Source organism: Ovis canadensis, chromosome 16 (genome assembly GCF_042477335.2).
Source record: "Ovis canadensis isolate MfBH-ARS-UI-01 breed Bighorn chromosome 16, ARS-UI_OviCan_v2, whole genome shotgun sequence".
NCBI lineage: Eukaryota > Metazoa > Chordata > Mammalia > Artiodactyla > Bovidae > Ovis > Ovis canadensis.
In genome coordinates, this window is record NC_091260.1 from 79,968,237 (window position 1) to 80,039,895 (window position 71,659).

The window sequence follows — 71,659 nt, forward strand, 5'->3', positions numbered from 1 at the left end:
GGTCTCCTGCAAGGCAGGCAGATTCTTTACCATCTGAGACACCAGAGAAGCCAAAGAATTTCCTAAGCAGCAGTCGTTTCTGATCTTCAGAAAGACCATAAGCTACACCCAGGTCCCACGCACAGCCCCCGGCCTGCTGTGGAGGGGACACCCAGGGGCTTGGGCAGTCAGTCCAAGAAAAGCGCTGGCTGGAAAAGAGGCATGTGGGGGTTTGCATTTTTCCTCCCTTGGTTCTGTGGGCACCGGCTGGATTCAAGTTCCTGTCTGTGAGCGGGGGTGTGGAGATGGTAGGCCTTGAACATGTGCTGGCCCGTCCAATTCCTCCCTGCTGTCCGCCTGCAGAGGGATGGGCTTCTTGGCCCGCATGGGAACATGAACCCAGCCAGCCCAACCCAGAGGGCAGGCAGGACCCACGCGCAGGGTCATCACGGAACATCCCCTCCAGCCTCTGCTGTCTGGCCAACTCTGCCATGGTTGCCTCCAGCCCCCAGAAAAGGGAATTCTTGCTTCTAAGAGTCAAAACAATAGTTGAGTTTTAAATTATTCCCTGCTGCTTTTTAAAATAAAAACATCTTCCCAATTTAAGTGAAGACTAGCTTTTTTTGTTTTAACAAAGAGGTATTTCTTCTGTAACTTCTGGTTCCTAACAAACCTAATAGAAACACCACGCACAGGAAGTCTAGGTTGTACAGGTTGGAATGCAGACAAGCCAACGGTCTCCCTCCCCGTTGCTGTTGGCCGTCACCTTGCCCACCACCTGGCTGCACCTGAACCAACCATGGCCAAGCTGTTCGATCAGCTAATGAGCAGCACTCAAGTGACCCAGCTTTGGGTCAAATATGTACCTACGTTCCTAGCAGAAACTTACTTTTATTTTACAACTGGAAGCGGGGACTTCTGGAAAGAAAGAAACCGAGGTGCTCTCCCTGACCAGCGCTTCTGCCCTAGGCCCTCACTCTCCCACGTGTGATTCCATTACAGACTGGAGCCCAGGGGCCCAGGGACCGTCGGCTGGATGTCACATTTCCAGGATGGAGAATTCTGCCGTGGAGGATCAGGTGAATGGACGCATCAAGTTAACTGTCATCGAATTTCATGACTACTCTTATTCAGAGGGAACTTGAAGAGGTCAAGTGTCTTAGCTGCACAGAACTGCGTATGTATCTGGGGCCATAAGAACATGGTTGAAATAATTGAAGCAGCAATAAAGAGTAGATTTGGGTAAGGACAAACCCTACTGGGAGGAGATGCCCTTGGCTTTAAGGTTTGGTGTCAGATCTCTGACCATGTGGGACAGGTGCATGGGGCGCCAAGCACCCGAAACTGCCTGCAAGATTTAACAGAATGAGCAAAGACGTTTCCTCTTCCTTCATGGTGCTAAACTATGACTGGCAACATCCGGGTTTGGCCAAATAACCCATCAGTCCTTCCAGTTAGTTTCCGATTGTCTTTTGGGCTGCTTCTGGGGACCATTCCAATCCACTGGATTTTTTAAAAGACCATGGGTTCCTGAGACTCCTTTCCTGCAACTCATGGCAGAATGCCTCCCTGGCATGTGTAGCATCTGAACTATGAACCCAGGAATCGAACCTGTGTCTCTGGCGTCTCCTGCATTGGCAGGTGGATTCCTTATCACTGGTGCCACCTGGAAAGCCTGAAAATAGATTAAATACTTTCAGTGGAAGGAGAGCCCACAATGACCAGATTCAGGTATGCGTGATTTTATTTAAAATGTGTCCAATAAGATTTTTCCACTTGGAATGAACATTTTACTTCTTTCCGCATATTATAAGAAACCGTGGTTTCCTCATTTCATGGAACTTCTTGGAAAGGTCTAAGTAACTTAACAGAAGAGAAAACTGAAATTGTGGGGAGATTAAATAACAGAAGTTTATATCCTAGCGAGGGTGCTCACGCGTCGTGGCCTCGGGGACACACAAGTGACTACTGGGCCATGCAAATTGTCCTACCGTCACCGGGTCTCCGAAGGCAGTCCTGGCATTCCCTGTCACGAGCACACGGGAGGACATGGGTCAGGCGACTTCAGCGAATGGGGCACTGTGTTCTGCTTTCGGTGGTGGGTCGACCAGCAGAGAGGAGACAGGAACACGAACATCGTAGGAGCGTCTGAGGATGTCGGAAAAGACCCCGTCCGCAACCCAACACCGTTTCTCTGAGCGCCCCCCATCCCGGCGTCTGCGCCTGTGTGCCCTGTCGCAGCCACAGCACCCCACCTTCACCCACAGGCATGGGCTGAGCTGCGGACCGCACGCGCTTCGGCGTCGGCCTTGGGATCACCGTCTGGCCAAGAGGGCGGTTGCTGTTTTCCATCCCAAGAACCTGGCCATGTTAAATTTTTTTGTTCTCATGAACCAGTGGTCATAGAGCACAAACGAGGTCTGCATGTCATGACCCGGGGCCACAGAAAGACGCGTCTTCAAGTTACGACGCTGACCTGCCGGGGAGAGAAAGAGACACGGGGCACAGCAAACGGGGGCCGGACGGGCACGGCGTTCCTAGGGGCGTGTCAACGGGTCGAGCGAGGGGAGCTGAGTTTCCTGCCTGCTCTTTGGAGCTGCTGTCAGGAGAAGCTAGAGGCCCAATGATGGGGTGCGGGCGGGGCGGGGAGGGCAGGGGGGCGGGGGAACGTCACCATCTCGACGTGTGTTCTAAAGTGACCTAGAGATGATCGCTCATTTATCATCGAAACCTAATCCCGAACAGCGTTGGCTCCCCCTCCTTCTCTCTGTAAACACATCTGATCATAAATAACTTAGGCGTCTCCTTGGCATTCAGGATTCCGTTCCGAAGGCTGGAGTTATGAAAAGGAAGAAGGGTGCTCAGCGTGGAGAGGAGATGTCAGGTGTGTGTGTGTGTGTGTGTGTGTGTGTGGAGAGGCAGCTTAAGCGTCTAGTGCACATCTCGAACATCAGCCGTCAGAGACGGGCGGGGTGACCCAGCCGTACTTTTCATGAGTCTTCACCAAACTCTTAAAGGTGGCTTCGGCTTCCTTGCGACTGAAGGACTTTTTTGACTTGCCAGCTTTTCTACAGATCCGCCCCTGGGTGAGAGGGAAAAGATAAAAAGCAGGTTAGAGCCCAGCAGTGATCCCGATTACTGCCGTCTTTGTGAAGAACACTCACAGAGGCGGGGACTTCTGAAGTCCGTGATGAAAGGAGAGATAGGGAACATCATGGCTTTGGTACCAAACAGATGCAGGAGTCCAGTGGCAGGCAAGCTTTTAGGGGAGGGAGAGACACGGGTGCTGCTGGGGTCCTTGGAAGGCGCTCATCCCTGGATGCTGGCAGGCGGTCTCTGGGAGGACCAGCCTTATCAAAAGAGCATCCAAGCAGAATGCAGCGCGTCGCCCTGGAGGCAAAAATGCTATTCTAACTTCTCTTCCCTCCCGCCTCAGGGTGCCTTTAATTACAACTTAGTGATAACGCATTTATGTATAATGTGTGTATTTATACATTCACACACACACGCACACTTGAAAACTCTGACTTTCCACATTCAAGCTCAGGAGCAAAAAGCGACTTTCTTGCATTTCATGCTGTGAGGGAACAAGCTCCTGAGAAGACAGAAGGGCCATTGACACGAAGGCAGAAGCCTGGCCCTGAGGGTTCCCAGGGAGGGGTTCAGGTGAGGCCAGCGCTTCCCCTACACAGTCCCTGGTGGTAGGGGGTGAGGGGAGAGGTTTGCCCAGTTCTCAGTGCCGGGGCAGGCCATGGTCTGAAGGACGGAGCACGTGGGACTGCAGTGAACAGAGGGTCTGGTTCATCTTGGCACGGCCACAGGCTCCAGACCATGAGAAGGAACCAGGGGACCCCACTGAGTGGCCGGGGCTCAGGCCATTCCCCCCCTCGGGGAGCCCTGGGGAGGGAGGTTTACCTTGGCGGTGGTGGGGATGGGTGGACGAAGGACCACAGGAGCGGGGCGGGGCCGGACTCCCCGTCAGACAAGCTGTTGCTGTTCTTACTGCCCCAGGCTCGGCCAGCCCCCACGTGACAGCCCGTCAGCGGAAACGCTGTCTGAGCCTCAGGCACACGTCCTTGCACCCGACCTCCCCTCGCTCGCCTGTGCTGGCAGATCCGCCTCTCATCCTGAGCATCTCATACACACGTTTTGTCGGTGGGAAACACCCGCAGTTTCACCCACTAGGGAAGACATGCACGCTGTTCTCAACAGGCAACGTTCACTAACGATGCACTCTGGGCAGTCTCTCTGCATTCCTGACATGTGATGCCCAAGCGCCACCTGTGTAAGGGGACCCGGACAGGAACCCGGACTCATGCCTAGGGCCTCACCGCATACCTGTCCCCCCTGCAAAGGCAGCCCCCCACCTCTGTGTGGCTGGGTGCGTGAGATCCCCCATCCGAGCTCTGATAACCCACTGACAAGCCCCTGGGAAGACATCTGAATCCACGAGGGAGATAGCACAGACCCCTACGACCTGAGAATGGGAGGCTGTGTCACACATCTAAATTTAGGGCTTCTCGTTCCTTCCCAACACTTGCTGTTTTTCCAGCAGGGGAGACTCAGAGCCACACCCAGCCGAGGAGTCAGCCTCCGGAGCCCCTGTGTTGCTCTGTCCCTCTGGCCATGTCTCTGGCTGAACTTTTTCAGCTGCCAGTCAAGGGCAAGACCACCTCTTCTAATTAGCTGCTCCGTGCATGCCCAGTCACTTCAGTCATGTCCAACTCTCTGCAACCCCATGGACCACAGCCCGCCAGGCTCCTCTGTCCATGGGATTCTCCAGGCAAGAATACTGGAGTGGGTGGCCATTTCCTTCTCCAGTGATAAAGTAAGAAGTAAATGAAGTGAAGTCACTCAGTTGGGTCCAACTCTTTGCGACCCCATGGACTGTAGCCTAACAGGCTCCTCCGTCCACGGGATTTTCCAGGCAAGAGTCCTAAAGTGGGTTGCCATTTCCTTCTCCGATTAGCTGCTTGGTCCACATCAAATAGGAGATCAAAGCAGTTGATCTCCTGCTAAAGGAAATCAACCCTGACTATTCATCGGAAGGCTGATAGTGAAGCTCCAATACCTTGGCCACCTGGTGCTGACTCAATGGAAAAGACCCTGATTCTGGGAAAGACTGAAGGCAAGAGGAGAAAGGGGCAAAAGAGGATGAGATGGTTGGATGGCATCACCGACTCAATAGACATGAGTCTGAGCCAACTCCAGGAGATGCTGAAAGACAGGGAAGCCTGGCGTGCTGCAGTCCATGGAGTCGAGAAGAGTCAGACACGACTGGGTGACTGAACGGAAACAGCCATGTCACATGAGCTGCTAAACGGCGAAGGAAAACGGGACAAGAAGGCAGGAAACCACCGTTTTCTGACTGCTAGAAACGTCCCCGTGCCTCTCTTGCTTTGCTTATGGGAGGTAGTTATACGATACAAAGGGACCATGAGAAGCTAAGACATTTATAATCGTCACTGTGTGAGCCAAGATCAAAGTCCAGCATTATTTCATTAAACACAGGCAACTGTATCTTTGCAGGGATGTCAGTATCAATTTCCACATAAGTGGGAACAAGTATCAAGAGCTAATTTCTTTCCCATAAAACGCCAGTTCTAACCATGTCTATCATTCTTTTCTACGATACTGAAAATTTATGGTATGACTAGAGAATTCTGAACTAACGGCAGCCGGACAAATACCAGCTCACAATAATCTTGGAATATTCCTGTGCTCTTGGCATGAACATATACTTGGCTCATTCTTTGTGAAAGTCCCAATTGTTACAGAAAACAACAGTCAAAACTCCAAACGAACAGACCAGTCTTTGTAACCTCTTCTCCCGGAGAAGAATTATGAACATAAAACACCAGCACCCAGTCAATTCAGCAGCTGGGAGACAGAGCCCGTGGGAGACAGAGCACGTGTGTGGCAGCCGGGGTCTCGGCATCTCCCCTGCGCTCAGCTGGCCTCCAGCACCTCCCTCTCGCCTCGCGTCTTATGGCTGAGTTTGCAGCTAACAGATACCCCTGCACAGACCGCCTGTCCTCCTCTGATTGGCTATTTAAGCATCGCCCAGTAACACACTGGGCTTGAAAACCAGGGCGGCTGAGCTACGCTTGCTGAAATGCCCATGAGGAGCCCACTGCACCGGGAAGGTCAGGGGCACTCTGTCCACCCCGGGCCCCTTGATAGTCCAGGCCACTCTGACACTGAACCAACTCCCATTCTTTTTTTTTTTTTAATTGTTTTGACAGTGCCATGTGGCTTGTGGGATCTTAGTTTTCCAACGAGGGATTGAACCCAGGCCAAGGCAGTGAGAGCAATGAATCCTAACCTAATCCTAATCCCTAGACTGCCAGGGAACGTCTTTAGTTTTTTAATTGAAGTGTAGCTGATTAACAACGTTGTATTAGTTTCAGGTGTATGGCGAAGTGATTCAGTTATATATGCATATATACATATATATGTGCACACACATTTATATTAATTCTCTGAATACATGCATTATGGACATATATTTTTTCCATTTTATGTTATTACAAGATATTGAGTACAGTGCCCTGTGCTATACAGCAGGTTCTTGTTTATTATGGATTTTATATACAGTAGTGTGTGTATGTAAATCCCATATTCTTAATTTTATCCCTCCTCTGTTTTGGTAACCACAAGTTTGTTTCCTGTATCTGTGAGTTTCTGTTTTGGAAATAAGCTCATTTGTATCACCTTTTTCAGATTCCACATATGAATGATATTATATGGTGTTAATATCTTTCTCTTTCTGACTTCATTTAGAATGGCAATCTCTGGGTCCATCTATGTTGTTACAAATGGCAATATTTCATTCATCTTTATGGACGAGTAATATTCCACTGTATATATATACTACTATATGTATATAGAAATGTGCATGCATTGGGCTTCCCAGGGGGTGCTAGTGGTAAAGAACCCACCTGCTAAAGCAGGAGATGCAAGAGACATGGGTCCAATCCCTGGGTTGGGAAGAACCCCTGGAAGAGGGAATGGACCCCACTCCAGTATTCTTGCCTGGAAAATTCCATGGATGGAGGAGCCTTGTGGGCTACAGTCCATGGGGTTGCAAAGAGTTGGACACGAGTGAAGGGCCTTAGCACGCATGCATCTACATATATTAATATATACAATCTTTATCCATTCACCTGTGCATGGAGACTTAGGTTGTTCCCATGTCTGGGCTATTGTGAGCAGCACTGCTATGAACGTGGGGGTGCATGAATTAAAGAGCTTTTGAATTAGAGTTTGCTCCAGATATATGCCCAGGAATGAACTCGCTAGATCATACGCTAGCTTTAGTTTCAGTTTTCAAGGAACCTCCTTACTGCTCCCTGGCGGCTCAGACAGTAAAGAATCCACCTGCAATGTGGAAGGCCTGGGCTTGATCCATAGTTCGGGAAGATCCCCTGGAGAAGGGGCTACCCACTCCAGTACTCTGGCCTGGAGAATTCCATGGACTGTGTATATAGTCCACAGGGTCGGAAAGAGTCGGACACGACTGACCTTCACTCACTCACTCACTCACTCACACTGCTCCATAGCGGCTGCACCGGTTTGCATTCCCACCAGCAGTGTCTGAGGGCTCCCTTTTCTCCACACCCTCTCCAGCATTTGTTTGTAGACGTTTTCATGGTGGCTGTTGTGACCAGTGTGAGGTGAGCCCTCACTGTGGTTTTGCTTTGTGTTTCTCTGACACCTGGTGATGCTGTGTCTCCCATTCTTCCTTCCAGGGAGCAGTCTCCTGGAGTCTGGACTCTGGGGAAAACTGCAGCCTGACTTCTCTGACCCTCTGTGTGTCCGTGCTACGCCGCTTCAGTCATGTCTGACTCTGTGTGACCCCATGGCCGGTGGCCCACCAGGCTCCCGTCCCCGGGACCCACCAGGCAAGAAGACTGGAGTGGGCTGCCGTTTCCTTCTCCCCGACCCTCTGTGCATCCCTCTGTAGATCAGGGCCAAAACCCACTTCACAGCAGCACTAGGAACGCCAGATAAGCTACTGAATTTCAAAACATGGTGAGAGCTTTAAGGTGTATACAACGAATTAAGAACAGTTTTTCTTATTTTCCTAACCTGATGGTTTCTCTTATCCGTTTCCATGTAACTAATACTCAGACAGTCTTTCTTGGAGATTTCCCTTCCAATAACTCTTGTTTTTCCCTAAAACACCTCCACTTTAATGCTAAAGGACCTGATCTGAGAGTTTACTCAGCCTACATGATAGCTCTGTGCTCTCACTAAGAGCTCAGAAAAGTACCCTCTCTCTCCTGATGACCGTCAGCCTTGCTCCCGATTGTAAATGTACAGTTATACATAACCATAGGGTTCTGCCCCAATCACCTTAAAAAACTCAAAATCTCACTGTAATATTGACACCGAGCAGTGCTCACAAGCACCCAGCTCCCTGGGGCTACATCTGCCAAGCACAGCCATTCAGTGGTGCTTGGTTTGAACTCTCTATTTCGCTCACGGCATTTTTTGTTTGTTTGTTTGTTTGGGGGGAGTGTGTCAATCACAGTGAACAACATGAGAACATTTCCACGGAGCTAACGGGTGACCCCAGACTCAGGTCCTCGCACCAGCCGCGGGGTCTGCTGCGGCTGCTGTCACCCCAGTGTGCGCGCTGAATTGCCTGTCTCTGTCTCCTGCTCACCTCTCGCTCATTCATTCACTCACTCAGTATGCTGGATCCTGGGCGTAGAAAGACAGGGACTGCGGCCCCTGCAGCTGGGCCTTAGATTCATCGCGGGGAGAGAGCTGAAGTGTGTTGTCGGTGCTGAGACAGGAGGGGGTACATCAGGGTTTCTCAGCCCCCGCACTACCAGCAACACAGGCTGGCTGATTCTTTGCTGGGGGGTGTCCTGTGCACAGGAGGATGCTCAGCAGCGTCCGTGGAGATGCTAGTGGCACTACATGAGCTATGACATCCTAAGCATCTCCAGATATCGCCAGGTATCCCCTGAGAGACAAAATCAGCCCCGAACGCGAGCCACTGGTGTATGGAATAAAGATGGCCCTGAGCAAGGGGCAGACGGTCCATCTCCATTCATTCAGCAAACAGTCGCCCAAGTCCTCCCGGAGTTACAAACTGGGCTGGTTACTGGGACTGCATGCTTGCGTGCTGAGTCACTTCAGTCGTGTCTAACTCTTTGTGACCCTGTGTAATGTAACCTGCCAGGCTCCTCTGTCCCTGGGATTCTCCAGGCAAGAATACGGGAGTGGGTTGCCATTTCCTCCTCCAACTGGGACTGCAGGGTTTTCTAAATTGGAAACGATTCTGATCCTCATGGAACTTATAGCTCAGCAGGGAGGGTGGGGTCTACCTAGGGGAGAGGGAAGGAGAAGAGGTAGGGTTCGTTGTCTGTGGGTTCAGAAAGATTTCCACGTCTAAAGACACTTGAACTGAGCCTTGAAATACGGGTGGAAAGTGTTTGCCAGGCCATGGTGGGTGAGGACAAGGGACCCCAAAGTGGAGGTTGAAAGACATGGCTGTATTCAGAAAAGGATGGGAAGACACTTGGTGAAGCTAGGGTGTGTGGGTGTGTGTGTGTGTGGGCGCGCGCGCGGGCGACGGGCAGGGGTGAAGAATTCAATACGCCTGGCCTCAAAGCCCTGCTCCAATACCTCCTGGCTGTGTGACCTTGGATGTGTTAATTAACCTCTCTGAATTGCAACTTCCTCACCTGGAAAATAAGCATAATAACAGTGCTATGTGACATTGAGGTTTTATAGGGACTTAATGTGTTAACAGATGTAGGATGCTCAGCTCAGTGTCAGGCACAGGATGAACACAATAAATGTGGATTTTCATCTTTGAAATCATCACAGACGATCTTATCCCTGTTCTTTGGCAAAGTTAGCTCCGTTCTGCCCTCCTGGAAAAAAAATGTGTGGATATTATGATGGCTTATCCGGTCACAAAAACATCTTCAGGCAAGTCCAGTATTCTGTATTTGTAGGGCTGCTTTCCTAGCCCTTTCAGTAACATCATTTTAACTGGTTGACATAAACATATTCATTTGACATTTCTCACTTGGTTAGATTTTCTTCTATTTTTCTTCTTTGCCAACATGCTTTCATGACATTTTCGTGGTTCACTTGCCCATGAATTACAAGCTTTGCTCCTTTAAAACTAGTAGGGACTTACAGACTCTTCATGCAAAGTGTTGAGGCTCCTTCACTCGTTTCCTGTGTGGAATTACAGAGCGGCTGTAATTTGTTTTTAAAGTCTTAGAACGTGTGACTGTTAGTCTAACAGCACTTGTGCACGCCACCTCCCCGATGTGGGTTTCAAGCATGTATCGTGCTCAGTGTAGACTCTCTCGAGGATGCTGCACGTGGAGGAGACGCTCAGACCGGACCTGTGCTCGGCTTGAGGGAAACACAGGAACACGCAGATTTGGAAGGAGGTCCGCTTGGAAAGACGGCAGTGATCTCACCTCTCTCTGAAGCTCTGCCATTCAAAGCAGGTCAGCTTACAAGTTCTAAGACAGATGAGACTCTGCAGTGAATGAGACCACTTCAGAGAAATGCTTTCCCAAATCAAAGGGTGGCTCTGAAACCGCTGGCCAGCGGGGAAGGCACTCCCGCTGGATGTGGTCCAGTGAGGCATCAGGGAGAGGCTGATGTGGGCTGGAAACGGGCCGAGTTGATTCCACCTTGGCCGTGGGTCTGAGAACGTGTGTGTGTGTGTGTATGCACGTATGCACGTGTACACGTATATACATGTGCGTGTATGTACATGAATGCTCACATGTGGGCTTGCATGTGCACGCGTGTATGTGTGTGGCTACAGTGATGTTGTTTAAACTGCAGGGAGAGAAATGTGAGGGTCCCTGAGCTGACTGGAATCCAGGAGTCGCCTGGAGGGAAGCCTCAGGCCTCATACCTGGACTTGGAGGATGGTCAGTTTACGGGGGAGCCTGCTGCCTGTCAGGGACCCCACCCAGCACCAGCCATGGCAGGGAAGCGGGGCAGAGGGGCTCGGAAGGGCAGGCAGTGAGGGGGCAGAATGATGCTGTGGGCATGTGCCGTGCGGCCACCTGGGCAGGTAACGAGCTGGTCCTGGAAATGGTTCTTTTTTTTCCTTTGGCTGCACCACATAGCTTGCAGGATCTTAGCTCCCAGACCAGGAATTGAACCTGAGCCCATGGCAAAGAGAGCACCGAGTCCTAACCACTGGACTGCCAAGGTGTTGGGTTTTGGCAGCTACGAAAGCCCCTGCTCGCCCGTGTGGCCGCTGTCCACGAGTGCAAGGGCAGCCGCTCCGTGTCCGGCTCACGTCAGCTCCTGCGCCCAGTGCTGGGGCTGCTTTCACACACTGCATCTCACTAAACCTCCACAGACAACATTCCGCTTTAGCGTGGTGGTCAGGGCTGGTCAGTGGGTCCACAAGGCACAGCTGCTTCGCGCAGTCCACCAGGTGAGGACCAGCGGGCCTGGGAGGGCCCCGTGGCCAAGAGAGGTGGCCCCGTGGCTGGGCCCACGGGACACGGCTTTGCCGGACCTGGGGGGCTCCCTCTTGGCAGCCAGTGTGTCCGAGGGCACAGAGGCTCAGCGCCCCCCGCGGCCTGCCCCGGTGCTGGGCGTTCAGGTCCCTGTGCCCTCCTTCTGGGTTTTAAGCAGAATCCGTGCCCAGCGTGTCTCCTGTCACACCATCCCCACACCCCGCCCCAGCTATTTGTAATTTACTCTCAGATCTTATTGGGAACATCTTTGGTGAGACACAAAAAACTAAAAATAGAACACCATACAAACACACTCCTGGGTATATATCAAAAAAAAGAAAAAAACTGCAAACCACTGATTCAAAAAGATACACGCACCCCAAGTTCATAGCAGCATTACTTACAATTGCCAAGACATGGAAACAATCTAAGTTTCCATCAACAGTTGAATGGATAAAGATGTGGTGTACATAAACAATGGAATATTCAGTCGGTCACTTCAGTCACTCAGTCGTGTCCCGCTCTTTGCGACCCCATGGACTGCAGCACGCCAGGCCTCCCTGTCCATCGTCAACTCCCAGAGTTTACTCAAACTCACGTCCATTGAGTCGGTGATGCCATCCAACCATCTCATCCTCTGTCATCCCCTTCTTCTCCCGCCTTCAACCCTTCCCAGCGGCAGGGTCTTCAGCATAAAAAGGAATGAAATTTTGCCATTTGCAGTAACACGGATGGAGCTGGAAAACACTGTGCTAAGTAAAGTAAGTCAGACAGAGAAAGACAGATGCTGTGTGGTATCACTTACGTGTAGAATCTAAAAAGCAAAACAAACCGGTGTATTAAAAAAAAAACGGACTCACAAATATAAGAGAACAAACTAGTGATTACCAGTGGGAAGAGGAGAGCGGGGGCAGTATAGGGGCGGGGGAGTAAGAGATATAAACTCCTAGGTATAAAATAAGCTACAAGGACATACTGTACATCGCAGGGAATTCAGCCAATACTTTATAATAACTATAAATGAACTGTAACTTCTAAAATTTGCAAATCACTACATTGTATGCCTATAACTTAAATAATATTTTATATCAAGCATACTTCAATTAAAAAAAAGCCTCTATATCCTCATTGCAAAATACTATAAAGATTCTGCTGCTGCTAAGTTACTTTGGGCATGTCTGACTCTTTGCGACCCCATGGACTGTAGCCCACCAGGCTCCTCAGTCCATGGGATTCTCCAGGCAAGTTTACTGGAATGGGTTGCCATGCCCTCCTCCAGGGGATCTTCCCGACCGAGGGATCAAACCCGCATCTCTTAGGTCTCTCGCATTAGCAGGCAGGTTCTTCACCACTAGCGCCACCTGGGAAGCCCATAAAGATTCTACAATATATTAAAGGTCTTATTTTTATAATACAAACCACCACCAAAAAAAAAAAAAAAAGACTGTGAGGCAGACTCTAGAAATGATCAACTCAAAACTTTCATCTCAGAAACAAAAAAGCTGTCTATCTTTCTGGAAGTTACACCTTGAGGACACAAGGTCTGTCCTCTAATTCTGACACTGGGTACTAATTCATAGTTAAGACACAGAGCCTATTAGAAAAGTGCCTTTCATGGCAGGTCGCTAGAACATCCCCCTGGAACAGAGGACACTGGGGGCAGCGTGCTCGTGGTGCTGGATGGAATGGACCTGCCCTCGGTGGCTGCAGGGGGCAAGCCCAGACTCCGCCGCTCAGGGAGCGGCATGAAGCTTTGCATGTGTGCACTCGTGGCTACACGTCCTCTGAAGAAAGGCGCTGTGGTCCCTCTACCGGAAATGTCCTCACAGAGCATCGTGGGGCTGCATGTGTCCACCCGAGGCAGGCAGAGCGCCAGCAGGTGATGCTGTGCCTAGGAAAGATAACTGGGCGAACCCGGGCACACCTTGGGGGAAGCCGGGACTCTCTCCCCATCAGCACACAGCCTTTCACCGCACACACACCAGGAGCACTGCTCTTGTGGTCGACCCACCCTGAAAGACAGCAGTCCCCCACCGTTCTGGCACCAGGGGCCAGTTTCGTGGAAGACGATTTTCCCACAGACTGGGGTGGAGTACCGTTTCAGGATGCTTCAAATGCATTCCATTTATTGTGCCCTTTCTTTCTGTTATTATGACATCAGTGCCGCCTCAGATCATCACGCATTAGATGCTGGATGTTGAGAATCCCTGCTCAAAGACACACCTGGTCCATCAAAGTTGCTGACGTGCAAAGGAGTGTATTTCCCGTAGGTAAACTGTATTTCCCATAGATAAAACAGAGCAGAGCTTGTGCGGGTTGCTGGAGACACCAGGGGAGGGAGATGGCCAGGGCTTGGCACAGGCCTGGTGGGTGGGACACTGGGAATGTCTGGACGAGAGAATGCTCTGTGCTGTGCTTAGTCACTCAGTTGTGTCCAGCTCTTTGCGACTCTGTGGACTGCAGCCCGCCAGGCTCTTCTGTCCATGGGACTCTCCAGGCAACAATACTGGAATGGGTTGCCATGCCCTCCTCCAGGGAATCTTCCCCACCCGGGGATCGAACCCAGGTCTCCCACACTGCAGGCGGATTCTTTACCGTCTGAGCCACCAGGGAAGCCCTGGAGGGGTGGATGCATGTACCACCAATTGGCCAGACTTGCATCCCCTCCCCGGCAGGACCACAGACCAGCTCTCCACAGCACTGACCCTCCTCAGGGCCAAGGACGCGCAGCCACTGCCGCCAGGAAGGAAGGCTTTCTGGGCGGGCAGAGTCTCCACCACAGTCTCTAAAGTGGTTTCCAAATTATTAAATGACCAATGTCTTCAGATAGTCTCTCTTGATTTTTGTGAACCTCTCAGGATGACAAAGTCAGCATCACTTTTATATAAACCTGGATAATATTTAATAGAAATTAAAGTGAAGCCACGACGTTATTTAACCCCATGGCGCCCCTTAGCTACTGTTCCTCTTTCTGTGATTTCAGTTACCCTTGTCAACTATGGTCCAAAAATACTAAATGGAAAATTCCAGAAATAAAAATTCACAAGTTTTAAATCGCAGACTGTTCTGAACAGCGAGACGAAATCTCATGCCGGGGCAGATCTTGGATACACTACAGGTTTGGCTCTAGGCCACTGAAATAAAGTGAGTATCTTAAAGTGAGTCACACGAATATTCTGGTTTCCCAGTGCATATAAAGGCTGTGCTTACACACCACGCTAGTAAATTAAGTGCACAATTGCATTGTGTGTAAAAAAACAATAGAAACATTAAAAAATCAGCATTAAGTGCAAAATGTTAGTCACTCAGTCGCGTCCGACTTTTTGTGACCCCATGGACTATAGCCCCCCAGGTTCCTCTGTCCACGGGACTCTCCAGGCAAGAACACTGGAGCGGGTGCCCATTTCCTTCTCCAGGGGATCTTCCCCCCCCCCAGGGGTTGAACCCAGGTCTTCTGCACTGCAGGCAGATTCTTTACTGTCCAAGCCACTTGGGGAGCCCACGTACAAAATAATGCTGTTGGAAAATTGGCACTGATAGGCCTGCTTGATGAAGGGTTGCCGCAGCCCTGAATTCGTTAAAAAAGAAAAAAAGCCACATCATCTGCGATGTACAGTGAAATGAGGTGTGCCTGACCGTCGCCCACAGTCCCACCCGGGACGTGAAGCCTCCCTGTCCAGCATGTGCACACAGAGAAAAAGACACAGTGTAGTGTTCTGTACGATCCGTGGTTTCCCGCGTCTGCTGGGGGGCTGAGTGTGTCCCTCGCAGATAAGAAGCGACGACTTGATAGCCGTTAAACCATCCTCAGGCCACTGGCAGCACCAAAGGCGCAGTTCGTGGATATTTTTGATTCTTGCAAAACGTAAGCATCTCTTTCTTCTACATTTTAAATAAAGTTCTAGCAATTATGGGATCTGTTTTAAGACAGACTGCATTTTCTTAGGAGAAGCAAATAGGGAAAAAGGAACGTGATGATCAGACTTTCAATTATGTAAGATAATTGCTTCAGAATTATTTTTTTCTGGAGGCTCTGCCAATAGTTCTGCTTCAGCAACTGGGTCCTGGTGGGTTTCACCAGCTGTGTGAGACACAGACAGAGGCAGCTGGACTTCACTCTTTAAAGGCAGTCGTGGTGGTGGCAGCAGCTCGTCCTCGCTGTGCTGGGCACTGCCCTCAGGACCCGGCTTGCATAGACTCCTTGCGTGGGGTGTGGGGTGGTCCCCGGACCCCCACCAGGTGGGCTCTGCTATCGTCAGCCCATCAACCCTGATTCACAGGTGAGGAAACAGACACAGAGACGCCAACCACGTGCTCAAAGTCACACCGGATCCCCCAGCTGAATCCCCGGCCAGGCTGGCTCTCAGAACACACAGCAGCTCCTGGGAGTTGGCGAGGGAACCAGGTACCGACCCTTCGCTGCACAGGACGCTCGAGCCTGGCTGCTCTTGCTGGGTACAGGGCGCCAGGCTCCCTGAGCTCCTCCGTCCCCTCCCCTCTGCACCCTTCTTCCTGGAACTCACCCCACGTGCATGCTCTGAGCTGATCAGGGCACCCAATCTGCCTTCAGCACCAAGCGTCTGGCCCTCCGGCCACCGTCGTGGGGACCTCGGCTCCTGCCCGACTCTGGGGACCTCGGTCAGCCAGGCGCCTTCACCCCCCAGGGGCTTTGTTCCCCGGGACGCCGGCATCCGTGGTCTCCGTCTGCTACACACGGCGCGGGAGGAGCTGCTGGCCACAGGCCAGTCGAGGACGGCGTGTTCCCTTCTCCAAGCTGGAGGGCCCGTTTAACACAACACAGCTGCTGCTTCTGGGGCTGCTGCTTCTGAGCGGATCCTGGCGCCTGGAGAAGCCGGAGAGCAGACCCTCTGCCCTGCTGGGAGACCCCTGCGGGGAATCTTCATCAGCTCGGTCACGCTCCCCTGACCTGGCTCCGTCACAATCATCAGCCTTCTCACAGGGGCAGCTCGGCATCCTGGTGAGTGAATAGGGCTCGGGAGTGTTTTCCTACCCACCGGACCTCTTGGGTCAGGATCAGGCCAACCCTCTGGCCCCACACCCGACACGTGACACAGATGAAGACTGTGGATTACTTTAATCTTTACTCTGTGTGTGTGTCCGTGCTTAGTCACTTAGTCATGTCTGACTCTTTGCTACCCCAGGGACTCCAGCCTGCCAGGCTCCTCTGTCCATGGGATTCTCCAGGCAAGAATACCGGAGTGGGTTGCTATTTCCTCCTCCAGGGGATCTTACCCACCCAGGGATCAAACCCAGGTCTCCCACATGGCAGGCGGATGGATTCTCTACCATCTGAGCCACCAGGGAAGCCCAAGAATACTGCAGTGGGTGGCCTATCCCTTCTCCCAGGGATCTTCCCTACCCAGGAATCAAACTGGGGTCTCCTGCATGGCAGGCAGACTCTCTACCACGTGAGCTACTCAGGAAGACCTGCTCTTCACTACTTCACTGAATTTCAGGAAAGCCGTGGTGTTCCTAATGACGTGAAATTTCAATTCTGCTCACTGGAGAGATCCCACGCCTGCCTGCCACCTGCTTCCAGTGGGATGGGTCTGAGAAGGCAGGGTCTGTGGTCAGCTAGGTTCTCTTTCTCAAAGTGCTAGGTGAGGATGGAAGTCATTGAGATGGGGACATGATGAAGCCTCGGACAGCAGCCCAGAACACGGTTTGTCTCTGAAGAGCCACGCAGACTGGGTCTCCGGTGCACACGTCCTAGTTCACACATCATGTCCTGGGCGGGAACCCTGGAGTCCGCAGCTCAGCCTCCCCTGGCCTCCCAGGTGCCGGTCACTTCCTGCTGGACACAGTCACCAGGGCGACCACTGTAGCCTCTGCGTGGACACCTCGGGCATCCAACTTATCAACGTTCTGATCTGTTTTTCTCTGACTTCCCCATTTTCTCTTTACATAAGTTTCTCTCTTTCTCTGCATAAGTTTAAAAGAATGTTTTATTGTTCATACCATTTTAAAGGTTACTTTCCCTTGACAGTTATTATGAAACATTGGCTGTATTCCTTGCACAACACATTCCTGAGCTTATCTTTCACCCAATAGTGTGTACCTCCCTCCCTCCTATGTTGCACAAACCCCGCCAGCTTTCTGGTGCTTCTCTGGTGGCTCAGTAAAGAACCTGCCAGCAGTGAGGGGGCCTGACTTTGATCCCTGGAGAAGGGTTGGGCAGCTACCCTGGAGAAGGGAATGACAACCCACTCCAGTGTTCTTGCCTGGGAAGCACCATGGACAGAGGAGCCTGCAGGGCCATGGTCTACGGGGTCACAAGTGTTGGACACGACTGAAGGACTAAACTACCAGCTTTCTGGGAAGCTGTTTCTCAGTCTGGAGCACCCGCAAGAGTCCCTCGCTCAGCCTAGGAGGCCTGCTGGGCCAGCCCTTCCGGTTTTGAAGGTGGGGGGGAGGAGATGAGTGGGGGCTGGGGTCCTCCTGTCCTGGGGGAGAAAGTGGGAGACTCCTTGCAAGCTCCGCTCCCCCCCGCCCCCAGCTCAGCACACCTGCAGGTCACCCCGAGCGAGGGCTGGGAGAAAGTGAAAGTGGAGTCACTCAGTCCTGTCCATCTCTGGGACCCCATGGACTGTAGCCCACCAGGCTCCTCTGTCCATGGGATTACCCAGGTAAGAATACTAGAGTGGGCTGCCATTCACTTCTCCAGGGGATCTTCCTGACCCAGGGATGGAACTGTGCGGGTCTCCTGGATTGCAGGCAGATGCTTTACCGTCTGAACCACCAGAGAAGCCCAGTGAGGGCTGGGAGCCAGGGCAGTGACCAAGAATCCCTAGCGGGGCTGAAACCAGGAGCCTCTGAACTTGGCCTGGGATGCTGGCTCCCGCAACATCACTTTGGCTTGGGGTGGGGGTCGTGGCCTGAGCCGGGCTGTCTGTGAGGCTGCCTTCTCCTGGAGGGTGCTCAGAGGCGGGGTGGTCGGGGGGAAGTGCAGGGGGTGGCGGAAGGAGACTCAGTCTGAGGCAGAAGGCTGTGGGGGCTGACCGGGGTCGGGGGCCATGTGGGAGGGTCTGTCCTGCTGGCCCTGCCCCCTCATGCCACCACGGAGCTCCAGCACTGATGTGAGCTGGTGGTCCCCGGGCTCACAGCTGAGGCCACCCCTGAGGATGGGCACGGAGCGATTTCTGACCCCTCACCTCTCCCTATGGCGAGGAGGGTGGGGCGCTCCTGCCCCAGGAACGGCAGCCGTCATGGAGGCACCTAAGCCCAGTGAAGACAATGGTGCTTTGGTTGTAAAAATGGAAAATAAGGAGACTCGTAGGTGGGTGGGCATCGCTAACAGGATGAGCCTTGAAACACTGCTGTAGGTAATGGGAAGAGCCAGACAAGCGAGCCAGACAAGCGTCACCAGGAGCGCATCACGCGCGGGGCACCTCTGCTTCTAGGCACGTCTGCATGCACTGGCCGAGGTCTGGGGTGGGTTTTGCATGCTTTCAGGATGCACCTGTATCTATTTTTTTGGGGGGGGTCCCAGGTTTCCGTTCCATCCTACAATGAGTCAACATGGGGGCCCTGGCCAAACAGCCCTGACCCACCTCCATGACCTTAACATGGGGTGTTTTGAAAATAGACCCACAGACAGAAAACAAACTTATGTAGCCATAGTTCAGATTCCACATATAAGCGATATCACTTGGTATCTGTCTTTTTCTGTCTGACTTATCTCCCTCAGAAATGGACTTATCTACAAAATAGATACAGTTACAAATGGACTTATCTACAAAATAGAGTTGCAGATGTAGAAAATAAACTTATGGTCATTGGGGGGCAGGAGGGAGGGGTAAACTGGGAGACTGGGGCTGACATATGACCCTACTATACATAAAATATACAGCTAATAAAGGCCTGCTGGAAAGCGCAGGGAACTCTACTCAATTCTCCGTAATGACCTATTTGGGAAAAGAATCTACAGAAGAGTGGATGCAGGTATACGTATAACTGATTCACTTTGCTAACACAGCGTTGTGACTCACCTATACTGCAATAAAAATGCAAAGGAAAACCAATCTACGTTTACCAAGGAGGATGGGACTAACAGATACACGCAACTGTATATAAAACAGATAACTAACAGGAGCCTATTGGGTAGCACTCAGTATTTTGTAATAACCTATAAGGGGAACAATCTGAAAAAGAATATATATATAACTTACATATATATGAAACGTAAACTGTGTCACTGTGCGTACACCGGAATCTAACATGACATTGTGAATCAACTACACTTCAATTTTAAAAAACACGGAACTTTCTTTCCTGGGAAAAGTGGCCATCTATGTGTGAAAAACCTTGAATAAGCAAGCAGCTTGTAGTAAACTTGAATCACGCCTGGTGTATCTTCCCGGAGAACTTGACTCTGACAGTTTTGTGTGCTGGCTGATAATGAGGTGCTAATGAGGTGCAGTGCTGGGGCAGAGGCAGAGGAAGGGAGGCTGGGAGGAAGGGAGGTGAGAGTGGGACCAGCCCCCTGCCTTTCCTCCCCACCCAGACCCCCCCTCCCCACCCAGACTGCAGACACCCCCCCAGTACCCTACCGGGGCAGGCATTTCCCCACCCTGACTTCCGAGGACCCCGGGCTGTTCTGAGCCAGGTCAATGGTGCAAAGACATCCTAACACAGGAATCCTAGTGCACCTGACCTTAAAAACTAAGAGTGTTTCATCAGGTGTGCTTTTTGGAGGGTCTTGGGGTGAAACCCAGCACCCGTAACTCAGAGGCAGCACCCATAACCAGGGCAGGTGCTCAAGCCTGTGTGCTTCTGCCCCGTGAGCGCCCATCGCATGCCAGCGTCTCACTTCCGCTGCTGGGGCCTCTGCCCCTGCATTGTGTCCCCTGCCTCCCCGCAGCCGCCCAGCCTGCTCCCCAGCTCCCTACACTGCCTTCCTTATGCTATTTTATCATTAAATGAAGAAAGCACTAGGAGTGTGAAGAGCCCTACCACCCAGCACTCAGTATTGTGGCCACGTGCTATGAACACCTGGATAAAGGCAAGGCTTGCAAACCATCAGGGCTGCAGACTGCCATCCAGCCACAGGCAGGATGTCACACAGGTGCTGGGCCCAGTGCAAGTGAAGCCCAGCACCTGCTTTTTCTGTTTGCAAGAAAATGCAGGGCAAAGATAACAGATGAAATAGCTTACTCTGTGCTGAGAAGGAAGGGGTGGGCATCTTTCTAGAAAACACCATGTTCTGTCACCAGAAAACTGTCTCAAGATTGCAATCAAGAAAGGAAGTCGTTTCTAAACTCAAATTTCTAGTCTCTGCCTGAAAAGCTTAGGAAACGGACGGGCTGATTCTGGCTGACCTAATAAACATTTAGAAAGTGATTTTCCATAAGCACCTGGGATGGCTATTACTGCTTTCAGGCCATTGCTTTAGGGATGTTCTGATTTCAGCTCTTTATTTGCATAGGGGTGGTGCTACAGAATCTTTTCTTTTTGATTAAGTCAGAACTATAGCAAGTAGAGAAACGAATTCAATCAGTGATTTTTATAAACTTCGCTGCGAATCTTCAACCAACACATGCTTTGTAATATAATAAACATACAGATGGGCATACCAGACCACCGTACCTGGCTCCTGAGAAACTTATGTGCAGGACAAGAAGCAACAGTTAGAACTGGACATGGAACAACAGACTGGTTCAAAATTGGAAAGGGAGTACCTAAAGGCGTGTACTGTCACCCTGCTTGTGTAACATCTATGTAGAGGATATCGTGTGAAATGCCGGGCTAGATGACTCACAAACTGGAATCAAGATTGCCGGGAGAAACATCAATACCCTCAGATATGCAGATGACACCACCCTCACAGCAGAGAGTGAAGAAGAACTAAAGAGCCTGTTGATGAAAGTGAAAAAGGAGAGTGAAAAAGTTGGCTTAAAACTCAACATTCAGAAAACGAAGATCATGGCATCCAGTCCTATCACTACATGGCAAATAGACGGAGAAAAGTGGAAATACTGTCAGATTTCATTTTCTTGGGCTCCAAAATCAATGAGGATGGTGACTGCAGCCACAGATATAAAAGACATTTGCTCCTTGGAAGGATAGCTATGACAAACCTAGACAGTGTATTAAAAAGCAGAGACATCACTTTGCTCACAAAGGTCCATATAGTCAAAGCTATGGTGTTTCCAACAGTCATGTATGGGGAGTTGGACCATAAAGAAGGCGGAGCACTGAAGAATTGATACTTTCAAACTGTGGTGTTGGAGAAGACTCTTGAGAGTTCCTTGGACTGCAAGGAGATCCAACCAGTCCATCCTAAAGGAAATCAACCCTGACTATTCCTTGGAAGGACTGATGCTGAAGCTGAAGCTTCAATACTTTGGACACCTGATGTGAAAAGCTGACTCATTGGAAAACACTCTGATGCTGGGAAAGATTGAAGGCGGGAGGAGAAGGGGGTGGCAGAGGATGAGATGGTTGAATGGCATCACCGGCTTGATGGATATGAGTTTGAGCAAGCTCCGGGAGACGGTGGAGGACAGGGAAGCCTGGTGTGCTGCAGTTCATGGGTCGCAAAGAGTTGGGCACGACTTAGTGACTGAACAACGAACAATAACATAAAGCTTGGGCTGGTCCCAGTTCTGACAGAGTGACATGTATCAGCTCGCTTAATCCACACCATAGAGAGATCTCGATACCCACCCTCATGAGGAGGAAACAGGCTCAGAGTTAAACAGCCTGTGGTCACACTGCAGGTGGAGCTGGAATCTGAATGCTCAGTGGTAACAAATCTGCCTGCAATGCAGAAGACCTGGGTTGGGAAGATCCCCTGGAGGAGTAAATGGCAACCCACTCCAGTATTCCTGCCTGGAGAATCCCATGGACAGAGGAGCCTGGTGGGCGACGGTCCTTGGGGTTGCAGAGTCGGACACGACTGACTGGCTAACATTTTCGCTTTCCCTGCCCACCACGGATCTGCTGTACCAGGTAAAGCAACCCTCACTGATGCAAACATGAAGACTGAGTGGCTCCCATCCACACATGCCTAGGGTATCAGCAGGTTTGCACAATATCGGTCCAATCTTTAACTGAGCAGTTCACAATTGTATTTAAATGTTAAATAGATTTCTAAAGGCAATCAACCCCGTGGCGCCAGTCCCTTTTACAGAAAGGATTACTTTATTTCTTATATCAGACTGTTGGATCCTCTCCTAGCCTCACCCTCTCCTCTCACGGTAATCAGGGTTATACTTGTTCCCTTTCATTGTCTGCCCAAATTAATTTTCCTCTTTTGTACAAAGGGACTGAACTTTGGGGCCAGCGGAAGGAGCGTATTCCTCCCTTCAATCCTTCCCGGGAGGATACGGGTCTGTTGTTACACATAGTGGGTAGGGGGCTTGTCTTTTCTCAAAACCTGTGTGCATGCTGAAAACGGCAGACAGGGAACCTCCCCTCCCCTCTGGGGACACGGGCGTGTCACAAGTCGGCTGCCAGACCATGCCAAAGGGCGGGCATCATGATGGAGATAGAGGTGCTAGGTTGACTGATGCCTGACCTGTGGGTACTTTCTGCTTTATAATGTTGTGTAAACGAAACCTGTTCTACAAGTTGACAGCGATCCCTGCAAAGCCTGCTATGGTTTCTACATCATTTTCAACCGACCTTTCTCATTTATGTCTTGCTTCTTGGCGTGGCAGAGACAGAAATTATCACCTTCTACAGTAAAAGGTGGAAAGGGATGCTGGTAGGTGGGGATCAGGGTTCACACCGAAAGAAATGCAGAGTCAAGGCTAGAGCTGGGACCCCACTGATTTGTAAACCTCCCTCCCGCATTATGTAAGTAAGCAGCAGCTTCCTAGATCTACCCAACCCCACAATGGGACCAAAAGGAGTCTCTGATTTATAACCTCAATGTAAAGACTACACCATGGCAAGTCCAATTAATTTTGTTTTCTTTATATAAAGATCAAGTTGGGTATCTATTTGGTCAATATAATTGTACACAATAACAATTGGTGTAGCAAAAAAAAAAAAAACAGCAAAAAACACAGGGAGCCCCAGAGGGCAGAACCATGCCTCTATATAAGCACAGTGGGCTTCCCGGGTGGCTCAGATAGAGAATTCTCAGACAAGAATCTCAGGTAAGAATCAGATAGTTCTAAGATAATTCTCAGAGAAGAATCAGATTCTCAGTAAAGAATCTGCCTGCAATGCAGGAGACCCAGGATCTATCCCTGGGTTGGGAAGATCCCCTGGAGAAGGGAATGGCTACCCACTCCAGTATTCTCGTCTGGAGAATTCCATGGACAGAGGAGACTGGCGGGATACAGTCCACGGGGTGGTAAAGAGCTGGACACGACTGAGCTACTAACACTTTAATACTTTTCATAAGGACAAAGCGTTTGAGGAAAAACAAATCCGACAGATAATGTTTGCACACCCAATGCAAACTGCGTTTTGCAGATACGTGAACTTTTTACTTGATAGACTTGCTATTAAGCCTAATAAACACTATACAAATATATTCTCAAGACATCTAAACTGTAACACAAATTAAATAAGGTAATTCTTATAGATAAGATTTCTGAGTAGACAACAGTATAATCAAATGTTCTGAAGAACCATCATTTAAGTTTTTGAAACCAAGCAGGACCCGCCAAGAGTCGGACACGACTGAGCGGCTGAACAGAACAAGGACAGCGTGGCCCCTCCCAGGGACAGGCTGCCCCCGCCCCTCTCTGTGTCCCCCGCCTCCTGTCTGTAGAAAAACGTTAGCCTTCTTGGCCTTCTCGGAGTTCCAAAGAAGAAATTTAATCAGAGAAGTCAAACAATGAGGACACAAAGGAAAACAGTCAAGTAAGACAAAACAATAACAGTTCAGCCATAAAACAAAGCCAAGGACCTTTAGTTCCTCCCTGAGGACTATAGATAATATTCCGAGCTGTACCCTTGAGCTGTTTTTCAGATACTAAAACCCCCACCAGGTGGAAGAAGTTAACTGTAGGCTCCCCACAAGCATGGGGATCCCAGACCCGCTGGAGCCAGAAGGCTGATGAGGTTGACTCCCAGTATTTGGTTATCTCACCACCAAGAGTCCCTTGGACAGCAAGGAGATCAAACCAGTCAATCCTGAAGGGAATCAGTCCTGAATATTCACTGGAAGGACTGATGCTGAAGCTCCAATCCTTTGGCCACCTGATGCGAAAGCTGACTCATTAGAAAATAAGACCCTGATGCTGGGAAAGATTGAGGGCAGGAGGAGAAGGGGACGATGGAGGATGAGAGGGTTGGATGGCATCACCAACTCAATGGACATGAGTTTGAGCAAGCTCTGGGAGATGGTGAAGGACAGGGAGGCCTGGCATGCTGCAGTCCATGGGGTCGCAAAGAGCGGGACACAATTTAGCAACAAAACAACCACCACCACCTCATCACCAACCAATCAAAAAACATGTCCCTGAGCTGATCAGGCACCTCTGACCCTCACCCTAAACACTGTTTTCAAAACCCTTCCCCGAATGCCACTGGGTACTCTGGGCCTTTTGACTGCAGGCTGCCCATTCTCCTTGCCCCATGGTGGATGCCTCGCAAAAAGCACCGTGCTGTCCTTCACCACAACCTGGGCTCAGTAGACTGGCTTTACTCTGCTTTGAAATATTTGGTGGGAAGCGTGAGAAAGCCACGTTGACTGTCAGCTGCTAGTCTACTGTAAATTAAGAGAATTATTTTTCCATTTTGGAAACTTAAGTTTCTAATGGGCTTCTCTGGTGGATGGAACCACAAAGAATCTTCCTGCGATGTGGGAGACCCCTGCTTCAGTGCCCAGGTTGGGAAGATTCCCTGGCGAAGGGAATGGCAACCCACTCCAGTATCCTTGCCTGGAGAATTCCATGGACAGAGGAGCCTGTTTGTTTATGTTTTGGCCACACCTCCCAGCATGTGGGATCTTAGTTCCCTGACCAGGGATTGAACCCAGGCCCCCTGCAGTGGAAGCGCAGAGCCTTAACCACTGGACCACCAGGAAAGTCCCCTGGATACCTAATTTTAACCATGGATATAATGTATGGAGTTAGTCTGTATGGCAAGCTCAGGTCAGCTGTGATTATGTATTTTACGCCCACAGATACATATTCATATACCTGTGAACACACAGCACAGACTGGAGGGGAACAAACCCCTTCTCACTGTGTTGGAAGGGACACGTGAGGCTGAGGCATCCCAGCTAATGGTCTTGGGTACCCAAGGCCTCCATGGAGGCATCACAGGACCACTCACCCTGCACCCCGCACGTGGTCCAGCCGCTCCCCGAGGGGGAAGCAGGGATCCGGGAGAGTCATGAGCACTGATGTGGTAAAGGCTCCCTTGCGTCCCGGCCGGAACGCCAGGGGGAAGTGGGACATGGGTGCCCCACATGGCATTTCACACATTAGCTCATCTAATCCTCCCCTGGGAGGTGGCCACGGTCGTAATTTTGCAAATGATCCCGTGGAGAATGAAGGGGCGAATCGCTTCTCTGTGTCAGCAGAGGTAGACAGGAGTTGGTCAGCGACCCAAAGGCTGCAGTCCATGGGGTCGAAAAGGGGTGGACCAACTGAGCAACTGAGCATGCACCCACAGCGACCCAAGCCAGCTGCTGGAATTAGACTTGGAGCTCACTGCACCAAACTTGGCATTGTAGGACCGATGAGCATCTCAGCTTTCACAAGAAATATCACCGTATCATCAGCATAAGAAATGTAATGGCTCTGAGTAAGCCAGGATATACCAAGCTTATCTGATGACAGAAAGCCTTGTTCTCACCATACCACCCCCTGCCTGCTCTCATCCTAAGTAACAGCCTAAGGGCTAGCGCTCCTGATGGAGGGGTCATCTCCACGGTGTCACAGATGGCAGTGGTGGACGGTCCCACCCAGATACCGTGAGCACAGACCAACATTCTCTTAGCCGTGCAGTGAAGTGCTGGTCGCTCAGTCGTGTCTGACTTTTTGCGACCCCACAGACTTTAGCCCACCAGGCTCCTCTGTCCATGGGTTTCTCTAGACAAGAATACTGGAGCTCCAGGGGATCTTCCCAACCCAGGGATCGAACCCGGGTCTCCCTTATTACAGGCAGATTCATTATTATCTGAGCCACCAGGGAGGTCCCTGAAGACTTGAAACCAGCCAGCACACCAGTTCCGATCAGAGGTTTCCAATAAGCATCTTTAACAAAGCCAGTGCTTACAGAAGACAAATTTCCTCTTCCACTTTAACTGAAAACAGCTCACGCAGTGGTTATGTGTACAATCGACAATTTGGGATAGGGTTTATTTCGCAGGTGCTAATTAGATATCAAAGGGAGTGAAAGAATTAAATTATCAAAACTGCCCTTTTCCTGGGAATGGGAAAGGTAATCCCAGGTATGTTTTGTAGTGATATTTTAAATGTTACAGGGCGATTTTTCACAATTTCCTGGCTTTGTCATGTGGTATTCATGTTGGCTTGTGTTGTGATACAAAAATACAAAAATCAAGCTTGTTTGATCTTGATATTTGAAGTGGCAAAAAATGATCGTTTGGCTCCAGCTTTGTTGGCCTGCCTCTCATGGTATTAAGAGTTTTTTCATGCCACCGGGATGCAATCGCCTGTTGACCTCGTTATTTCCAGATGATAGAATTGCCTACACAGAAAATCCTAAAGGCTTAGCAATTTTTTTCAACCCCTGTGAGGCATGATTGACAGGCCAACGCTGTTTGTATTTAACGTGTACAACTTGCTGAGCCTGACACGTGGCTGTTTTTGAGGAACTTGATGAGGTAGGGGGCATTCCTGCCCTATATTCCCACCTCCTGCACACTGAATGGTGGCCGTGTGGCTACTTCTGGCCAGTGGACAGTGACAGGTTGGCACACCCGTTGTGGGCAGGCCAGCAGGAGCTGCTGCGCTCAGCCATCTCCGTCTTCCATGGCCAGGAATCTGACAACGTGCTTCACGTGCTCTCGATGGAGAAGGCACGCGGCGGGAAGTGGCGCCAGCCCCCATCAGGCCTTGTGCAGGAAACACATACTCATTGTGGACCCTGAGGTTTCCGGGTGTGCTCTGCTGCAGCAGCGAGAGCTCCCTACTGTGATAAAATCCTTGACAAACAGTTGAAAACAATTTAGACGCAACATGAATGATCCACAAAGGGCTGGGAAGAGCAAAGAGGGGGTCCTGTCCTACCCGACGCTGCACAGAGTAGCAAGCGAGGAGGCTGTGTTCCTAGGACAGAATAACGTTCGTGCAGAGCAGGGGGATGGGTGAGCGGAGCCCACGAGGACTCCATGCATGCGGGGACTGTACACGATGATGAAGGCAGCAAAAAGTAAAGGACAGTGGAAGACGGCTGGGCCCCTGCAGTTCACGGAGAAGCTGGGTTTCTCATCGCCCACAAAGCAAATGGACCACACTCAAAATGCAAAAGACAGGCTTATAACGCTGCTGCAAGAACACACAGGGGCGTATCTTGTGATGCAAGTGTGAGGAGACGGGTCTTCACACACAGTTCTTGCTGTGAAAAGACGGATGAACTGAACTACTGCAAAATTAGCCGTGCTGCAAAATTAGCCATCTTTTCTTCAATAAAAGATGAGAGAGAGAGAGAGGACGGGTGGGCCATGATTAACCCAATTCTCTCTGCACGTGAGGCCGAAAGAAAGAAGTCACAGTAAAAATGAGATGGAAACGGACGTACATCTATATGAATACATTATGGATATGTGAAAATTTGATAGTTTTCCCATATGTCAATAACAACTGTTTAGAAAATGTAATGAAAACAAAGCCTTACTGACCAGATCAGCAAACACGGCCCATCCTGTGATGGGCAGCCTCTAAGGTGGCCCCAAATCCCCATTCCTGGGGTTCCTGCCCCTGGTGACCTGTGACGTGAGTATGGCCAGGATCTGTCACTTGTCACAGGAACAGATCACGGCAGAGCTGATGGGATGTCCCTTCTGGGATGGGGCCTCTGCTGCAGGCACACTCTCTTGCTCTCTCTCCAGCTCCCTCCAAGGGAGGCCAGATGCTCCCCAGAGAGCCCGGGGGACAGGGGTGGCCCAGCCAGCAGCCGCCAGGGGCCAGAATGTAAGCGATCCAGGAAGCAGGTCCTCACCCCGTCAGGTCTTCAGCTCCCCAGCTGATCTAGGCCCTTATTTCTACTTAGAAATTTGGCCTTTACAGTGGTAATTAAGGTTAATCAGGGCTTCCCTCATAGATCAGTCAGTAAAGAGTCTGTCTGCAATGCAAGAGACCCGGGTTCAATTCCTGAGTGGGGAAGATCCCCTGGAGAAGGAAATGGCAACCCACCCCAGTATTCTTGCCTGGAGAATCCCACAGACAGAGGAGCCTGGTGGGCTACGGTCTACGGGGTCGCAAGAGTTGGACATGCCTGAGTGACTAAGCACACAGATGCACAAGGTTAATGAGGTCACTAGTGAGGTGCTAAGTGTTAGTTGCTCAGTCGTGTCCAACTCTCTGAGACCCCATGGGCTGTAGCCCACCAGGCTCCTCTGTCCATGGGATTCTCCAGGCAAGAATACTGGAGTGGGTTGCCATTTCCTTCTCCAGGGGATCTTCCCGACCCAGGGGTTGAACCTGCGTCTCTTACATCTACCTGAATCGGCGGCGGGTTCTTTACCACTAGCGCCACCTGGGAAGAAATGGGAAGTCCGGAGCAAGCCCTAGTCCTATAGGTCTGGGGTCCTTATGGGTGGAGGACATTAGGGTGCAGACAGGCACAGAGGGATGCCCACCTGCAGGGAGAAATGCCTCAGCAGAAAATGACCCTGCCCACTCCTTGATATTGAACTTGCAGCCTTCAGAATGATGCCGCCGGCAAAATAAATGCCGCCCAGTCTGTGGTACGTTGTTATGGCAGCCCTAGCAAATGAATACAGATGCTATACCTCAGTTTAAAAAAACAAATGTTTTTGCAGGACTTAGATATTTTCATACTTAATGAAGTCAGACAGAGAAAGACAAATATCATATAATATCCCTTAGATGTGAGAAAAAAAAAACAGATACAAATGAATGTATTTACAAAACAGAAATAGACCCACAGATATAGAAAAAAAAATATGGTTAGAAAAGGGGAAAAGGGAGGGCAGATAAATTGGGAGCTTGAGATGAACAAATACACACGATGCTGAAGCTCCAACACTTTGATCACATGATGGGAAGAGCTGACTCATTGGAAAGGACCCTGATGCTGGGAAAGATAGAGGGCAGGAGGAGAAGGGGATGACAGGATGAGATGGTTGGAAGGTATCACCGACTCAACGGATATGAGTTTGAGCAAACCCTGGGAGATAGTGAAGGCTAGGAAAGTCTGGCGTGCTGTAGTCCACTGGGTCGAAAAGAGTTGGACACAGCTGAGCAACTGAACAACAATATATAAAATAAACAACCAGGACCTACTTTACAGCACGGGGGGCTATATTCAATATTTTGTGATAGCCTATGAGGAAAAAGAATCTGAAAAGGAATGTACGTATACATATATATGCAGAGCTGCATCACTGTGCTATAACCAGAAATTAACATGGCATTGAAAATACATTAGACCTCGATTAAAAAAGACAAATACAAAGGCAAATAAGTCAATAAATAGGGAGGCAGTCCAGTGTAGGGTTTAAGAAAGAACCAGATCTGTTTTGTCAATGAGACCAGGAAGTACGCATCGGAATAACAAGTAGAGGGGAGTGGAGAGGCGTCAAGCTCATGCTGTTGGTGGGATGCAACCTCGAGTGACCTTGATGGCAGGCAATTTGACAGCACTGTCCCATCAATATGTGTGCCCACCCCCTCGGATCCAGTGACCTGCTTCTGGGAGGGTCTTTCACGGCAACACAAGTGCAGGTGAGTGACCGTGATGCACAAGAATGGTAACAGAGAAGACTGCTCTGTGGACAGCTCCGGAGCCCACGACTTCACACCTGGGGCACTTGGCAGCCTTGCAGAGCGACCTGATTGGGCTCTGCGACCTACTGTTTAGACGTGCATGGTGCACTGGTGAGAAAAGACGTGCAGACTTCAGAACATCACACACACAGCAGGATGCCATTACTGTGAGGCTGTTACCCCGGTGCAACTGTGTGTGTGTGTGCATGTGTGTGTGTGTGCATGTGTGTGTGGTGTGTGTGCGAGCTCACGTGTGCATGTGTGGCGTGTGTGTGTGTAAAAACATCATTATTTCTGGCACGTAGAATTCCGGATCTGTTCATTCCCTATTTTGTACTTTCTATTGGATGGATTTTGTACAATAAGTATGTAATACTTTCTATAACCAGAAGAAAGCTCAGAATTTTACATGTTAGATAAAACAATGTATAACATTAAAATTTTGCACATTATCACAAAAGCTGTGCTTTTCCTGGCCCCTTCAGGAAATACTGAGTCCTTGATAGTCATGGTAAGAATAAGAAAAAACAAGATGATGATGATGATACAAACTGCAATAGCATCATATAAATGTGTCATCAAAGTCTTGCCTTGAGTGGACAAAGGCCATAGCTGGCTGCCCTCTGGAAGGGCAGTCTTCTGAGAGGCCGTCTTTCAGGTAGGGGGCAAAGGCATCAGGCTGTGTGCTATCCTGTAAGGACCTTTGAGCCTCTGGACTCAGCGCCGGGCACAGAGGCACGCCTGAATCTTGGCTCCCCTCGGCAGCTCACTCATTGTTGGCCTCTGATTGTCATGGACGGATGCGGGCTCTTGCCTGAGTATCATGAAATGTCTCCTGGAAGAAGGAACACACCTACACTGTTGGTGGGAGTGCAAACTAGTGCAGCCACTCTGGAGAGCAGTCTGGGGGTTCCTTAAAAACTAAAATTAGAGCTGCCATATGAGCCAGCAATCCTGCTCCTGGCACCCACCTGGAAAAGATGCAAATCCTAATGTGAAAAGATGCAAGGGGCCCTATGCTCACAGAAGCACTGTTTATCACACCCAAGACACGGAAGCCACCTAAGTGCCCATCAGCAGATGAGTGGATAAAGAAGAGGCTGTGCTGTGCAAGCCGCTTTCGGTGTGTCCGACTCTCTGTGACCGTATGGACTGTAGCTCGCCAGGCTCCTTGTCTACAGGATTCTGCAGGCAAGAACACTCCCATTCTCCATGGAGTGGGTTGCCATGCCCTCCTCCGAAGGACTTTCCCAACCCAGGGACTGAACCCATGTCTCTTACGTCTCCTCCACTGGCAGGTGGATTCTTTACCACTAGCCCCGCTTGGGAAGCCCATTCATCCACAGGTGAATGGATGAAGAAAATGTGGTGCGTATGTACAACAGAACAATCCTCAGCCGTAAAAACAATGCCATTTGGAGTAACAAGGATGTATCTAGAGATGGTCATACTAAATGAAGTAATTCAGACAGAGAATGACAAATACTAGGATATCACCTGTATGTGGGATCTGAAGCCAAAGTCGCTCAGTCGTGTCTGACTCTTTGTGACACCACGGTCTGTATAGTGCATGGAATTCTTCAGGCCAGAATACTGGAGTGGGTAGCGTTTCCTTTTTCCAGGGGATCTTCCCAATGCAGGGATCAAACCCAGGTCTCCTGCATTACGGGCATGTTCTTTACCAGCTGAGCCACAAGGGAAACCCAAGAACTCTGGAGTGGGTAGCCTATCCCTTCTCCAGCGGATATTCCCGACCCAGGAACCGAACTGGGGTCTCCTGCATTGCAGGCGGGTTCTTCACTAACTGAGCTATCGGGGAAGCCCTGTGGGATCAACACAACAGGAATGAACTTATGTGTGAACCAGAAGCAGACTCACAGACAGAGAGGACAGACATGTGGCTGCGAAAGGGGCGGAGGGGTGAGGGAGGGATGGGTTGGGGGATTGGGATTAGCAATTCAAGCTAGTACGTACAGGGTGGATAAACAGCAAGGTCCTACAGTATCGCACAGGGAACTATATTCAACATCCTCTGATAAACCATAGTGGAAAGAATATGAAAAAGAATATACAAGCAGAATATATGTACATATATATGTAAATCACTTTGCTGTAGAGCAGAAACTAGCACATCGTAAATCAATTCTATTTCACTATAATAAATTTTAAAAAAAATAAAAAAATAAAACATTTCCTGGTCCTACTTTAATCTCATAAGGGCATTTGACTCCAACTCAACAACTGTTGTTAAATTGAACTGAATTAGAGCCATCTACTTCTCTAATAAATCATGATATCATGGGGGAAGATCAAAGCCGGCTGCCACAGAGAACACCCATTTGTTGCTTTTCATTTAATTGGCTTTTTGTGGTTAACTGCATTAAGTGGAAGGGAAAAAAGCCTACAGACGATTTTAACTATGATCCTGTGAAAGTCAGCAATATCACTCCTAAATTAAAATGTAAATATCTAAGTGTATGCTGTTTGAGTAAGAAAATTACCGTAATACTTTCAACATGAATTTTTATAAGACGCCTTGGTTTACATGTATTAAGGCTTCAGTCTTATGACACTTTGTTAGTCTCTGATATTTGTGAAGTTTATGGAAAAATCCCTCTGCTTGTGTAACATCTCTGGGATCAGTTGGTCTTGGCAATCAGTCGTGGAAAAGATGCTGAGTGTCCGTCATCTGCAAAGCGTTTCATCTGGACACGCCGACGAACATAATTGTGATTGAAGAGATTCATTCAGGAAGAGTCTGTACAGTGTTCCTGACCTCTGTCAATGTTGGTGATGAAACCAAGCCTGCCTTGCCCTGCAGAGTTCCATGTTCCAACAGAACCAGCGGTGGGAGGGCTTGTTTAGTCGGCCTGGAGCTGAACAAGGCATTCAAGACACTGGAAGGAGAAGCGTGGTTCTGTGTATAAATTATATTCACTTCTGCCAGGAGTTGTCACCAAGAAGGGCTCTCCTGGCCTGTCCTCAGGCTGGTAGAGACGCTTGGGGATATTTTAATGAATTCCTCTACTTTTGAATAAAGCAAGAATGCAGGCTCAGTGCAAATGGTTGAGTCAACAGTTCTCCCTGATAAGCCTTGCATCTGATGTAGCCCTCCAAACTCTTAAGGGCTTGCTTCAGACACGATCAATACATTTACCGATGAAGAATTGTTTTCTCATAGACTGAGTGAATAGAATTACCATAAAAATGGAAATGAGGGTTTTCAGAAAGCATCCTACATCTAAGTTTGGTAAAGACATCTAGAACAATAAATATCGCTTTTGATTTTTTAAAAATGCAACAATTTGGGTGTATCTACATAAAAATCAATTTGATTAAAGCATACTCACTCTAATTTTGACCTCAACTGGTCCATTAATGTGGCCTTCCAGGATGGCTGAATCTCAAGCTGCAGTTTCAAATAAATCATCAACCCATCAGCATCTCTCCCTTTCAGTCCACCCAGCATGTCCACACTGCCTTCCTGACAGCAAACCCTCTGCACCCTGGCTTTGCCCAGGGTCCTCTGCCTCTGCAGACCCCCCCAACAGATGATAGGGCACAGCACCCCTTTTCTGGGACACCTGCTCGCAGGGCTGATGGAGATTCTCAGGAGAAGGGGGCACAGCACCTGGGCAAAGTGGAGGAGAGGAAACACCGACCCAGAGAGAAACAGAAGGGTGGGTAGCTGGTCCAGGGTAGATGGGGACATGGGAGGCAGTGATGGCTGGACCAAGCAGAGCAGTGGGACCATGTGGGAGCAGGGGTGGGGAGATGTTTAAACATAGTGAAAAGAAAAGGGGGGCAAAAGTCACAAGGTGCAGGAGAAAAACAGGGGGCTGGGCTGAGCAGCAGGGAGATGGCAGGCCCTCCGTCCCCGGTTCGATAAAAGCAGGGGGAGAAGGCCACAGCCCACAGGGCCAGGAAGACTCTTTCAGGAAGAGAAAAGCATGAAAAATCAAGCCAATTACGATCTTTAGGGAAAGGAAAAAACCAAGGCATTCTGAGCAAGCGAAGAAAACAGGGACCTGCCTACGAGGAGGGGCGTGTGCATGGGGCGCTGCGGGAGGAGCGGGCGTGAGGTGAGAAGCATCCAGACACTTGCTCCGGAGGCAGCTGCAGAGAGGTGCTGGGGCCTCCAGACGACGACAGGAAGATGGGAAACCGGAAATCCAGGTCACGGGAGGAGAACAAGCGGCCAACACTGATACGGTGTCAAAGACTCTGCTACGGGCTCAGCCGTGTCCCCCATTTCTATGTGGAAGCCCGCACCCCCAGCACCTCAGAACGTGACTGCAGACAAGGTCTGTACAGAGGTCAGTAAGGTAAAGGGAGGTCATTGGAAGGGCCCTGATCCCACCTGACCAGTGTCCTTGTATTAGGTGCGTGCAAACGTAATAGTGGCTTTACATTGCTGAACGGTGCCATTTGAAATGGGAATACGTTCTTAAATAATCAGGGTTATGCCACAGAGGATGAGATGGCTAGATGGCATCACTGACTTAATGGACATGAGTTTGGGTAGACTCCAGGAGTTGGTGATGGACAGGGAGGCCTGGCGTGCTGCAGTCCATGGGGTCGCAAAGAGTTGGACATGACTGAGTGACTGACTGAACTGAACTGAACTGATGCCACTCCAGTATTCTTGGGCTTCCCTTGTGGCTCAGCTGGTAAAGAATCTGCCTGGAATGCGGGAGACCTGGGTTCATATCCCTGGGTTGGGAAGATTCCGCCGGAGAAGGGAATGGCTACCCACTCCAGGATTCTGGCCTAGAGAATTCCAAGGACTGTATAGTCCATGGGGTCACAAAGAGTGGGATGGGACTGAGCGACTTTCACTTCACATGCTGCATTACGAAGAGGAGGCGATCAGGACAGAGACACACACACAGGGACGGGCACGTGAGGACACTGAGGAGACGGCCGTCTACACACCAAGACGAGAAGCCTCCAAGGAGAACCAGCCCTGCGGACACCGTGATCTGACTTCCAGCCTCCAGGACTGTGACAAATAAACGTCTGCTGCGTAGCCGCCCAGACTGTGGCGCTTGCTGGCTGCAGCAGCCTTCCCATAATAACACAGCCCAGGGCAGGCTCGAGTAAGGAAAGTCACTGCTGAGAGGAAGGAGGGGAAGAGGACAGAATGAACTGATCTGGCCTCATCGAAACCCCAATCAGGCTAAGACCACAGAGAGATAGACGTTTACAGGGAAGCTCTTTCACATTAAACTTACTTGACAAAATAAAGAGCCAGCCCTCGGTGTGGACTGATCATCTGAGGACAGTGGGCAGGACCCTCGCTCACTCTTTCCTAGACTCTAAATGCCAGCCTGCATGAGTGTCCCCCTGGTGTGTTTTCTGGCAAATCGAATGAGGACACTTCAAGGGCACGTGATTAAAAAGTTCATAAGAGGAATTCTCATTTACTAAGACACCAGGATCAGTACATTTGGTGTTCAGAGGGCAAACAAAACATTCATATCACCTGAGATGCTCACATTGCAGGGGGTGAAATTATTTCGATACTCAAGTGTCAACCAGAAACACCATCTTGATGGAGCGTCTGTTGCTAAAAATGTCCACTTTACTGACACTGTAATTACAGTGCACTCAACACCTTTAATCTTTTTTTGATGATTCATGGTCTTGGGTACTGGAAGGTCACCAACTCAACTTCATTCTATAATAGCCATGGGGTGTCTACTAGGCGAAAGGGCTGGGCTAGTTTCCATGGCCCCACAAGCCCCCTGGGAGCTGCACCAAAGTGCTCCCCCCAGGGGAAGGTACGCCTCCTCTAGGGAGATGCTCCCACTTTGGGGGCGCTAGTCTGGCTGAGGGTGGCCTAAGGCTCGCGCGCGCACTTGGGGCGGGGTTGTGCAGCCCAGGGGGAAGGCCTGCAAAGGCCGCCTTTGCAGACCCCAGAGCCTCCGAGCCCCCGGGGAGGGCTGGCAGGAGTTTGTCCTGACTTCCACATGATGAATCCTCTTCAGCTCTGACTGGGAAAGGCAGCCAGAATTGGACAAGAACCCTCACAGAGGGGACAGTGAAATCAGCCACTTCTGATAAAGGCCTTTGGAACCCTACAGACACACAAACGTTCTGCACGCTGAGCAGTCCTACAGGACATGATTGGGGCACTTTCCCATTGATGAGATGGCTCACCACCTTGACTTGGGAATTTCGTGAGATGCGGGATTTCGAGTCTCTCATAGCTTTAGCTCCTACGCGTGTGCCTTGCGCTTGGTCACGTCTGACTCTTTTCGACCCCATGGACTGTAGCCCGTCAGGCTCCTCTGTCCATGGGATTCTCCAGGCAAGAATACCGGAGTGGGTAGCCATTCCCTGCTCCATGGGATCTCCCCAAACCAGGGACTGAAGCTAGATCTCCTGCATGGCAGTTGAATCCTTTACCGTCTGAGCCACCAGGGAAGCCCTTCAGTGTTCCCAGCACAGGATTTTAAACCATGCTATATTGGGGAGAGAATTTGATTGCATGCCAAGGAAACACCAAATGTCATCACAGCTCAGTAAGCATCACTGAAATCTGGGTCTACAGGTGAATGTGTTTCCCCAACTCCACTTAATCCCGAGATTCCACAGAAAATTGAGAATCTTCTGGAACAAAATTTCAGTATAAAATCATAATACAAATGTTAAGTAAGCCTAACTGGATTTGAGGAGATCTTTAAGGCCTGGCACCTGGTTCCTCTGGCTGGAGCATGGCTTGAGGCCAGTGCAGTGTCAGAACGGGTAACCCTGCAGTCTATACCAGCGTAAAGAGGGTTTTCCAGGTGGCGCTATGGTAAAAAACCCACCTGCCAATGCAGGACAGGTAACAGACACAGGTTCCATCCCTGGGTCGGGAAGATCCCCTGGAGGAGGAAATGGCAACCCATTCCGGTATTCTTGCCTGGAGAATCCCACGGACAGAGAAGTCTGGCGGGCTACAGTTCATAGGGTTGAAAAGAGTCAGACAGGACCGAGGCAATTTAGCAGCAACAGGCAGCATAAAGAACTGGAGGGGTGCCCCACCCAAGGCCCAGCACTGAGGGAACTCCACCCTCTTCTTCACTTGTGGCCTTCTCTCCTCTTCCAGTTGCTACCAAACCCTTTCCCCAGCTGTCTGCTGCACATTCTTCTGGTTTGTACAACAGTAAAAGTTTTATTAAGTCAAAATAATACTGGAATCACTGTATGTTAAACTTAACACACGGTACCTGCTTAAGGTTTGCAAGGAATACCTTTTAAAGGGTTCAAAGGGTTCACTCAGCCAACCTCAGAGTGAAACCTTCTAGAGCATTCTGAAATATTTTCTAATACGCTACCTCTGTAAATATTGTGACTTACTGACTTAAAAGCATCACTACGAACAAAGCTAGTGGAGGTGATGGAACTCCAGTTGAACTATTTCAAATCCTGAAAGATGATGCTGTGAAAGTGCTACACTCAATATGCCAGCAAATTTGGAAAACTCAGCAGTGGCCACAGGACTGGAAAAGGTCAGTTTTCATTCCAATCCTAAAGAAAGGCAATGCCAAAGAATGCTCAAACTACCACACAATTGCACTCATCTCACATGCTAGTAAAGTAATGCCCAAAATTCTCCAAGCCAGGCTTTAGCAATATGTGAACTGTGAACTTCCAAATGTTCAAGCTGGTTTTAGAAAAAGGCAGAGGAACCAGAGATCAAATTGCCAACATCCGCTGGATCATCGAAAAAGCAAGAGAGTTCCAGAAAAACATCTATTTCTGCTTTACTGACTATGCCAAAGCCTTTGACTGTGTGGATCACAATAAACTGTGGAAAATTCTTCAAGAGATGGGAATACGGACCACCTGACCTGCCTCTTGAGAAACCTATATGCAGGTCAGGAAGCAACAGTTAGGACTGGACATGGAACAACAAACTGGTTCCAAATAGGACAAGGAGTATGTCAAGGCTGTATATTGTCACCCTGCTTATTTAACTTCTATGCAGAGTACATCATGAGAAACACTGGGCTGGAAGAAACACAAGCTGGAATCCAGATTGCTGGGAGAAATATCAATAACCTCAGATATGCAGATGACACCACCCTTATGGCAGAAAGTGAAGAGGAGCTAAAAAGCCTCTTGATGAAAGTGAAAGAGGAGAGTGAAAAAGTTGGCTTAAAGCTCAACATTCAGAAAACAAAGATCATGGCATCTGGTCCCATCACTTCATGGGAAATAGATGGGGAAACAGTGGAAACAGTGGCAGACTTTATTTTTTTGGGCTCCAAAATCACTGCAGATGGTGATTGCAGCCATGAAATTAAAAGACGCTTACTCCTTGGAAGGAAATGACCAACCTAGACAGCATATTAAAAAGCAAAGATATTATTTTGCCAACAAAGGTCCGTCTAGTCAAGGCTATGGTTTTTCCTATGGTCATGTATGGATGTGAGAGTTGGACTGTGAAGAAAGCTGAGCACCGAAGAATAGATGCTTTTGAACTGTGGTGCTGGGGAAGATTCTTGAGAGTCCCTTGGACTGCAAGGAGATCCGACTAGTCCATCCTAAAGGAGACCAGTCCTGGGTGTTCATTGGAAGGACTGATGCTAAAGCTGAAACTCCAATACTTCGGCCACCTCATGCGAAGAGTTGACTCATTGGAAAAGACCCTGATGCTGGGAGGGATTGGGGGCAGGAGGAGAAGGGGACGACAGAAGATGAGGTGGCTGGATGGCATCACCGACTCGATGCACACGAGTTTGGGTGAACTCTGGGAGTTGGTGATGGACAGGGAGGCCTGGCGTGCTGCGATTTATAGGGTCGCAAAGAGTCAGACACGAATGAGTGACTGAACTGAACTGAACTGACTTAAAAGCCTTGCAGAGAGTAGTGGGATAAATGAGACTAGCAGGAAATGGGGAAAATGAAGATGAGTACAATACACCAATATTCACTGTGATTATGTAGAGAAAATAACATGAAAAAGAAAGGGAAATACTAAGGAGCAAATGGGGTGATTTAGGCATTTCACACTTCTGAAAGATGACTTATGAAAAATTCTATCACTCAAACTATGCTTGACTTATGACTAGTTAATAACACTGCATTGTTCTTCTGAAGACCAAACAAATTATGAAATTCACCATAGGTTTAGAAAGCTGACATGTTAGAAGTGTTTCCTTGTGGCAAAAATCTCAAGTTTTCCTTTAACTTTTTGGGTCGACTTAATTCAATGGCACAGAATGAAAGTTTCCATTGACTCCGGGGATTGCTCCACAGGAATTCTGGACAAGGCTCTTTCTGTCCTGAATGCACACTAGTAGGGTGGTCTTTTACCTCGAGGAGTCCTGGAACAAGTTCATTCTGTCCAGCCCTTCCTGGCAGACTGTCTTCTTCCTAATTGTTATTGTTTTGTTCAGTCACTAAATCGTGTGTGATTCTTTGCAACCCCGTGGACTGCAGCACACCAGGCTTCCCTGTCCTCCACTGTCTCCCAGAATTTTCTCAATCTCATGTTCATTGAGTTGGCGATGCCATCCAACCATCTCATCCTCTGTTGTCCCCTTCTCCTCCTGCCCTCAATCTTTCCCAGCATCAGGGTCTCTTCTAATGAGTCAGCTCTTTGCATCAGGTGGCCAAAGGATTGGAGCTTCAGCTTCAGCATCAGTCCTTCCAGTGAATATTTAGGGTTGATTTCCCTTAGGATTGACTGGTTTGATCTCCTTGCAGTCCAAGGGACTCTGAAGAGTCTTCTCCAGCACCACAGTTCAAAAGCATCAATTCTTTGGTGCTCATCTTTCTTTATGGTCCAACTCTCATACCTGGATATGACTACTGGAAAACCCGTAGCCTTGAGCACACGGACCTTTGTAGGGAAAATGATGTCTCTGCTTTTTAATACGCTGTTTAGGTTTTAATAGCTTTTCAGCCAAGAAGCAAGCGTGTTTTAAATTCATGGCTGCAGTCACAGCCTACAATGATTTCAGAACCCAAGAAAATAAAATCTGTCACTGTTTCCATTTTTCACCCACCTATTTGTTAAGAAGTGATCTTTCTAATTAGTAGCCCTCAAACTTGAATATTTGACAACGCCTACTTAATGATGCTACAGAATGAGACAATAGGGAGAGAAGATCCCTCTTGGAAATTATCACGAAGCCCCTAGTCCCCACTTGAGGAGTAATGGTCTGGTTCAATCACATTGCCCTTGGGAGCCCAATAAAACAGGCACTTTCTGTACCCTTGGGTCTGCTAGTCTGCCCCGCTCCTCAGGCTGACCTTCCTCTGATCCTGGATCCCCAGGGAGCCACATGAGTAGAAGTGCTCCGTCAGCAGCAATGCAGAATGCAAGCGCTGCCCCGAGAGGGGGATCTGGCTCGTCCACTTCTATCAGAGACCCCTGCTGGCCAGCATGCTCACTCCTTCCTCCATGCAGGCTTGTGGCTCTCACCTCTGCCCACTGGCTGCATCCTTCCTACACCTCCTCCCAGAATTGAGCTTAGAGTTCTGGGCTGTGGGTGTCATTCTGGGTTGGGTGCTGATCAAGATCCAGCTCTGAAGACCCTGGGTTTCTCTTGGCCACAGAGATGGTAGGAGACCATCTATCTTTCCCTTCTTCAAACACCCTGAAAAGGTTAGACAATGGCTGTCATCCTAGCCCCAAAGGCAATCAAGTCAGGGGTTGACCAACAGCTGCTAGGCGTTTCCTCATCCGAATGGGGTGATCGGCTGTCCACTGAGACTTCTAAGTGGTACATGGTTGGGGCCAAGCTGCAGATTGAGGGCTATTGATGTTTTTTCTTGGGGTGCATGCTCAATCACTTCAGTCATGTCCAACTCCTTGCGACCATATGGACTGTAGACCACCAGGCTCCTCTATCCATAGGATTCTCCAGGAAAGAATCCTGGAGTGGGTTTCTATTTCCTCCTCCAGGGGATCTCCCCAACCCAGGGACTAAACCCTCATCTCTTACGTCCCCTGCATTGGCAGGCAGGTTCTTTACCACTAATGCCATTTGCAAAGCTTTTCTTAGGGTACGGCAACTGAAATGATCTCAACCAGAAGGTTCAATGACAACCAAATAATGAGTTTACAGGAGGGGAAAAAGACATAAATGCCCGTGAAATAAACAATCTGAGCAGAACCGTTTGGTTCTGGGTAGAACCATTTCTATTTGCTGACTACAGTGCTGAAAACATTACCAACCTACAGAGGTAGTTATGGCAACACCACCGAGGCCCACACATTGATTTAGATGTTGTTACAGACTCTACTTTCACAAAGCAGCTCACACTCCTTCTTAGACTGATGCACCCTGCAAGCTGAGAGCCCCTGGGGATGGGAGGGGGCTTCATGTCTCTGGTGATTTCAGAGGTTGAATTTCAGATTTCAGTATTGGTAACCTTGCGGGAAATCAGTGGGAGTACTACAGAAACAACACACACATCATGGAGGACCAATGAACCATAGATTACTCCCTCTCCTTGTGAGAATGCTGGCTCCATTCCTCGGAGTCTTAAGAGCTGGAAGAAACCCCAAAGCCATCTAGTCACTCTTTTGTCAAATGCAGGATGCCTTACCCCAGTTTCCAGGCCAATGCTCAGAACCTTAGCTGAGTAAGCAATAAGAGAAGATGGGTGTTTGCTGTTGATTATCTTCCAATTATTGTAATATATTGTATACAAAGGTAGGTTGAACATTTCAACTACACTTCTCATGAATTTCATTAAAGAAAGACTTTTCCTTGAGTTTGGGATTAGCATACACACCGCTACTACATATAAAACAGATAAAAAACAAGGATCTAACGTATAGCACAGGGAACTACGATCAATATCTTATAATAGCCAATGAGGGACAAGAATGTATATACATATGTGTGTGTATATGTAAATACATAGGTATATGTATTCTTATATATACAAATACATACATATATACAAGTATACATGTATATACTCTCTAAAAGAGGAGAAAGAAAAGACTTTCCCTAAAGGTTAGCAGGCAAAGAACCACTGACTAAATGAAACTCTCTTTCAGTTGTACTGGGGCAATTTGTGTTCGTTCTGTGTGACCTGTGATAACTGCTGGAAACCACAGCATTTGACAAGATTTAAAATTTGATTTCTGACTCAGCTTTTCATCTTGAAACAAAATGGAAGCCCAAAAGTTTTCAAGTGGACTTCATATTCTGTAATAAAGAAAGCATCTCAACCAAGATGGGATTGAAAGAAGATGAATGTGTGGAATGATTATATTCTTCAATGTGATTTTCTAACTTAGCAGCCGCAGAAATTAAGGTGATTTAAAGATACTGCTAACAAACAGAGTTCTTGGAGAGCAAGGTTGTAAAGCTGAAAAAGCAGCTCTCGAATCTGTGCTTGGATAACACAATCATGGTGTTTTTAAATCAGAAATCAACTCTTATCAGAAATCAACTAAATAAAATGAGCTGATGATGGAGGGTCAACAGGTGATGACAAGAGTCCACCAGGTAGGTGATAGTTCTGAGAGAGCAAAGAGGGGGCTGCAATGTGGTTTTTGTGAATATTAGAAAATTATGGTCAAATATTAAAAAAAAATTGAACCAACTGAATGTCAATATCACTCTGAAATACTAATACTTATGAAAGGAGATTGCTTCCTATGATGGATATTGAGTGGAAAACCAATTCTGGATTTTTGGCTGTACTTTTCTTATGTATTTATTTCAATAAAATTCTACTTTTATAAGAAGAAGGAGCATCTATTGATCACCTCCTGTATGCAAGGCACCTGTGGCCATCATTTCCTTTGAGCATCATAATACACCTGTGATGTGGGGCTATCTTCAGGTGAGGCAACTGAGGCTCAGGTGGGAAGCGGGCTTTGGAGGAGGGGTTGGGGTGCAGCTAGCCCCTGCTTGAGGCCCATGGCTTTATCCCAAGTCCACCCAACAAGACCATGACTGAGCTACATGCTGGGGTCCTGAACCTCATCCCCAGAGGTTCTGGCCATGAGATGCGTGGTAAGATTTAAGTTATTTCCCAAGACAGCTGTCAACACCTAGAGCCACGGGCTCCAGGGGCCACAAATCCTCAAAGGAACATGAACTTAGATGCAAAAGCTGTCTTTATTTCCATTAACTCCGAACTGACGCTCAGCACTTCATTTAGCCGTGCTTGGAAGTAACAAAGCAGCGCAGACTTAGCATTGCTCTCGTTTTGTTACCAAGAGAAACCCCAGACATTTAAAACTCATGCGGCAGTTGTAGATAGGTTGAAATGTCGTCAGTTTCTATGTCCAGTTAGGACAGTAAGTAGATTTCTTTTTAATATTTATTTTTATTTATTTATTTGGCTGTGGAATCTAGTTCCCTGACCAGGGATGGAACTTGGGCCCCTGCACTGGGAGCATGGAGTCTCAGCCACTGGACCCCACTAACTAGGTCTTGATACTAAATGTGTCAATAAAGTCATGCTTTTTAACTTCATATTTTAGTTCATCATTTTAAAAAGGTAATAGCTATATTTCTAAGTCTGACTGTTTTCCTGTGAATTTTATTTTGAGCATTTGATGCACTGTTCTGAGGAGGGGTCTCCAGATGTCCACAGATGCTAAGGGTGGCCTTGTGGGATCCGAGGTTGTAGGAAGGGGCTCCTAGGGCCTCTGGTTCCTTCTCTGATCTGCAAGAAGAACCAAAAGGCATCCATCTCTCTTGGCTATGAAAAGGCGGACGCCAGGATCCTTTAAATAAAATTACTGAAACAAAAATCACTGTAATTCAATCCAGTAGGGTTCAAAGTCACTTTTTATTAGATTAGTTTTAGTTACGAATTAAAATAATTTACTTTACGCTTTATGTAATTTTGCCAGTTGATCCTTATAGAGAAACTTTGTCTTTTATGGGCCATGACTACAATATTTCCTAATACGCATTATAAAAGTGATCAAAGGAAAAACAAGCAGTTCTGTGAAGGGAGGGACCACAGGGGCCACTATGGGCAGCTCATCTGTGTTAGTTTCAGGCACTCACTGGATGAAGGGGCTCCTGAGGACCCTAACCTGCATATTTGCAGGGCTCTGCCCTCCCCAGGCCAAACTGGAGGGGCTCCAACCTCAGGGGAGTGTGTCCCCTCACTTGTGATCTACAGAGGAAGCTTCCCTGAGACATAGTCCTCTTGTACAAACTGAGATTAAAGAAATGATTCATTTAGTTTTCAGATGACTTAAAAGTTACATTGTAAAAGCGCATGTCATCTTGTTACAATTAATTTAAGCTTGTAACAAATTCAGTTTCAAGTTTCCTTCATGTTATTTCCACTGGCAGGGGAGCAGAGCAGGGTAGGGTATGCCTCTAATTGTGGAAGACTGACACAGGGTAGTCCTTACTGCAATGAAAGTTTATTTTGTACAGTTACATGCAATTCCTAGCTGGTGTCTCTTGGGAAGAAAAACCAGCTCCCAGCCTGATAGTCAAGATCACTCTCACTCATATGTATTGGTAAGGCAAAAGCAACTGTTGTGTGTGTGTGCACAAAATGACCAAATCTGCAAAACAAGAATAGCTGCTTTTTATCATAATCACCATGTAATAACATTTTGTAATTTCATATTCTGATGTTTGGAAATGTCCGATTTGTACCATCAAAAAATGGCAAGTACCCCCTTAACAATATTTTTCTGGGAAATTTCTCCTCCAATTCCCAAGTGAGCTGAATTCACTTTTAAAATGTAATCTGATCCACTAAAAGATAGGATTTCCTTCTCTCATCAAGAACTCTTAATGATAATAAAAAATCTTGGGGATATTTGCTAAATATTGTGATGGAGAATTATTATTTTACAGAAACTATTTTTAAAGTAGTAATTTCTTCAATTACTGTGTGGCTTCACCAATGTAACCGTTACCTTCAGAAAGCATTTCTTTCTCCAGTTATCTTCAGAATCTTTAAAATGTCTTTCCTTTTTGTGTATAGAAGAAATAAAGCAGCAATAATTCTCTCTCTCCTATAGTCTGAAAGAATTAAAACATTCTTCCATTTAACATAATAGATAAAAGCTCCTGATGGTTGAATTTGGGCCAATACAGTTGTTCAAGTTTGTGGATAATTCTGTACCACAAACTACGGAATTTTAGATTAGATTTGATGGCTACATCAAGTCCCACCTCTTGTGTATTAATTCTGAGTTGTAGCAAAACCAAGCATGTTATCCTTACAAAGCTATCCCTGAGGAGCATGGGGACCCATGAGGAAAAACCAAGCTGCACGTGCTACCTGGTCGGGTTGGGGGGGCTCCACCCACCAGTGGGACAGCCCACGGGAACCAGGTGTCTCTGGCAGACTGCCTGGTGACCTCTCAGCTCTGCCCTTTACTAGCCGTCTGCCTCAGGCACAGGTTCAACCTCAGCGAGCCTCAGCTTCCTCTTCCCTAAGATGGGACTAACAACAGCACCTACCCCATGGGCTGTTGCAAAGATTTAATCAGATGACCCACTAAAAGCATTTGCACAGCAGCCGGCCCACAGGAAGCACCTGGCAAATTCACAGTCTTACTGTATTTCAAATAGCTATGAGCGGAAGGGATGGGGTGTGTGCTCAGTTGAGCAAATTGGTAATGGACACATTTGTTTGGCACATATGATATGCTGGGTATTGGGTGAGGGGAACGCGAAACAGAGCTGCAGATAGGTAATGCAGTCTAGCAGGATCAGCGCAGAAATCAACATTTTCCATACCACGTGGAGATATTAGAGAACAGGGCCCTCGCGTTATTGGCAGAGTCATGGAGGAGACTTCTGCGGGAGCTAAGGCGTCTTGGCAGGGTTTTGGAGGATGGAAGGGGCTCAAGTGATGAATGGGGGGCTTTCCAGATCGGGGTGGGTCTGTGAGCTCAGCAAAAGGGGAGACCTACCGGTGTGCCCTGGGAGGGTGGGGCTGGTGGGAGAGGGACCTCCCGGGGGCCCTGGTGGGAAGAGCCACACCCAGGGTGGGCGCTGATTGGGGGTTTGGATGTATTCTATAATGGTCATGACCAGGGGCGTGAGAATGCCAGGTGAGGGTTTAGAGGAACCAGAGCAAGGCCCGCAGGGAGGATGGAAGGGGATGGAGCAGCTGGTCGGGCACCGCAGGAAGCCAAGTGGGGGATGGCACGCCTGTAGGGAGATAGCAGGGCAGGGTGGGGAGAAGCCAGGCTGGGGGACAGGAGGGAGGAGCTAGACCACCCCCAGACCCGCCAGGAAGGGAGCGGCCGGCACCTTCTGGCCACTTCCCCCGGCTCCCAGATCCCAGCCGGCCCTCCTCTCCTAACCAACGCCACCTGGTTGGTCCCAATTCTGTTTCTTCCCCTGACGCTCTCCATCGGGGGCCTTTGTCCAGTCCATCCTAAAAGAAATCAGTCCTGAATACTCACTGGAAGGACCGATGCTGAAGCTGAAACTCTAATACTTTGGCCACCTGATGCAAACAACTGACTCACTGGAAAAGACCCTGATTGAGAAAGATGGAGGGCAGGAGGAGAAGGGGGCAACAGAGGAGGATGAGATGGGGGGATGGCATCATGGACCTGACGGACATGAGTCTGAACAAGTTCTGCAAGTTGGTGATGGACAGGGAAGCCTGGCATGCTGCAGTCCATGGGGTCACAAAGAGTCAGACACAACTGAGCAACTGAACCGAACTGAGCAGTGAAACAATACTTAGAAAAGCGGGCTAACCCTCAGTGTTACAATCAGGTTCCTGCAATGAGCGTTCCTGCTGGGATAGCCACGCAGGAGCTTGGAAAACCCTGCTGACCCCTGAACCCTGCCTCTCATAAGTCCCCAGTGCACTCGCAGGCCATGGCCAGGGGTCCAGTCTGCACACACCAGTGAACGGGCCTCTTCTAAATACTAAGCAAGCAGTAACTGCAGGGCTGCTGGGCGTATCACAGACACATGTGAGCGGGTTTCGCATCATCCCTACTAGATAATCATCTCTTTGCTGACAAAGGCCCATGTAGTCAAAGCTACAGTTTCTCCAGTAGTCATGCACAGACATGAGAGTAGGACCTTACAAAAGGCTCAGCAATGAAGAAGTGATGCTTTTAAACTGTGGTGCTGGAGAAGACTCTTGAGAGTTCCTTGGACAGCAAAGAGATCAAACCAGTCAATCCAAAAGGAAATCGACCCTGAATAGTGATTGGAAGGACTGATGCTGAAGCTGAAACTCCAATACTTTGGCCACCTGATGTAATGAGCTGACACAGTGGAAAAGACCCTGATGCTGGGAAAGATTGAGGGCAGGTGAAGAAGAGGGTGGCAGAGGATGAGATGGTTGGATAGCACCTCTTTCTCAATGGACATGAGTTTGAGCAAACTCTGGGAGATAGTAAAGGACAGGGAAGCCTGGCATGCTGCAGTCCACACGCTTGCGAAGAGTCGGACATGATGGAGCAACTGAATAGCAATCACTGGATAGTTCTTGGTGACTGGCACTTTCTACAAGTTTTATTCACTGTGTGCCTGGCACAGAGTGGGCACTCAATGCCTGCAGTGCATGAACCAGCTAGTTATCCACAGTTCTGGGTGGTCCTGCACCTGACCCTTGGAGCTGTGTCTGATCCGAGGTGAGGACGTTTCTGACACTCACGCTCCCTTTTTTGCAGGGTTTCCACTCCTTAGTCCAGGGAAGCAGGCCTGGGTTGCGTGATGGTCTCCTCTACACAAGCAGGGCTTCCAGAGGGCTGGGCAGGGTGGACACAGGACAGTGAGTTCAAACAAGGTGGGGGGGGGCAGGTAAGAGTTCATTACACCCACCACCGCCTGAAGCTCTGGCCGCTGGTGGGAGGAGGGACCACAGATGGTGGATGTGGAATAAATGAGCAGTTCTGGTCCAGCCCTGGTCGTCCATTACAATCAAGTAGGAGATTTTCCAGCAGGACTCTACTAGGGCCTGATCTTATCCACGAGAAATCTGAATCTTCGATGATGGGGGCCTGGCATTGGAATAATGTGGGCTTCCCAGGTGGCACAGTGGTAAAGAATCTGCCTGCCAATGCAGGAGGTACGGGTTTGATCCCTGGGTTGGGAAGATACCCTGGAGGAGGAAATGGAAATCCACTCCAATATTCTTGCCTGGAGAATCCCATGGATGGAAGAGCCTGGTGGGCTACATTCCATGGGGTCGCAAAGAGTCAGATGCAACTCAGCGACTGGGCACACACGTGGGCACTGGAATAATCTAAAGGCTTCCCACAGCATCTAATGAACGTGGGGCCGACCACCTCCAGCAGAGAGGACAGGAGTTACCCCTCCCCATCCCATCCCATCTCCCCACTCCCTTCCCAGAGCATCTAATGAACCTGGGGCCGACCACCTCCAGCAGAGAGGACAGGAGTCACCCTCCCCATCCCATCCCATCTCCCCACTCCCTTGCATGCATGGGTGTGCGAAGTCACTTCAGTTGCGTTCGACTCTTCGCAACTCCATAGACTGTAGCCTGCCAGGCTCCTCCGTCCATGGGATTCTCCAGGCAAGAGCACTGGTGTGGGTTGCCATGCCGTCCTCCAGGGGATCTTCCCCACCCAGGGATCGAACCTGTGTCTCCTTCAGCTCCTGCACTGGCAGGCAGATTCTTCACCACTGAACCACTAGTGAAGCCCTTCCCATCACCTTATCAACCCAGTAAGAATCTAGGACTCAAGGGATTTGAAATGTGGCTCAGAGAACCCACTGTTAGTGGCTGGTTTTTTTTTTTTTTTAATTTTATCTTTTAAATGGACATGAAAGTCATTTGTCTGGTCCCTTTACTGCCCCTAGAGTGGTACCACTGAGGCTGCTTTCCTTCTAAACCTGCACTCACACATGCCTGTTCATGGGGATGAGAAAGGGCAGGACTCTGGGTTAAAACAAACTTCAGCTTCTTAGTTGTGTTGGCATGTCCCACTGAAAAGCAAAGAAAAGCCCCTAAACTCTCCTGACCCTGAGAAAGGAAAGCAAACCTTTTACACCGTTTCCTATAAATCAGACAAGTAAACAGAAAGGCATTTACCCCCTCTTTCTATATGTGCTGATCCTAAAAAGGCAACAACTCAGGGTAAAGTGAGTCACTTCTGCTATGAACTGCACCGTCAGCCCCGGGCTGAGCAGCCTCGCTGCGGAGCAGGCGTGTGGGAGCTCGCCAAGTTGGCGTGGGACTATTTTAGGATGCAGAGGCCTGTCCATGTCCTCCCGCCCGCCCTACTTGATAGTGGAACAAGCTATTTTTTCCTCCGACCCATCGAGCACACGGAGACCTCAAGCCGCAGAGTCATCCGGCATGGGTGATGACCTCTGCCACCTACAAGCGGGTACAGGGCACAGTGGCACAGTGACTCATAAGACCCAAAACACTCGAATCTGCTCTCCTGGGTGAGTCCCGTGGCACGACCCACGCCCCGGCTGTCACTGTTTACACGCCCGCTTCTCCTAGCTTCCCTTTAAAGGGGCCACGGTCTCTGTTCCAAGCTGACCCCGCTGAGTGCGGTCCTGTGTGCACACAGGTGGGCGTCATTTGTGTTACTCTGGAAACCAGCAACAGCCTCGAGAGAAAAGAGCCTGAACTGGTTAATTCCTGTTTGGGCTTGTCATGGGGCTGCGCAGCGATCCCACCGAAACTCATAGGATGGAGTCCTACCCTCAAGCACCTCAGAAGGTAACTAATGGTGTGTGAAGGGTCTTTGTAGAGGTGATCATGTCACACTGAGGTCATTAGTGTGGGCCCTGATCTGGTAACACACAGGCTTCCCTCATAGCTCAGTTGGTAAAGAATCTGCCTGCAATGTAGGAGACCCCAGTTCAATTACTGGGTCAGGAAGATCCCCTGAAGAAGGGATAGGCTACCCACTCCAGTATTCTTGGACTTCCCTTGTGGCTCAGCTGCTAAAGAATCCACCCGCAATGCGGGAGACTTGGGTTCGGGCCCTGGGTTGGGAAGATCCCCTGGAGAAGGGAAAGGCTACCCACGGCAATATTCTGGCCTGGAGAATTCCGTGGGCTGTATAGTCCATGGGGTGGCAAAGAGTTGGATGCGACTGGGCGACTTTCACTGACCCAGTAAGAGCAGTGTCCTTACAAGAAGGGGAGGTGAGGACACAGAGCCAGAAGGAAGGCCACGCGGGGACACGGAGCAGACGGCCGTCTACGAGCCGGGCAGGAGGCCTGAGAGCATCCTCCTCCCCTCAGAAGCAGCCAAGCCTGCTGCCACCTTGGTCTCAGACTTCTGGCCTCCAGAAGGCGAGAAGTGAACGCCTGTTGTTTGAGCGCCCCAGAATGCGGCACTTTGGGTCAGAGCCTTAGCAAACCCACACAGCGCTTTCAGAATGTTGTGTGAACTGTGTTCACAGACGCCAGTACGCTTTAGGAACCCACAGGGCTGTTCTTCGCTGCTTTTTGAGATTGTGTTTGCTTGCTTCTAGTCGCCGAGTTGTGTTTGACTCATTTGTGACCCCCTGGACTGTGGCCCGCCAGGCTCTTCTGTCCATAGGATTTCCCAGGCAAGAATACTGGAGTGGGCTGCCATGCCCTCCTCCAGGGGATGTTTCCCACCCAGAGACTAAACCCGAGACTCCTGCACTGGCAGACGGGCTCTTTCCCACTGAGCCACCTGGGAAGCCATAGAGATTGTGCAGTAACAAGTAAAAAGCCACTTCCAGGCCTAGTACTTTGGAAGAAATCCTAAAGATGGGCTGTGTGTGTGTGTCGCCAGACTCAGCAATACCCAGGATGCAGAACCCTTGGAGCGCTAAAGCTGACCTCTGAGATGCACTTTATCACCAAACAAAGCTGATCTGCAGGGCCTGCTCCTTCTTCATCATACGTTCACAAGCTTGGACACCTGCCACTTTGCTGCGTTCCAAAATTCCAGAAACGATTGCTGTCAGGAAACTCAACTGCCCCAGAATCGCTTCCCTATTTCTAGTTCAAACACTGAGAACTGAAGGTGTTTCAGTCTGACTGTTCTCATTCTTCTGCTGATGGCTGACCGTGTCCCTGTCCTCTATGGACACAAATGATGACCACATAGGTCACCTCCAACCACCAGCTGGAGATAATCAGGGTCCTAGCTGACCTGGGTGTGACTCTGCCATCACGGACAACCATCACCAACATGGGCTGGTGCTCAGAGCCTCACAGTCATTGCTGGTATTAGTACACACAGCTGCATTTACTTCCCCTGACCACGTGGAGCTGAGGTTCCCTCACCTGTACAGCGACCGCTGGAACAGCGGAACCAGGTAAGCTGATTGCCCTAATGCTCAGCTGCCCAGAGCTTGGCACAGAGCAAACAGTACGTGCTAGCGGCCACTGCTGTTAATGCATCGACCTCCTGCTGGGTTGAGTGCCGTGGTTGGCACCAAGGGGGCAGAGGCGGAGTAAGAAACTCTCTTTCAAGCACCATCTGGTTCCCCTGCCCAGGGTGATGTCTCACTAATTAAAAAGGAGACACTCAGGAGGCACACTGATGTGAAAATAGAACCCGACTTAATGCACCCTCAAGCCACTATGACTCTAATACTGCTGAAGCTGAAGCTCCAATCCTTTGGCCACTTGATGTGAAGAGCCAACTCGCTTGAAAAGACCCTGATGCTGGGGAAGATTGAGAGCAGGAGGAGAAAGGGATGACAGAGGATGAGACGGCTGGATGGCATCACTGACTCAGAGGACATGAGTTTTAGTAAGCTCTGGGAGACGGTGAAGGACAGGGAAGTCTGGTGTGCTGCATTCCATGGGGTCACAAAGAGTCGGACACAACTGAGCAACTGAACAACAACAAGAAGTCACTCTGGGGAGCTTCTGCTCAGACAAGTGCAAGTAGAGGGCATCTGTAGGATCATCAGTTATTCCGGAGTGAGACCCGGTACACACAGGGCATGGCCTACGCAGGACCCTCCGAGGCATGGAGATTTCTCTTTTAATTTCACAAACGAAGAGTTAGCTAAAATGTCTCTTTGTAGTCAGAAGAGGATTTGGTAATAAACAGGCAAGGTATGTATGTCACCATCTCTACACAGAATATATACAGAAGAAATATTTGGTAAGTTCATTTAAAACAGACAAAATTCCTAAAGCAGCACACCAGAGATGCTGTTAGCATGGGGCCCCCAAGAGTCAGGTAACGTGAAATGACTCATGAAATGACTGACCTGTCACATCTCGTGATAAACCCAAACATTTAATGCTCGACACAAAATGGTGAAGCAGATCTCTTCTTTATATGACCCGTTGATTAAGAAGACCAATCTCTTCTCAATATGACCCTTAAAAGTATTTTGTCTTCCTTGGTGGCTCAGACAGTAAAGCGTCTGCCTACAATGCAGGAGACCCAGGTTTGATCCCTGGGTCAGGAAGATCCCTTGGAGAAGGAAATGGAAACCCACTCCAGAATTCTTGTTTGGAAAATCCCATGGACAGAGGAGCCTTGTAGGCTACAGTCCATGGAGCCGCCAAGAGTTGGACACAACTGAGCAACTTCATTATGCTATGCTAAAAGAATTTTATGATGTGTCTAAAGGCAGAGAAACAAAATCGACTTTAGGGTATCCCCAATTCAGAAATTTAAGCTTAGTAGTTGCGAAAGAGGAAACAGAGCCTTTTCTAACTTTGTTGAGTAAGAAAAACGAATCCTAAAAAAGAAAGTGTCAACAGAGAGGGGAAGGTAAGTGGCATGGAGCCGTTCTGCCTTTTAAAGTAATTATTGGTTTGGTAGCATTCTTGGTTGTCTTTGAAAACCTCATCAGGTATTTTGATTGCTTTCCCAAAGCCTATTACCTTTAACTATGGAAATAATTTGGTAACCAAGGTACGTGTGATGAACAACCTGTAGGTAGGAAATACACAAAAACAGGAAAGGCGCCTAACACACAGAGCCCCCAAACACTACCGGGACCCTGCCCCGCACAGAAGCCTGAGTCACTGCTGAGCGACCATTCCTCCGGTCCTTACACTGAATTTTGAGTGGTTTGTGTGTATTCTACATGACTCTTTTGGATGCTGAAGTCAGCAGGAAAAGTGCAAAGGAACTGAACTGGTATTTTTAGAAATTTGTATTGGTATTTTAGAAAGAGGAGAGAGTCCTCCTCTTCCTTTCAGATATTTCACACACTAGACTTTAGAACAGGCTAAGTATAACATAATATGCTAGGTGGGGGAGGTGCTGAGTTCAACTAAGATTTTGAAACTAATAAATAAAAATGTTGATAATTACTTGCAACAGTGAGGTCTCTAGCTTGCCGACTGTATGAAGATTCTCAATTTGGAGTACAGAGGAAAGAAATACATACCCAAGGACTTGCCCAGTTTAACAGAAGTGCCCAGGCACCAACAGAACGATCACTCACAGCACTGATGTGAACGCGGCAGATATTTATTAACAACTTACTAAGACAGATCTCTTCTTAGGGAAAACAGTCCTTACTTGCCATTTGAAATCTTTATTTTCCTGCATCTTTCAAAATGCAGGCTGAGGTCCACGTGACCTCTGGGGTCGCTTCCAAACCTAAGTGCTGTGATTCTATGATTATAAGGCAGAATGATATTCCTCCACCCCATGTCCCCAAATCATCACCGTGAAGGATAAAAGATGGTAAGAGAGTGTTCTAGAGAGTTCTGATTAGAGCTTTCTGATACCAACAACAGATGCATTTCTGTGAAAAAGTCTTCCCCATCATTTGTACGAATCCTGATAATATAAACGGGACCCCCTCTGACCCCCGTGGCTTGTATTTCGTCGCAGGCTCCCATCACATCAGAGCCAGCACTAAACCGCAAGCTTCAGGGTGAATTTCTGATGTTAAAGCATTAAACCTCGCCTTTCTAAAGCTGCCACATTCATGCTGTTTCGAACTGGAGAAACAAGCGGAAGCGAAACCCCAGGAAAGCTGGACTAGCAGCATAGTTACTTGGTGGAAACAGACCTTCGTCAAGAATTAAGTGCCAAGGCGATTGGCGTGGAATCCCAGGGGCTCCGCCTCTGGTGAAATGGGCGGAACAAGCATTATCTGATTAGTGTGAGAGACCCTGAAGAGGCAGGTGACAGGGACTGATGGCTTCTAAGATGCTGGCTGTAGAATGATCACATCGAGGTCATTCGGGGCCTCCTAAACAGAACAGTCGGGGAAGGCAGTGGCACCCCACTCCTGCACTCTTGCCTGGAAAATCCCATGGACGGAGGGGCCTGGTGGGCTGCAGTCCATGGGGTCGCTAGGAGTCAGACACGACTAAGCGACTTCACTTTCACTTTTCACTTTCATGCACTGGAGAAGGAAATGGCAACCCACTCCAGTGTTCTTGCCTGGAGAATCCCAGGGACGGGGGAGCCTGGTGGGCTGCTGTCTATGGGGTCACATAGAGCCGGACACGACTGAAGCAACTTAGCAAACAGAGCAGTGATTCTCCATAAACCTAAAACACACCCACATAAAACTATGCTTTTTTTTTTTTTTTTAAGTAACGCACAATAGAGATTTAGGAAAACATCAACCAACCTGAACATGATCAAGAGCATATAGCTTGGGAAGAGAAAAACCATCACACCTCTGCCTGCAGCTGCTGCTGCTGCTGCTGCTGCTTCTAAGTCGCTTCAGTCATGTCCGACTCTGTGCGACCGGGTAGACGGCAGCCCACCATCCAGGCTCCCCCGTCCCTGGGATTAGGGGAAGGGATTTCAGAAGGTTCATTCATTCTCCGCTCTCAGGTTCTCTGGGGGTTCTTTGCAGTAAAGCTGCCATCTGGGGCAGTAGGAGAGAAGACTCAGACATCAGTCTTGCCCCTGATTTCAGTAGTCAAAAATCTTTAACCCTGATGATGGATTTAAGCCCTGGGGGCATGAGGAAACTGAAGGAAGTTCACAGCTCTGAGAGAGCGAGCCAGCTAGATCTCCCAGGAGCCAATGGTCCTGGTGAGAGGCAGGTCCCAGGCGTTTCCTGGGGGAGTCTGGCCTTGTCACTTACAGAACGGCTCACACCACACCTCCGCCTCTCCAGTGAAATTTGTCAAGAGCAGAATTTTCACCTTGCACGGTGAGGACGAAGCAGGGCCAGCGAGCAGATCCGGTGGCAGGCAGCTGGCCCTCTGCAGAGACGACCCCCCGCCCCGCCCGAACTCTCAAGACATCCCTGAGCTATTGGGGGGTGGGGAAAACCTCTGTGTGTGTGGCGGGCAAGGGGGCGATGAACGGGGCTGGACGTTTAGATGCTGAGACCATATAAAGTTTCTCCTTCGGGGAGATTACGGCTACAGGAGATGGGGAGGCCACGGAGAAGGAGGCCTGGGCGGGGGCGGGCTGGGCCGGGAGGGGAGGAGAGAGGGGGACTCAAGGGGCAGAGAGGGAGGCAGGAGGCGGAGATGGTGGAGGGGCAAGGGGGAAAGAGGCAAGGTCGGATGGAGGCAGCGAGTTTGAGGCGAGGACCGGAGGTGGACGGGCAGAGCCGGAGGGACGATCGGCGAGGACAGAGGAGGAGAGACAGGAGGGTGTGCGGGCGGGGAAGCCCGAATTCTGGTGAGGCGGAGACCCGGAGCGACAGGATGGGAAAGCGGGCAAGGGAGAAAACGCTCAGGCAAGTCGAGGGGAGGCGCCCGGGGGACGGCTCCCGGTTGGAGGCAGGTTTCGAGGGCGCCCCGCGCCCCCCCCCCCCCCCGAGCCGCCCGCCCGCCCGCTTACCTGGCCCTTGACCAGGCTGGCGGCGAACTGGCGCATGACGGCCTCCACCGTGTAGGCGCTGGACCAGCCGCGCGGCGTGAGCAGCTCCATGCAGATGGCGCCGCCGTCCAGCACGTAGCCGTTCTCCAGGCGCGGGCTGAGCACCCGCATGAACGGCGGAGAGAAGGGGAAGTTGTCGGGGAAGGTGAGGTTGAGCAGGATGAACTCGGTGTTGGTCTCCTTCATGTCCTGCCACAGCACCGAGTCCTTGTCCACCTGGTGCAGCTTCACGTTCCAGTCGAACAGGCTCTCGTCCACCAGCTCCACGGAGATGAAGCGGTCGCTGAGGCGCGCGATGTCCCGCAGCTCCTTCATGAGGCGCCGGCTGCGCACCTGCGCGCAGTGCTGCTGGCGCGCCGCGGGCACCAGGCTGCCGCCCGCCGCCGCCGCCGCCGCCGGGCCCGGCCCCGCCCTGGCGCCCGGCGCCCGCTCCCGGGGGCCCCCGGCGCCCGGCGCCCCCGCCGCGCCCGCCGGTGGCGGCGGCGCCTTGTCGCGCGGGGCCAGCTCCGCCGCGCGCTTGCCTTTGCCCTTGCCGGGCCCGGGGCTGGCGTCGCCCGCGCCCCCGGCCGGGTGCGGCTGCTGCGGGGGCTTGTGGCCGCCGCTCTTGGCGCCGCCCTTGCCGCGCAGCGCCGCGCTCTGCGGGCCGCCGCCGCCGCCGCCGGCGCGGTGGTTGTGGTGGTGCTTGGGGTCCTCGGTGTCCCGGTTGTGCAGGCGGATGAGCCCGATTTTGCGGAGCAGCGTGGCCATCTTAGGCTCGGCGCGGGCGGGGGGCTCCCCCCGGCTCCTGCGCCCGGAGCCCGAGGGGCGCGCGGGGCGGCGACCAGCGACCACTCAGCGGGGCGCGGCGCGGGCCACCCCCGGCGCCGGCGGCCGTGGCGCAGGCGAGCGGGCAGCACGCGCTCTCGCCGGCCGCTGGGTCGCCGCTGTCATATGATGGGGCCGACTCGGGTTCGGGCTCCGGCTCCGGCCGCCGGGGAAGCGGAGGCGTGGAGGGCGCGCGGCGCGGTGGTCCGTCGCCCCCGGCCGGTCCCCGGAGCCCGGCGTCCGCGGTCCTTTGTGCGCGGCCGCAGCCGGGGCTGGCTTCGAGTCCGAGCGCCGCGCCGGGGCGCGCAGAGCCGGCCGCCGCGCCCCGGAGGCAGCGAAAGGGGCCGCGGGCTCGGGCCGTGCGCGCCCGCCGGGCCGTGCCGTGCCGCGCGGGCCGCTACCGCGGGGCCCCGGCCGCTGCCGCTCGCGTCTCCGCCGCCGCCGCCGCTGCCGCTGCGGCTGCTGACATTGCAGAGGCGGCTGCTCCGTCTGAGCCGCGCGCGGCGCGGAGGGGGCGGTCCTGCCGGCCCGGGCGGGGGGGCGCGGGGCGGGGCCGTGGGGCTGCCTGCGCCGAGCCTCTCCGCTCCCCCCAGCCGCCCGCCCGGCTCCGGCGGCTACAAGCGCACGGCCGCTGGGGGGAGACAACGGCGCGCGCCGGCCACACCGGGAGCCCGGCGGACCCGGAACGAGGATGCGAAGTAGGGAGACGAGGGGCGTGTGTGGGCGCGCACTCGGGGTCTCGGAGGCCCCCAGTTTTTCCGCCCCGGGATCCAGGCTCGGCCACCGACCGGGGTCCTACCTCCGACCTCGCTTCCCCTGCTTCGAACAATCCCGAGGGCAAGAGGGCGTCGGGGAAAGGATGGAAAGCAACCTGTTTACTGATTTCCCTCGTCGCAGATGGAGCCTGGGGTCCCACAAGGCAATCTGGGACCCGGGTCTGCGGAACCAGCGCTTTCCCAAAGACCGATCAAAGAATCGGGGCTGGGAAGTGGGACTCGGGGAGCGTGGGCGCCGCCAGCCCCTAAAGAGTGGCCGCCCGCCCCCACCACGCCTCGAGTCAGGACTTCAGAAGATGACCGTTTCATGAATTGACTCCTGCGTCCCGGCCCGGCTCCTTTCGTCCCCTCCACGCCACAGGGGTCCTGCGTTCCGAAAGGGGAAGGAAGGGACCTCTGATCACTGGCTTTTGCGTCCGACGCTGGCTCCCGCCGGTGCTGGGGCGGGCCCCGGACTCCGGTACCCGCGGGTGACCTCGGGACCGGCAGCGGAAAGTGTGGGAAGCCTCCCTCAACTTGGTTGCTTTCATCCCTCCCCTCTCTTTCTGCCTTGAACCCACTGAAAAGTATTTTTATCTGGTGAAATTTCAAGCAAGCAGCCCCCAAAGCTGGACCAACCAGAGAAGGCTTGGAGGCAATGTTTGCAGCGATCGCGCTGCCGCGCGTGCCAGGTCCTGGTGTGCGTGGCCCGGCTGCACAATCGGGAACCGAGTGGGGCGGTGCCGAGCCCCGCGGTGCAGGAGGTGTGTGCGCGCCTAGTCGCTCCATCGTGCCCAGCTCTTGCCCGCCAGCCTCCTCTGTCCATGGGACTCTCCAGGCAAGCATACTGGAGTGGGTTGCCATTTCCTGCTCCAGGGGATCTTCCCGACCCAGGAATCAAACCCAGGTCTCCTGCAAGAGGCAGTCTCTTTACCGACTGAGCTTTGAAAGTAGAAGGAATCCATCCCTTCCCCCCGCCCCCAAAACCCAGATGGCTCAGGGCTGACTCCAGACTTCGCCGCTGTTTCTGGTTTGACTTTCATCTATCTCGAGGACCCTCTAAATTCATCTGCCCAGCGTGTTCATTCTAATATCATCATGATGATTGTTTCTAAATGTCTCTACCATTTTCACTTTTTCCAAATTGTTAAAAATTTTCACTGTGAAAAGTAACTTTTCAGACCACCCCGGAACTAAGTACAGATCTGATGGTCTGCGGTTGGGTTTTCTGGGATTGTCTCCCAGCAGAGCAAGGTGCTGGCCAGTCCTCACTGGCGTGGGGCAAGTGCATGCACCCTGGGATGTGGTCCCTGGAGAGGGACGAGGTACAAAGGTGGGTCTCCGTGGAGGCTGTTTTTTCAGTTGGTGGGACTGGGCAAGAGCTTCTGCCCAGTGAGACCTGTGGCTGGTGACCAAGTCTCGCTGTAACTGACTGCGATGTAGTTGTCCAGGTCTCCTGGACATTTTTGTGACCCCCATTCTATCCAGCTCTGATTTTTAAAGAGAAGTGGAGCAGGAAGAGGACAGGGTCTGTCTGTAAATATGCTGAGTTCATTTAACCTGTGGGAAGATGGAATGTTAGAAGATCTGGTGGTGATGCTGGTGGGGACAGGCAAGCATCTCATGTTTTATCATTTTACGGCCAGAGACACCAGCTCAGGTTTTATCTGACCCATTTTATTGATGAATAAGCTGTTTCAAAGAAGCTAAGCAGCTGGCCCAGCTCAGCCCTGTGCTGGGCCTTACACCCCGACCCCGTGACCCCAAGTCCTGTGCTGGGGTTGACCAGCTGCCCTAGACAGTACCTTGCACTACAGGGTTTTTGCTTGGGTTGAATATCGGTCCTGTTCTGGAGCTGGAGGTGAGAAAGCCTCTGTAGATGTGACTATCCTCCCCACAGACTAGCAGGCCTTGGGGGAGGCCTCACCTGAAGCAGAGGTGTCATCCTATGTGGTTTGGGAATGGTTTAACTGAAATCCCAGCCAGCTGTTGGGAAGATTATTAGAGTGATCATATAATTTATTCCCTGAATGCAGCTTTTTTTGTTCTTTTTTTAAGTAAAAGTGAAAGTGAAAAAAAGTGAAGTCGTTCAGTCATGTCCTCCGACTGTTCGTGACCCCATGGACTGTAGCCCACCAGGCTCCTCCATCCATGGGATTTCCCAGGCAAAAATACTAGAGTGGGTTGCCATTTCCTTCTCCAGGAGATCTTCCCGACCCAGGGACTGAATCTGGGTCTCCCACATTGTAGGCAGACGCTTTACCATCTGAGCCACCTGGGACCTCATTTAATACTAATGCTGAAGCAAGAGGCCAAAGCAGGACTGACTGGCAGGTGAGACTGTGGTCATCTTACCTATTATACCTAATCCACTTGAGAGAATAGTATGCAGCAATAACCTTACAGCTATGGAGATTATATGGCAAAATGAAAATATTTATGACGAGCTTAATAATAATTTCAAGTAAGAAAGCAGACTGAAAAGTTATATCACACTATAGCTACAGTTACATAAAGCTATGTATAGGAAGAAAGACTGAAGGAGGAAAATTGAAATGGTAACAATTATCACATTAGTACAGGTAGGTATTCTAACTTACTCTCCCCTCAACCCTCCAGTCAACGGACCCAGAGACTTGATTCAGTGACTGCATGGTAAAGGCAGCAATGGGAAGAAGGACCCTTTCCTTCTTATCCCAGGAGATTCTAGAAGGTTCTGTGTTAGAAGAATGACTGGGTAACTACCCAGCCTAGCAGTGTGTAGAGGTTACACTTTGTTGTTAAATTTTTTCCTGTTTATTTGATTTTCCAACACTCTAAAAAGGAATATGTTGCAGTTACAATGAAAAAAAAAGTTAACAAGTTTTTAAAAATTACCTTATTAGAGATTGTTATGGAGAAGGCAATGGCACCCCACTCCAGTACTCTTGCTTGGAAAATCCCATGGATGGAGGAGCCTGGAAGGCTGCAGTCCATGGGGTCGCTGAGGGTCAGACAGGACTAAGCAGCTTCACTTTGACTTTTCACTTTCATGCACTGGAGAAGGAAATGGCAACCCACTCCAGTGTTCTTGCCTGGAGAATCCCAGGGACGGGGGAGCCTGGTGGGCTATGGGGTCACACAGAGTCGGACACAACTGAAGCGACTTAACAGCAGCAGCAGCAGAGATTAAGTTTACACCATTAGGGCAGATGAATTGTGAGCATTTAGCAAAAGAAGATAAACTCTAAGGACAACTGTGGGTCCGGAGTTCCTTCTCCGTCCGCAAGCAGTGATGGGATGGGGAGGAGAACGGCTAGGGAATATCCGCAGAGAAAGCCGAGGCCAGTCTGCCTTGAAGGGAAGAAAGGGAGGGAGGAAGGGAAGCTGGTTATCACAGTGGTCATCGGTCATCCAGGAATTGCACTGCCAATGACCCTCCCATGAGCCTTCGAATTGGTGATGTCGGGGCCAGCTCTCTCCAGTGGCAGTTTTTATAAAAGGATGCAGAACTGGGTTTGACCATTTATTTATTTTTTTGTCTCAAAGGGCTGTATCGATTTTTTCCAGCTGGTCCTATTTCTTTTGGAGTCTAGTCTCAAAAAGGCATCAACCAGAACAGCTCAAAATGTCAGCACCCGAGTCACGCGCATTGTTTATTCCCTTGAACGGAGGTGTTGAGATCATGACCAAAATTCGAAAACATTTTTTTGCTAAAACAATTCACTGCAAGGCAGCATAGTGTTGATCATTGATATCACTGGGCACATGACCTATGATGGCCTTCGTTTTTCCACCAGTCATCAAAGCCAACACTACCATGATAATTCTTAGCTTGTGTCATACCAAGCACTATGTGATCTGAATCTTAATTCACTTAATCTTCAGTCCAGTTCAGTTTGATCAGTCGTGTCCGACTGTTTGTGACCACATGGACTGCAGCACGCCAGGCCTCCCTGTCCATCACCAACTCCTGGAGCTTACTCAGACTCATATCCATGAGTTGATGATGCCACCCAACCATCTTATCCTCTGTTGTCCCCTTCTCCTCATGCCTTCAATCTTTCTCAGCATTAGAGTCTTATCCAGTGAGTCAGTTCTTCACATGAGGTGGCCAAAGTATTGTGTTTCAGCTTCAGCATCAGTCCTTCCAATGAATATTCAAGACTGATTCCCTTTAAAATGGACTAGTTGGATCTCCTTGTCATCAAAGGGACTCTCAAGAGTCTTCTCCAACACCACAGTTCAAAGGCATCAATTTTTCAACATTCAGCTTTCTTTATAGTACAACTCTCATATCCATACATGACCACTGGAAAAACCATAGCTTTGACTAGACGGACCTTTGTTGGCAAAGTAATGTCTCTGCTTTTTTAATATGCTATCTAGGTTGGTCATAACTTTTCTTCCAAGGAGCAAGGATCTTTTAATTTCATGGCTGAAGTCACCATCTGCAGTGATTTTGGAGCCCAACAAAGTAAAGTCATTCACTGTTTCCATTGTTTCCCCATCTATTTGCCATGAAGTGATGGGACCTAACACCTCTTAAGTAGGCAGCATGTTTAGCCTTACTTTATAGAGAAATCAAGTGCCTGGTCCAAAATGATGCAGTGAATGGTCAGTGAAGGCAAGGTTCAGACCTGGACAGATGGTGCCGCACCGTCGCTCTGTGAGCACCCGCTGCGAGCGGTCACTGCAGAGACCACAGTGCGCGCGTCCGGGCCTCCTGGAGCCGGGGTTCTGGGGAGGACGTCTTTGTCGCCCTCTGAGTGCTCCCTAGAGAGTTGCTCTAGAAAGCGCTAAAGCAAAGAGCTTGAGGACATCCAGGAATATTCCATACAGTGTTCTGCACTTACCCAAGACCCATGATGGGTGCGGAAGGATTTATCATTTAATTGGAAACTCAGCTTTCCATTTTACAGCACAGACTCTGAAGCCACAGTAGTGAGGCTCTTGCCAGGCTCACAGGAGGTGGTGGCAAGGGAGCCTGGACCCCAGGCCTGGTGCCTTAGCCAGATGCCTCATCCGCATGCTGTCGGTTGTGCCAAAACAGGGCAGGGCTTTGCTGCTTTCTCCCAGAGTACAGGCTCTCTCCTCTTGGGTCAGACCTGACACATGTTCCCTTGGGGTGAGCTGGGCTCTGGTTTGGGGGCAGGGAGGAGTGGCAGGTGAGTGTCGGGGAGGACTGCCTTGGGTATGATTAGCATGGGGCCTCCAGGCACAGAATGGCTTCCCTGGTGGCTCAGATGGTAGAGGGTCTACCTGCCAGTGCAGGAGACCTGGGTTTGATGTCTGGGTTGGGAAGATCCCCTGGAGAAGGGAAGGGCGACCCACTCCAGTATTCTTGCCTGGAAAATCCCGTGGACAGAGGAGCCCGGTGGGCTACAGTCCACGGGGTCGAAAAGAGTTGAACATGACTGAGCGACTAACATTTTCCAGGCGTAGGAGCTAGTATCCTTATTCAGGTGTGGTGAAACTCCCTAGGCAGGCAAGGGCAGTTAGGGTTCTAGGTTCTCAAAGCTTCTGGAGTCACCCCCAGCCTCAGTCACCCGGGTTCTGTTTCTTTCCCGATCCGTGACCCGGCTCTCACATCCGAGTGCTGGCAAGGCGGTGAATTCCGTGTCCTTTATGGTTCCGCAGCCTCAGGAAGCAGCTTTGGGGGCTGGTTTCAGCTGTTCCAGTGCTGCGACTCTGAGGGTCCTGATGGTCTTTTAGGGCCATGGTGGAGGGTCCCGCCGGCTCTGACTCTTCTTGAGCTGAGCGTTCTGATCTCTGAGCCTGTTGTTTTCCTTCCACCAGCTCGCTCCCCACTGTGCAGAGCCCCCCATCTTCTGCCTTTCCACTGTCATCAGTGTCTCTACCATCAGGGTCAAGTGCAGCAGCTGTGTGCACTCCCCAACCTTCCTTTCAAGTGCACCCCGCGGCTCAGGCAGCACAGATGCTGGCCACGGCAGGACTGCTGCTGCTGCTTTCCACTGACTGCCAGCCTCCCATTTCCCACCAGCGCCGATCCCATCTCTGTGCTCAAGTCTAAGCCGTTAGCTGGTCATCTCAGTCTTTGGACTCACTCCTGGTGCTAATCCCATATTAGTCCAGGTCCAGTCAGGAACACACAAGCTGGAATCAAGAGCGCCAATCTCAGATATGCAGATGACACCACCCTAATGGCAGAAAGTGGAGAGGGACTGAAGAGGCTCTTGATGAAGGGGAAAGAGGAAAGTGAAAAAGCTGGCTTAAAACTCAACGTTCAAAAAACTAAGATTATGGCATTAAGTCCCATCACTTCATGGCAAATAGGAGAGGGGAAAGCGGAAACAGTGATAGACTTTATTTTCTTGGGCTCCAAAATCACTGTGGACAGTGACTACAGCCATAAAATTAAAAGATGCCTGCTCCTTGGAAGAAAAGGATGACAAACCTAGACAACATATTAAGAAGCAGAGATATCACTTTGCTGACAAGGGTCCATCTAGTCAAGGCTATGGTTTTTCCAGTAGTCATGTATGGATATGAGAGTTGGACCATAAAGAAGGCTGAACACCAAAGATTGGATGCTTTTGAACTGTGGTGCTGGAGAAGACTCTTGAGAGTCCCTTGGACTGCAAGGGGATCAAACCAGTCAGTCCTAAAGGAGATCAGTCCTGGATGTTCATTGGAAGGACTGATGCTGAAGCTCCAATACTTTGGCCACCTGATGAGCTGACTCATTTGAAAAGACCCTGATGCTGGGAAGGATTGAGGTCAGGATGAGAAGAGGGGACGACTGCATGAGATGGTTGGGTGGCATCATTGGCTTAGTGGACATGAGTTTGAGCAAACTCCAGGAGAAAGTAAAGGACAGAGAAGGCTGGCATTTTACTGGGTCTCAAAGAGTTGGGCATGACTTAGCTACTGAATCACAACAACAACAAATCAGCAACACAGAGATAAGCCAAGTGTTTCAACAGGAGATATTTAATCTAGAAAACTGATGACAAAGGTGCTGTGTTGAGAAACAACAGGAGAAACAGGGGTGCTGAGGAGGCCGAAAAGGGGGAATTGCCCTTGGGTTTTAGCTGCTCACCCGCCCAGAGTTGCGTGAGTGCTGGAATGGCTGCGGAGGGCGGTCCCCGTCGCTGCCCACAGCTGCCTCCCCTCTTCCCTCACTGCAGCGTCTTTCAGGAGTTGGCAGAACATCCCCACACTGTTCCTTCATGACCTCCAAAGGTCAGGTGGTCCAGTCCAGAGGGGGTCGGTGTGTGGACCGCCTGGAAGACCCCGTGAACCATTACCACGATGTCGCCGAAGGCTTCCTCTTGGGCTATACTTAGCTTTTTGAGCAGAGAAGAAAGAGTTTGAGATGGCTTTTGTGATTACGGAATTTAGATTTTTCTCTTGGCAGTTGAAGGCATGCTTGACTGATGAAATGAGTCATGCACTCTTTTCTGAAGAAGAAGCTGCTTGGTCCTGGAGAGGTTTCCAGAGATAATCATCTCATTCCTCCTGCCCTTTTTATCTTTGCTGGAGGCAAAGACAGTTACTTTCTGATTGTATGGAAGTGTAAAATGACAGCTGATATTGTGTGTCAAGGTAGCGCGTGTCTCTATTCACTGTTACCTTAAATATTAGGTCTAAATATGGGTCCAAATATAGTATTCTGAGAAAGTCAGTCCTGCTTCCTGACACAGCTGAGGGGTGGTGAGTGAAATATTGTAATTAGCTGAAACTGAGAGCATGTATTATATTTATCTTATGCATTTTCAAAGCATTAGAATATAAAGGAATCTTCTGAACCTTTTTTGCTGTTTATCTTCCCAGCAGTGGAGAAGGAAATGGCAACCCACTCCAGTGTTCTTGCCTGGAGAATCCCAGGGACGGGGGAGCCTGGTGGGCTTCCATCTATGGGGTCGCACAGAGTCAGACACGACTGAAGCGACTTAGCAGCAGCAGCTTCCCACCAGTGCAGGACGATAAATGTGTTCGTGCTCTCATGTCAGCTTTGAAAAAAATAATTAAAAATAAACTCTGCAAATTTGGTACTCAAAAATAGTATCTTATTTTCAAACTTTTAAAAGTAGATGGTTCATTTGCATCCAGTGAAGTGCACAGATTTTTATTGCATGACTGAGTGGGTTTTCAAGCATGTATGTACTTGTGTGTCTTCAGTTCAGTTCAGTTCAGTTGCTCAGTTGTGTCTGAGTATTTGCGACCCCATGAACCACAGCACACCAGGCCTCCCTGTCCATCTCCAACTCCCGGAGTCCACCCAAACCCATGTCTATCGAGTCAGTAATGCCATCCAACCATCTCATCCTCTGTCATCCCCTTCTCCTCCTGCCTTCATTCTTTCCTAGCATCAGGGTCTTTTCAAATGAGTCAGCTCTTCACATCAGCTGGCCAAAGTATTGGAGTTTCAACTTCAACATCAGTCCTTCCAATGAACACCCAGGACTGATCTCCTTTAGGATGGACTGGTTGGATCTCCTTGCAGTCCAAGGGACTCTCAAGAGTCTTCTCCAACACCACAGTTCAAAAGCATCAATTCTTTGGCTCTCAGCTTTCTTTATAGTCCAACTCTCACATCCATACATGACCACTGGAAAAACCATAGCTTTGCCTAGACGGACCTCTGTGTAGCTTAGACTTCAGTTAGGAGATGGACTATTTCCATCCCTCCATGGTGTGTCTAGCCCGCCCTAAGCCTCCACCAAAGGCACCCTTTATTCTGGTATCTATTACCATAAAGTGGCTTTGCTTGTTTTTGAACTTTATATTAATGGAATTATACAGTAGGTCCTCTTTTGTGTCTGACGTCTGTCAGTCGATATATAATCAAAATATGGTTTCAAGGTGAGATTCATGGATGTCGTGCATGTATTGGCATTTTGTTGTATTGATCAGTAGTATTCGTTGCACTGACTCAATGGACATGAGTATGAGCAGACTCTGGGAGACAGGGCAGGACGGAGGTGCCTGGCACACTGCAGTTCATGGGGTCTCAAAGAGTCAGACATGACTGAGCAACTGAGTAACAGTTGCTCATTGATTCATCATATGAATATACCACGGTATGTTTATCTATTTTCCTGTCAAAGGACTTTGGGGTTGTTCCCAGTCTGGGATACTGTGTATATGGCTTCTGTGCCCCCCGAGATGCAAGTTTTTTTAAATGTATGTTTTCACTTCTTTCAGGTTATGACAAGGAGTGCGTCAAAGGCTATGTCTTTGTTTAATTCTGCAAGAAACTACTAAACTCCTTTCCAAGTTGGTTGCACTGTGTCCCACTCTCACCAGCATAACTGCTAGAAAATAAGAAAGAGGATCCTCAGTGGACCTGAAACGCGGAGGCATTCCTCAAAGACAAGAGCAGACTGAAGCAGGTTGTCAGGGAAAGCGGTTCAGTGAATCCATGACATGAACGTCCTGCCACAGAGGCTGTGACCATCTGAGACTGAATGGAGATCAAGAATGCCAAAGAATGCTCAAACTACTGCACAACTGCACTCATCTCACAGGCTAGTAAAGTAATGCTCAAAATTCTCCAAGCCAGGCTTCAACAGGACATGAACTGTGAACTTCCAGATGTTCAAGCTGGTTTTAGAAAATGCAGAGGAACCAGAGATCAAATTGCCAACATCTGTTGGATCATCGAAAAAGCAAGAGAATTCCAGAAAAACATCTATTTCTGCTTTATTGACTATGCCAAAGCATTTGACTGTGTGAATCACAACAAACTGGAAAATTCTGAAAGAAATGGGAATACCAGACCAACTGACCTGCCTCTTGAGAAACCTATATGCAGGTCAGGAAGCAATAGTTAGAACTGGACATGGAACAACAGACTGGTTCCAAATAGGAAAAGGAGTATGTCAAGGCTGTATATTGTCACCCTGCTTATTTAACTTCTATGCAGAGTACATCATGAGAAACACTGGGCTGGAAGAAGCACAAGCTGGAATCCAGATTGCTGGGAGAAATATCAATAACCTCAGACATGCAGATGACACCACTCTTATGGCAGAAAGCGAAGAAGAACTAAAGAGCCTCTTGATGAAAGTGAAAGAGGAGAGTGAAAAAGTTGGCTTAAAGCTCAACATTCAGAAAACAAAGATCATGGCATCTGGTCCCATCACTTCATGGGAAATAGATGGGGAAACAGTGGAAACAGTGGCAGACTTTATTTTTTTGGGCTCCAAAATCACTGCAGATGGTAACTGCAACCATGAAATTAAAAGATACTTACTCCTTGGAAGGAAAGTTATGACCAACCTAGACAGCATATTAAAAAGCAGAGACATTACTTTGCCAACAAAGGTCCGTCTAGTCAAGGCTATGGTTTTTCCTGTTGTCATGTATGGATGTGAGAGTTGGACTATAAAGAAAGCTGAATGCTGAAGAATTGATGCTTTTAAATTGTGGTGTTGGAGAAGACTCTTGAGAGTCCCTTGGACTGCAAGGAGATCCAACCAGTCCATCCTAAAGGAGATCAGTCCTGGGTGTTCATTGGAAGGACTGATGTTGAAGTTGAAACTCCAGTACTTTGGCCAGCTGATGTGAAGAGCTGACTCATTTGAAAAGACCCTGATGCTGGGAAAGATTGAAGGCAGGAAGAGAAGGGGACGACAGAGGATGAGATGGTTGGATGGCATCACCGACTCAATGGACATGAGTTTGAGGGAACTCTGGGAGATGGTGATGGACAGAGAGGCCTGGCGTGCTACAGTCCATGGGGTCACAAAGAGTTGGACATGACTGAGTGACTGAACTGATCTGAAGATAAAGAATAGGATGGGGACTCCGGACAGTCACTGAGGTGATCCTGGCTGGGCCACCACAGGCAGCGTTGGAAGATGCACCCAAAGTTCGGAGAAAGCATGGGAGCTACTGGAGGTCCCAGGGTGAATTAGAAGCTGCTTATCTGGACAAATGGGCTTCCCTTGTGGCTTGGATGGTAGAGAATCAGCCTACAATGCAGGAGACTTGGGTTCGATCCCTGGGTCAGGAAGATCCCTGGAGGAGGAGATGGCTACCCACTCCAGTTGTCTTGCCCGGAGAGTTCCATGAGCAGAAGAGCCTGGTGGGCTACAGTCCATGGGGTTGCAAAGAGTAGGACCCGAATGAGTGAGTAACACTATCTGGATGACCAGCGCCAATTTGCTTCTCTGTTCATGTCCCTCACCTGCAATCATGGAAGACAGCAAATTCAGCCTCAGCCTTCCCCGGGGAATGAGCAGGGGTTCCTGAGCAATCCCATACGCAGAGAATGAAGCACCACCAAAGGCTTGAGAAAACACCACCCAAACAGAGAACCACCGTCTGAGGAAACAAAGCTGAAAGAACAGCAAAAGAGATTTAAAGGTATATAACAGATATCTTCAAAAGCAGCGTGAGATAAAATTTGTCCTGCTGTCTTTCAGGGGATGGCATTTCTGAACATGGTTTTTTGCTGAATAATTGTATACACGCCTAAATGAATTAATCCAGTAATGAATATTTAAATAGAAAAGCCTATATTTTTTAAAAGTTATTTTTAAGTGGAGGATAATTGCTTTCCAGTGTTGCGTCGGTTTCTGCTGTCCAGCAGCGTGGATCAGCTGTGTGTACACACGTCCCTGCCTCTCACCCCGTCACCCCCGGCCTCTAGGTTGCCTCCGAGCCCTGGGCTGAGCTCCCGTGTTAGACAGCACGTTCACACCAGCTAGCTCTTCTGCACATGGTAGAGCATATACGTCCGTGAGACTGTTTCGACTTGTCCCACCTTCTCCTTCCCCCGACGTGTCCACAAGTCCGCTCTCTACACATGCGCCTTTATTCCTGCCTTGCAGATAGGTTCATCAGTACCATTTCTCTAGATTCCAGATAAACGAAAAGCCCATGGTTTCATCAAAGGCATCAAAGGCAGGTGAGGCTGCCTGCCAGGAGATGTTTGTGCAGTGGTCCCTGTGTTCAAGCAGTGAGGACAGGGAGGGGTGACAGTCTCGTGGGAGGAGTTGTTTTGTTGTTCCAGTGATATACGGTCTCCGTCTGCTTTTGAAGCAGGGGACAGTGTCTCCGGTCAGGCAGCCTGCCCCAGAGGAATTCCCATATTTCTTTGAGGGATGGGACCACACGAACAGCCAGGTGACGCGGGAAGGAGGCACTGACTGCCCTGTGCTGGAGTGGGTCGTGACTGCTGCTTGGCAGCTGAGACCATGGCAATGAGTTGGGGTCTCTGAGCTCAGATGTTTTCCCAGAATTCCTGGCACAGGATTTAGGAGGAGGTTTTATCGTAAGGTCAGTGGCAAGAGCCCCTTCAACAGAAAAATCAGAAGACGAGAAAGCCCTGGTAGAGAACTCTTTCAAACACATAGAAAAGGCTGGGGACAGAGAACCAAAAAGACTACATATTAGCTTAATTTAGAGCGAGCGTGAACTAGGGAATAGAAGGTGGGAAAAGCCACCGTCAAAGGTCACGGTTCTGATGGAAAACAGAGGCCGTAATTAAGATGTGTGGCTATGACTGTCTCGTCATGGATTCAGAAGCTATGAGTGTCCCAAAATGCAAGAATGTTTGTTTAACCCGATGAAAGCAAGATATTGAGGGGGTGATGCTGGTGGTTTGAGTCATCAAATGTTTATCTCAGAAGCAAATGATATTTATTTTTCATTTTATTCGTTTCTTTTTGGTGGCGCTCGGTATTGGTTGCTGCCCGCAGGTTTTCTTGAATTGCGGAGAGCAGGGGTTACTCTCGAGTTGTGTTGGTCCGGCTTCCGCTTGTGGGGGCCTCTCTGGTTGTGGACCACGGGCTCCACGGAGCACTGGCCTCAAGGGTCGCGGTGCTCAGGCTTCGTTGGCCCGAGGCACGTGGAATCTTCCCAGATCAGGGATCAAACCCATGTCCCCTACAGTGGCAGGCGGGTTCTTCACCGCTGGACCGGGGTGGAGTCTGTGAACGATCTTTCTGAATTGCCCTGACTGACTCTGAGATGCCTCTCTACCTCTGTAACCCGCGTTTGGGTTTCGTTCTGTCCTTTAGCTTGTTAAAAATGTAAGATTTGATTATGAGTATTTCTGCAAGAAATTGATGTGTTTTGGACACGGGGTATGTGAGTGGGCTGGAGCATGTACGCAAGCATTGAATCTCTAGCAAGTTCATGAACTCTTTTTGAAGTAACATGAACTCTTTTGGAAAACATTTCAAATGTCCTGTTTTCCTACGTGAGAGGGTTTTATGTTTTAGCGCTCGTGGATATTGTGAGCAGCATTTTTCTCTTTGCCCCATACTTAGATCTCTGTAGATACTGGCTCACGAGCCAACAAGCAAAGGACAGATTGGCCTGTTTGTTGTTCTGAAGCAGAGATGGTGCACGTTTCCATCTGGCCATGGTTGCTGTGTCTCATGGGACTTTCCGGTTCTTGCTCCCAAGGTCACCTTCCAGCAATTCCATGCTTTTGGTCTCAGCATAAATGGCTCTGGGGCAGCATGAGCCCCACTGCCCAGAAAGCAGGTGACTCTCCCAGAGTAAATTATTATTTAGCCCTGGGAGGGTCCAAGGTTTGTGTAACCGTACTTATCCTTCCCATGTACAAGGCCCTGGGATATTTCCTTATTTGTCCTGTCTTAATCCAGGCTAGTCGATTCCTGTGATTTTCTTTGTGTGTGTGTGTGTATGTGTGTACACTCAGTGTGTTCAGCTTTTTGTGACCCCATGGACTGTAGCACACCAGGCTCCTCTGATCATGGGATTTCCCAGGCAAGCATACTGGAGTGGGTTGCCATTTCCTCCTCCAGGGAACCTTCCCAACCGAGGGATGGAGCCTAAGTCTTTTGTGTCTCTTGCAAGGCAGTCGGATTCTTTTTTTTAAAGATTATTTATTTGTTTGGCTGCCCCAGGTCTTAGCTGTGGAACAGGGGATCTTTAGTTGCTGCATGCGAACACTTTGCTGCAACGCGTGGGATCTGGTTCCCTGACCAGGGATCAAACCCGGGCCCCCTGCCTTGGGAGTTCAGAGCCTTAGCCACTGGACCACCAGGGAAGTCCAGGCAGCTGAATTCTTTATCACTAGCACCACCTGGGAAGCCATGATTTTCTTTTACAGATGATGCTGAATTGACTTTTCTCTTTTCCAATAGGCTTTGCT

General features: G+C 49.8%; 1 protein-coding gene and 1 long non-coding RNA gene across 2 annotated transcripts; one reads left to right on the plus strand and one right to left on the minus strand.

The window, feature by feature from the left end:
- Positions 1-1,705: 1,705 nt before the first annotated feature.
- UBE2QL1 (ubiquitin conjugating enzyme E2 QL1) lies at positions 1,706-56,856 on the minus strand. The gene is made up of 2 exons (XM_069556148.1): positions 55,982-56,856; positions 1,706-3,061 (listed from the first exon to the last, which is right to left on the minus strand). Exons 1-2 carry the CDS (start codon positions 56,765-56,767, stop codon positions 2,930-2,932), a joined length of 918 nt encoding a protein of 305 aa, XP_069412249.1. The 5' UTR covers positions 56,768-56,856; the 3' UTR covers positions 1,706-2,929.
- LOC138421788 (uncharacterized) lies at positions 15,057-17,454 on the plus strand. The gene is made up of 3 exons (XR_011249639.1): positions 15,057-15,309; positions 15,725-16,422; positions 17,060-17,454. It is a non-coding gene; the product is annotated as an uncharacterized lncRNA (long non-coding RNA).
- Positions 56,857-71,659: the final 14,803 nt, after the last annotated feature.

Bases quoted from the DNA above. Each gene is read 5' to 3' on its own strand.
- UBE2QL1 (XM_069556148.1), bottom strand. From the start codon at position 56,767: ATGGCCACGCTGCTCCGCAAAATCGGGCTCATCCGCCTGCACAACCGG. The intron at 3,062-55,981 runs GTAAGCGGGCGG...CCTCTCACCCAG, and splicing joins CCAGCCTGGTCAAGGGCCAG to GGGCGGATCTGTAGAAAAGC.